At 34.6% G+C, this 72,089-nt stretch overlaps 2 protein-coding genes across 2 annotated transcripts; both read left to right on the top strand.

Moving 5' to 3' along the window:
- Positions 1-10,599: 10,599 nt before the first annotated feature.
- LOC145572383 (uncharacterized) lies at positions 10,600-24,987 on the top strand. The gene is made up of 8 exons (XM_081631360.1): positions 10,600-10,808; positions 13,475-13,655; positions 13,936-13,988; positions 14,692-14,779; positions 14,859-15,547; positions 16,079-16,291; positions 16,404-16,457; positions 24,052-24,987. The coding sequence occupies exons 1-8, from the start codon at positions 10,800-10,802 to the stop codon at positions 24,208-24,210; spliced, it is 1,446 nt and encodes a 481-aa protein (XP_081487486.1). The 5' UTR covers positions 10,600-10,799; the 3' UTR covers positions 24,211-24,987.
- Positions 24,988-25,519: 532 nt separating this feature from the next.
- Positions 25,520-26,276, top strand: LOC145572384 (antimicrobial ginkbilobin-2-like protein). The gene has a single exon (XM_081631361.1). It carries the CDS (start codon positions 25,533-25,535, stop codon positions 26,274-26,276), a length of 744 nt encoding a protein of 247 aa, XP_081487487.1. The 5' UTR covers positions 25,520-25,532.
- The last annotated feature ends 45,813 nt before the right edge of the window (positions 26,277-72,089 follow it).

The following is a 72,089-nucleotide window of genomic DNA, read 5'->3' on the forward strand; positions in this document are numbered from 1 at the left end:
TACTCAATATATACTTGTGATTGTGAATTTGCCTATCTTATAAAAAGCATGCGGCAGGCACATATCCGGCTGTCCTTGCCCCTGGACGGCTGTGTGGTTGGTTTAATCCAAACAAAGAGAGGATTGATTGCCTTGGAAACTTCTCACACTTAAAAGAGTATGGGATGTTTGTAAGGCAATCAATCACAATGGTGATTGCCCCAAACCAAGTACACAGCCGGCCAAATAACGGGCACGCAACCTCTGCCCCAGTCGGTATCAAACCGTCTGAGTTTGCTTTATAGCCATTACGCAAAAAAGGGGTTTGTCCCAAAAGTACGTAACTTGAGGAAAATTTCTCTAAGTAAAAGACTTTCGATGTTATTCCGGCTGATACTTGTAGACAACCGGAAAATTCTTAACCAGAAATTACTTAAGAGAAGCAATATGAACAGATGGCTATGAGTTGACTGTTTTAGCCACTCAATTATTGCCACCCGCATGGGCTTATAGAACAAGCATGGTGGCTGTTCTCTGCGACGATTGCACCCGGTGGGGTGTCGCCGGACGCCTATAGCCATGTTGGAATAGACGAATTTTGAGAAAATGGACAACCATCTGGCCCTTGGCCTCAGGTCTAGCTGTTAGACCGGCTGATAGCTACTAAACGGTTTTGTGCTTAGTTTTAGGATCCGGCTGTTAGCCTCTTGTCACTATGGACTTTTGATTTCATATACTAAGTATCAAACTTAGTTTTTATCTGGCCATTGGCCTCAAGTTATTCACACGTTAAATTTACTACTGTACTTTTTCAACATTAGTATGGGTAAACCCAGACGGAAATAAAAAGACAATACATGAAACAAGAGCATTTCTCATTAATACTTCTTGTTACAAAAAACTTACAATACTCAGAAGTAGTACTTTTTTAAGTTGTCTACATTCCAAGTTCTAGGCAGGCGTCTACCGTCTGGGTTTTCCAGGCGGTATGTGCCATCCCTAACTTCTTCATAGATCCGGTAGGGGCCTTCCCAATTAGGAGTTAGCTTTCCAAGCTCATTGGCCCTACCGGTTGCCTCCATTTTCCGTAACACAAAATCGTCCACTTTCAAAGGGCGTTTGTGCACTCTTTTGTTGTAGGCTCGCGTCATTCTCAGACGGTATATCTCATGTCGCAGGGCAGCATTGCCCCTGCGTTCCGAGAGGGAGTCCAATGCCAGCCGCATGGCTTCCCAATTTGCCTCTTCATCATAGAGCATCACTCTGAGCGTAGGCTCATAGTGTTCAATGGGTAAAACGGCTTCAGCCCCGTATACCATGAGAAACGGGGTTTCTCCGGTTGACCCCTTAGCAGTTGTCCGGATGGCCCATAACACATGAATTAACTCTTCAGCCCATAGGCCACCGGCTCTTTCAATTTTCTTTTTGATAACGTCTGAGATGAGTTTGTTGAATGCCTCAACCTGACCATTTTCTTGAGGACGGCCGACTGAGGCAAAATAACTTGAGATGCCCTGATCTCCTAACCAAGTCTTGAGCTGAGGCGTTTCAAACTGAGGACCATTATCAAACACCATAGACATAGGTACCCCAAACCGGGTGATAATATTCTTCCATATGAAAGAGATGACATCCTTTGTCTTGATATTCTTAACTGCCTCCGCCTCCACCCATTTGGTGAAATAATCCACAGCCACCAAAATATAGCGCTTTCCGCCTGGAGCAGGCGTATATGGACCCAATATGTCCATGCCCCATTTAGCAAACGGGACTGGGCTGTGGATTGCCGTCAGATCAGTAGCCGGGCGATGTATTAGCTTGCCAAACCTCTGGCATTTATCACATTTCTTCACAAATTCCTTGGCATCTGCCTCGAGGGTAGGCCAAAAATAATGCCGCCTGGCTCTGACGGCTAGGGACCTGCCGCCTATATGGGAGGCGCAAAATCCCGCATGCAGCTCTTCGAGTACCTCCTTCCCCTTTTCTAGGGTAACACATTTCAACAAGGGCTTGAGAAAACCAGCCTTGAAGAGTTCTCCGTTTCTCAACTCGAAGTTTGCTGCTCTCTTTTTCATGACGGCTGCTTCCTGAGGTGAATCAGGGAGCGTGCCGTCTGCAAGATACGCCCGGATGCCATCCATCCAAGTAGAACTTCGATCCAGAATTCCAATGGGCTCTTCATAAATACTTCGTTTTTCAAGAACTTCCCAAAAGACTGACCGGGGCGTATCTAGGCAGGCGGATGATGCCAATTTTGATAGTGCATCCGCCGGGTGGTTATCTGACCGGGGCACTTGATTTAATCTGAACTCCTCAAGTGTCCCAGCCTCATCTTTGACAGCCTGAAGATATTTGATCATTGCCGGATGGGTCGCTTCATAAGTGCCCTCATACTGGCTAACAACCAACTGAGAATCAGAGTGGGCGTCAATCTTTGTTGCCCCTGCTGCCTTACACATGCGGATTCCGGCTAGCAAGGCTTCATACTCCGCCTCATTATTCGAGGCCTGAAACTTGAACCGTAGTGCATACTCATATCTATCTCCTTCTGGAGATTCACAAACTATGCCTGCACCACAGCCGTTCTTTGTAGAGCTCCCGTCTACATACACCTTCCAAACCTGATCAACATTATCCGGGAGAACCGGACGAGTCATTTCAACAATGAAGTCGGCAAACGCCTGACCTTTCACTGCTTTCCTGGGTTCGTAGGAGATTTCAAGGCTTTGCATTTCAATAGCCCATTTCAGCATTCTGCCGGATGACTCCAGAGCGGACATTGGCCGCTTGAGGGGCTGGTCGGTGTAGATTACCACCGGATGTGCCAGGAAGTATGGTTTCAACTTTTTGAAGGCCATATATAGAGCAAGACCAAATTTTTCCACCATGGGGTACCTGAGTTCAGCATTTTTTAACACATGGCTAATGAAATATACCGGGAGCTGTGTACCGTCTCGTTCAGCAAGGAGAACGGCACTGAGAGCATGGTCTGAGACGGCTAGGTACATGTATAACTTTTCTCTTGGCAAAGGACTAACAAGCCTTGGCAAAGAGTGCAAGTGTTCTTTCAACTTCTGGAATGCCGCCTCAGCATCATCCCCCCATTCAAATCTAGTCTTCTTCCTGATTGCTTGGAAGAAGTAAAGGCATTTGTCACCTGATCGGCTGAGGAACCTCCCCAAGGCGGCCAGGCAACCGGTGAGTCTCTGAACTTCCTTGACAGTGCGGGGTGACTTCATGTCAATTACCGCCTGTATCTTCTCAGGGTTAGCCTCTATCCCCCTTTGATCAATCAGGAATCCGAGAAACTTCCCAGACTCAACACCAAAGACGCATTTCTTAGGATTTAACATAACCTTATGCCGCCTGAGTGTGGTGAAGGTTTCTCGGAGATCAGCAAGGTGATCCGCCTGCTGCTTGGATTTGACTATCATGTCATCAATATACGCCTCTACATTCCTCCCAATTTGATTAATGAAGACTGTATTAATCATCCGTTGGAACGTAGCCGGCGCATTCTTCAAGCCAAACGGCATCACATTATAGCAGAATAGCCCCTGATCAGTGACGAAGGCCGTCTTTTCTTGATCTTTTTTCCACAGAGGTATCTGATGGAAGCCGGAGTAGGCATCCATAAAACTCATCAAGGCATGACCGGCTGTTGAATCGACCAAACTGTCAATTTTTGGAAGCGGATAACTATCCTTTGGGCATGCCTTGTTGAGATCTGTGTAATCTACACACATCCGCCAGGTACCATTCGGCTTCTTTACAAGCACAACGTTTGCCACCCAGTCGGGGAAATTACAAGGCCGAATGAACCTGGCATCCAACAGCTTTTTTACTTCGGCAGCTGTCGCCTGACTTCTTTCCTCACCGTGGTTTCTCTTCTTTTGCCGGATGGGCTTCATTTTTGGATCCACGGCGAGTTTGTGGACAGCAAGATCCGGGCTGATGCCTGGCATCTCTTCCACTTCAAAGGCAAACACATCTTTGAACTCTTTCAGCAGGAGGTGCAAGTCTGCACCCAGAACAGCATTAGCAACCGTCCCAACCTTAACAGTTCGCTCTGGACGGCTGTCGTCCAGAACAAGATCAATACTTTCACCAGCCGGTTGGGGACGGAGTTCCTCTGACCGTTCACCGGTCAGTGACTGCTATTTCTTTTCTTTCTTCACCACCACCAGCTCTGCAGCTTTTCTCCTTTTTCCGGCTGCTGGTGGAGGTGAGGGAGCATCCTTGACATTGTCAAGGTCTATTGGTTCCTTCCCTTGGCCGTCTGCGGCCACAGTATCCTTGACGGCTGAGAGGTAACACTCCCTGGCCGTCTTCTGATCCCCGTTCAGGGAACCAACAGAACCATCATCCCTCTCATACTTGATGAGCATGAGAGAAGGGATGATTACAGCCTTGGCTTCGTTGAGGGTTGGCCTGCCAAGAATGATGTTGTAGGCGGTCAACTCCTCAACGACCAAGAATCTGACGACTAAATGTCGTCCTTGGCCCTTCTCACCCAGCCGGATGGGTAGGTCAATTCTTCCGGCTGGATAGACCATCCCACCCCCAAAACCAACTAACGGGTGGTAACCGGATGCATGCTGCTGGAGTTGTATTTCAGCTTCTGCAAGCACCGGAGACTGATGATGTCTGACGAGCTGCCGGTGTCAATAAGGATGCGCCCAACTAACTGGTTGGCGATCTTGCATTCAATGACAACCGGATCGTCATGCGGGCGGCGGACACTGCCCCTGTCCTTCTCAGTAATGAGGACATCCGGAAAAGTGGAGCTGGCAGACGGCTGCTCCTCATCATCCTTATCCATCTTTCGAAGATGGCTTTTGGTGCCCCGGATGGTAGGGCCACCACAGGAAAATCCGCCTGCTATGGTGTAGACCGGATCCCTGTCGGTTTCCGAACTACTTGCAGGCTGGGAGGCAGCCTTAGAGGACTGGCTCTTGTTCTTCTTTTTAGCCCCGGCTGGGGACTTAGAAATATAGGACTTCAAATGTCCTTTGTCAGCCAGACGGTCCAACGTCCGCTGTAAACTGAAGCAGTCATTGGTGTCATGGCCAACCTCCTCATGGAATTGACAATATTTGTTCTTGTTCCGGGATTGAACGGAACTCTTCATTGGATTCGGCTTCTCAATGGACAATCGGTCCTTTACCTCCATGAGGATGGAGTTATAATCCTTGTTAAACTCGTACTAGGGAACGTACGGTTTAAACTCTTTTTTCTTTTTCTGGGACGGCTGCTCAGAATCACTGACCGCCCAGACTTCTTTTCTTTTCTTGCTCTCTTCTTTTTTCTTCGCCGGCTGAGCAGACCGGCTCTCTTTTTGTTTGTCAGACTTCTTGGAGTCTGACTGGTTACCAGGCGTACAGAGGTCGGTTGCTTGTATATAGCTTTCCGCCTCCCTCAGGGCCGCCTGTAACGTGAAAGCCCCTTTTCTGACGAGGTCAAACTTAAAAGTCGACCCGTCTCTCAGACCCTTGAAGAAGTCTGTAAATGCTACCTCGTCAGACAGCCCCTGGATCTGAATTCTGACCAGGTTGAACCGCCTGACATATGAGCGTAGCCCTTCTCTCTCTCCCTGCTTAATGGTGCTCAAGTCTAAACTTGTCTTCTTAGCAGGGATGTTCATTGAGAAGTTGGTGGCAAACAAGAAGGCTAGCTTCTTGAAGCAATCAATAGATCCGGCTGGCAAGTTGCCAAACCATTGTTGGGCAATGCCCTTCAATGTAGCCGGAAAGCAGCGGCACCAGGTGGCGTCATCCCAACCTTGTAAACACATTAGGTTGGTGTATGCCATCAGGTGATCTTCAGGGTTGGTGGTGCCATCATAAGCACCAACCAAAATGTTTTTAACCTTGGCTGGCTGAGCCGCCTTGGTTATATTGGCTGCAAAGGCAGACGGCTGTTCGCCTAGCCTCATCAGCCGGAGCTGCCAGTCCAGTGGCTGGGCATTAGTATATGCCGCCTGACCTCCGAATGGGGGTGGCTGCATGAACTGGAGGCCATATTGCCCATACTGCGCCTGGGGTGCGTATGGCATAGACCCTATCATCAGCTGAGGTTCGGTGTTGACGGATTTACCGCCTGTCCGACTCTCATGCAAGGATATAGAGTTCCTTGCGGAAGCTTGCTTGAAGCTGTCTGGAAAGCTTGAGGTAGAAGCTGACTCAGACTGCTGCTGCCTCCTCCGATTGATGACTTCTCTAGCATCAAAGGTGGACGTTTTTCTAGCCTCCGGCTGGGGTCGCCGGGGCATCAGAATCTTAGACCAATCAAGTGTTGCGGCTGCCTTCTCCTTTGGATGGGGAGTTGGCTGCCTGTCCTTGACCGGCTTCTTCTTCTTCCCATCATTGGGAGTCTTTTTAGCTGGCTGACTCTTGGAAGATCCTGCCTTGTTGTTGATCATCTTCTTGATTTCACCCTTGAAGGAGTTCATGAATTTCATGAGCTCGTTCCGGGTGACTGGAGCTTCTCCTCTGGTCTTCCGGGTTTCCCCATCTGACCTCCCAGTGGGCCGGCTGCTAGGGCCTGCCTGATCCTGGTTTCGTTCCAGCTGATCTTTGGAACGGATGGATTTAGAGATGAGAGAGCCATCCCTAGAGATGTAAGTCTCAACATCATTGTCTTCTTCTTCACCCTCCTCCTCAGTGAATACCTCTGGCTGAGGCTGAGGTGGAGGCTGGGGGATTTCAAATCCTACCGGTTGAATAACCGGTTGCAAGTCTTCCGGATTACCCGACTGAGTACCCGGACGCAGAGAAGTAGAATTGCGAATCGATACAGAATTTTGAACCATCTTGAGGTACTCTCCCCACAGACGGCGCCAAATGTTTTGGGTGTTTTTGTCCCTTGGGAGAGTTGCAACTCGAAGACTGGTCCGGAGGGCTTCTGTACCTGCAAAATCAACGAAGACACCGTTTGGGTGGTGCTCCGCCTCCAACGCTCAAGTTAGTAACTTGAAGGAGAGTAAAAAATGCGGAATTTAAGGGGGGGATCTGCTTGGATTCCAAGCTCAGGAGCTCTCTGATGAGAGAAAATAGGATGTAATAAATTCTTGGTGAATTTCTGAAAATTGTTCCCCATTTTGGGGGAATATCTCCCTATTTATAGGGTCCTTGGGAAAGGTGCCCTCCCCTAGGTCATCTGACCTAGGACAGATGGGCTGCGCCACAATCAATGCGTTTGGGAAATTGGGCCTCTGAAAGCCGCCATTCTGAGAATGTATCTGGGAAGGCCACGTGTCAACTGGGGATTGGTCAGAGGTGACCTGCCAGCCCTTGACACGTGGCAGCCCCTCATTGGTCCACGCAGCTAGGGTAAAAAATCCCCTAATCAGGGAGGAATTCCCTTACCGTTCTCACTCCAAACTTTCAAAGTATTTCACCTATAACTATGAGGACGCCTAGGTTTCTATCAGAGAGAAACAAGGACATTGCTCTCAGTGGGAATGTTGTAAATATTTATTGAATATGCTTTTTGTAGACACCTGATTGTGTCTCTCCAAAAAACCAAACCCAATGATGAATATCTTTCACGTCATTGATTATCGAATGAGGTGAAATGTGAAAGAGTCTTGTGAATTCCTCTGTTTTAATAAAAATATTTCTTTCTGTTTTTGAAAAATCTGTCTTTTTGCACTTTATTTATGGAAAATGTCCGAGCCAATTTAGTTTGGTCCATGATATGGGTCCAATAATTGTATAGTTGGATAGGGCTTGAAAAGAGCTTTCCAACGATATATTATAAGCCCAATCGTGATGAATAATGAGGTAATTATGGCCAAAATATAAAATTGGGCTGAAAATGACTCTTAATGGCCCAATGATCAAGTGGAGGGCCCATTATTATTTCTAAATTTATTAGGATTTGCTTTAATTTTCTAGAATGATCTAGGAGGCTATTTTAAATTCTAATGGAATTACGATTAATAATTATATTCTTATATTATTTAGAAATAAAGAATTCAATTTGAAAAAATAAGTGTTTTGAAAAGATAAAGCTTATTTTAATTAAGATAATTACGGAGTCTAATTACCTAATTATATTAGGGAAAGGACTCCGAAAAGGATTTTTATCCTGATCGCGCCATCGCGCTGCGAGGAGCCTATCGCGCGCATCGCGATGGGTTCTGTCGTGTCGCGATAGCTCTGTCGCATCGCGATAGGGGCTGTTTTACTTCGAGTCAAATTCTGACTCTTTTCTAATCGTTTCCGGATGTTTTTCTCTATAAATAGGGTTGTATTTCCCCGTTTTAATCACCAACAGTCATCAACAATCATCTAATTCTTTCTCTCTTAAAGCTAAAGCTTATTCTTTCCTTCTCTCTCTTGATTTCTAAGCCTAGCCTTTTCAAAATATAATACAGCATTCACGAGACTTAGAAACACATAGCCAAGCTCAAAGTTGCCTTCGCCCTAGACGTGAAAGGTTGATAATTTCTGAGGGTTTGGTCCCAAGTCTTTATTTCAATTATTTAAATTAATTGTTTGATTTAATATTTTCCTTGAAGTTATTAACGTGTGTATTGTTTTGATAGAAAGAGATACGAGGCAACAAAGTAAGTAATTTTATTGTTTTATTTTGTAGAAAGCATGTTTAGATTATTTTTAATTCCCAGTGTCATGTTAGGACGTTATTTATTGCTTTCTAGTATCATATGCTTAGGTTGCTTTCTATTTCTTCTATCATGTTAGTATCATGTTTGGGTTAAAGTTTTGATCTTTATTGTTTAGTGACATGCTAGGGTTGTTATATTAATCTTGTTGATATCATGCCTAGGATCTTGCTAATAATATTATTATGCTTTGATGAGATTGAGATTATTTTGATGATGATGTGTGGTATCATAATTATTATGTTGCTTGATATTATTGTTATTGCTTGTTCATGCCCTCTCTTGCAGGATTAAAGGGAATTTGTACTTGAAATCACGCTTAATAAGATAATTAATAATTTTATTTAGGCTAATGTGATTTTAATTCAAGTGATCGCCAATAATAGTTTTATTTATGCATTAATATTCAACCAACATAGATTAAACATGCTTAGGCTTAATATATTGATTGTATGTTAGTCATAAAGCGCACATGAATATGAGAAGAATAAAGTACGGGCCTATTTAGGGCAGGTTCAATCTCTTTTAGGTTGGATTTGTACCTTTATCCCTGAATATCCAGTCATGGTTCAGGACCACTATGGAGTTAGCGATCTTATGGATCGTGAAGGGGTGTAACCTTCACCCTGTGAACGGTTTACAAGTTCCTAAAACTTGTTGGCGACTCTTTTGCTCTAGCTTCCTTCCCTTTGGACGCCACCATGCTTAAGTCTATGATCACAGTGGGGCTTAAGTGTGGGATGCTTGAAATATTCCCTACACTTTGCCTTGTCAATATTTAAGAATTAAAAATAGGAAGATAAAGGAAAACTAGTTTTTTCTATTGTTATAACTTTAGAGTTCTTTATTTCCTCTATCTTTAAAGATCCATGTACTCCATTTCCTCTATCTTCAAAGATCTCTGAGTTTGACTCCACGGAAATGATGATTTTTACAATGCTTACATCTCTGAATTTTTTACACCAAGAAAATATAAAATTGTAAATTTCAGAAGCCCTTCTCCTTTTCAGGTTGTAGATATGTGGTTGTAGCAACTATCTTAATAGATCGTGTAGTACCTTCTTCCTCCTTTGTCTCCTTCTCATTCTTCAAGTCGTTTCAATGGAAATTTCACCACCGTCATCACTATTACCGACAGCTTTTCCACCGAATTAAACGAAAACCCTAAGAATATATGGAGTAATAAAGGGTATGGTTAACCTTAAAGGGTAAGTGAGATTTCTTCCCTCCATTGATTTCTCTATTAAAGCTTAAAAGAACTTGTTGATTCTCTATTTTACAATAATGTTTTGATGATTCTTCTAGCGATTGAGAGAGGCTGGGGTGTTGTTGTTGAGGAGGTCAATAATTGAGTTGCTGTTGTTGTAGATGGGTCAATAATTAGGTTCATGTTTTTAAGGTTTGTGAAGAAGATGAAGATGACTAACTGCCGTTTTCTCCATGTCCAACTTCTCTATTTACAATTTTAACAGAGTACATTATAAAGTTACTAAAACACCCATGATTTATGAGCCGAAATGACGTTAATGACTTGTGATAAATTAAGTACGTTTCTCACAGAGAGAAACTTGGAATTTCTCTATAAAAACAAGAACAAAACAAAATCAATAAGGTTTTTTCTTTTTTTTTGAGGGGAAAATCAATAAGGGTTAAGGTCAGTCAATAGTCCACTAATAGTTACTATCAAATTCTAGTTTGTTACTTTCCCGTTCCTATTTTTTTTTGCTCGATTGTCAAAATGTTGATCAAATTTTGAAACTTTGACCATAATAAATTTCCATTGTTGTACAGAACAATATATAGTCACGTGGATATATAAACGTTTAAACACGAGTCTTGAAGACCGTGTAAAATTAAATGAGATAAAAATAAAGAAACAAAAGTAGTAAATGTGAGAGTGTGTGGGACTAGGTTTAGTTGAATACACCCGTTACATATAATACCGATCCTATGAAAACATAAAGACAAAAAAAGAGGTAGTGAATCCGGGGGCAGTTTTTCCCTCCCTCCTTGCAATATCTCCTTTCTCTCCAGTGTCCACTTTCTCACTCCTCCGTGTCACTTTTCGGCGGTCTGAAGCGTTTTTCAGTTTCGAACATTCGCTCACCATTTATCCGTCATTTCCTAAGACAATCCTTCTCTCTCCTCTTTCTCTCTCTACCAGATTCTCCATTTTTTCTCTCTGCCGACCATGAATGAGGTCAGCTTTCTGCTACTTTTGCTCTATTTTACTTTTGTTTTTGCTGTTTTAATTAATTTTATTTAATTATTTTTTTCAAGTTCTGCTAATTTTTGTTGTTGTTCTTCAGCATTTTGATTTTGTTTAAGGTGAAGTAACTTATCGATTGTTTTGCTTTTGTGTGTTTAATTTTTTCATTTTTGTTGTTGTTTACGGAGTATTCATTGTATTTTTTAATTGATTTCGTTGTTATTAGTTCAAATTTTGTTGTTAGTGTGTTGCGAATTTGCGATTAAATGCTTGAGACTGTAGTTTATCTACTGTTTGGACTGAATTATTCAATTTTGAGCGCTTGATTCATCATGCATGAGATTTTTGTTCACAATTGTGTAGTTTAAATTGTCTTTTTTAAGTCAATTTTAATTGAGAGGTATGATAAACTTGTGATTAAATTGCTTAACTTTCCAGTCTTATCGAAGTAAATGCTGTCGGATTTAAGATGAATATTTTCATATACTTGTATAGTTCAACGTAGTCCAAAGAGTCGCTATATTAGGGAAATTTAGTTGAGTGCTTGAGTCACTATAATAGGGAAATTTGGTTGAGTGACTATTTGACTTTTAAACATAACTTTTGTTACATGGATTTGATTACAGTTGCTCATTTTGCATGCTTGTCCAAGTGCTCAACTCGATTCATTTTGTAAAAAGTTTTGTGTGTTTTTCACCTTTTTGCTAAAATCGAAGTGTTTAAGTGTCTTATTAGACTGTCAAGCATCTAACTCAAGTGCTTAGGGTGAAATAGGAGTGTTTGTAGCTATTGACATTTTTTTTTGTTGTGAACTAGTGTGTTTAGTATCTATATGTTGCCTTTTAGTTAGACCACCTATGCCTTTATAACAAATGTTTTTGATAATAATGATGTCTCAGCAGTTGTATTTTAGACTCATGTTGAGAGGCACTTTATCAAAGGGATGATATTGTGCAAGGTTGTGTTGGAAAACATATAAATGGTAATTATCAATTCTAGAAATTGAAACTTCTTAAATTACTAATCTAATATTTGTGAAATACCGGATTACATAGTATTCAAGTAATTTGTTCAGGAAATAGAGTTTTGTGAGTTTAGGACTACTACCTACGGCCTACTTAAACAAGATCTACCACAAAAAAATAAAAATTACATAAAATTATCTACAAGGTTGACAATTAAACACCAATTATTCTTCTCTCTCTTTCCTGTCCTCCCATTGATTTACTTATTTACTTGACACATTAGTGATTAACTCTAGCTGTATTCAATTATCTACTACTCAGATCAAACTTCAAAATCTTTATCAAGAATAAGAATGCCACCAAAGGCTTGGAGGTTCAAGGAGGACATTTTAACAGTGTAACTGAATTGTTTGAGAGAAGTTGTAGATAGAGAAATGTTGAAGAAAAAGAAAGTGTTAGGGAGACAGGGGTTTGAAAACAGATCTGAATTAGGATTTGAATTATTAGGTATGGATGGCAGTGTTATTTGGGATTATATAATTTGTCAGGCTTTTTTTAAATGATGTTGATTCAGTCTAAATTAATCTTTTCAATCTCTTATGTGCTAATAATTGTTAATATGTTTGGGTTTACTCAATAAGTCAATATCCTATGCTGGGAACCAAAACCAGGTTGTTAGACAAATTATACTCCTTAAAATGGTACTGCATGTTTCCCTATACACTGTGGGTTTCCTGCAGTTCTACTTTATCGACTTTATGAAATGCCATACTTTTTGCTTAGCAATATTTGAATTAATGTTCACTTTGAGGTCTCTTGTGCGGTGTGCCTGAAGGTAATGTGTAACTCATTGGTTAGAAAAAAGGTAATGGATTGTATCTGACTGTACAGGTATAACATTGCACCAGAATGCAATCAGTGTTAGGATATATGCATGTCTTTGGATTAAATTTTGTTGTTTAAATGTTGCATAGCAAACATTGAGTTGGTATGGTTAATCTATATTCTATATATTATATATGGATATGGTAACCCTTGATTATCTTGATATTTGCGGAGTGCTGATTTGAAAGCTAGTTTCCTCTTGATGTGAATTGCAGGAGCTCCCTTCATGCCATGGTGTCTTATAAGAAGTATATGAACTTTATAGTGTTCTGGTCAATTATGAAAAGTGATCTTTGATTAATTGATATCTTCGACTGTATTGGTTGGTGGTTTAACTATATAACAGGAATATAACCATAAGAGACCATGATTCAGAGTTGAGAATTCCACCTCCAATTATTTTGTTCTACTTCCCATGGATATGTTGATAATTTTTTTTTGGGAAAAGTTGAGTAGGTGTAATGAGTAAAAAGGTGGTTGGGTGTGAGATTGTGGGTTAAGAGGAGTAGTAAAGAGGATTTTCCAATAATGGAATAGAGAACAGACAATCTTTTGATTGTAAATTTGGCATTAATGTAGTATATTGACACCATTTCAATGAATATTTATGTCTATTTGTTATTTACTAGAGCACCAAGCTGTCAAAAGGGAGTCCCAATAATTGTGGAAATATCAGGCAACAACGCGTGAATGAGTGTATATTTATCTGGATTATTTGTCTTGAATGAGTGTATATTTATCTGGATTATTTGTCTTACTTGAGTGTTCAATTTGTCACCGCTTGCCACCAACTTTTTTTTAATCCAGGTTAAGAAAGATGAACATTATATTGCCGACTTAGCATATGGAAGCTCTGATGCTAGACATATGTGGGCTGAACCTAAAGAAGATCAAGCCTCTGCACTGTATTTTGATGCAAACTTTGAGGATGCATTCAAAATTGATGATATATCTTCAGTATTTCATTATGAGCTACTTGCCGAAAATGGTAAGGAGACTCAGCTTATTCTTAATTGTCTTATCATCTCCAATTTCTGAAATATTCAAGAGTTTGTTGCTTGTATTGTGTAACATATCTTATCATGTCTAATTTTTTAAGAGTTGTATGAATAAAAGCACCTGAGAGCTGTGCAAATCTAGGATCAGTCCATAATGGTTACCTCTGTTGTGTGTTCACAACTCTACTTTTAATAACCATGATAGTCATGATGTGGTTATATACTTGTATTACACCATTCTAAATTGTACAATTTCATGTTTTTCTGAAGGTGGGCTGAATTCCTATATGACTGAAGAAGGGAAAGGCGAAATATTATGCAGTGTATGTAGCTCTTTTTTTTTTCTTTTCTTTTTTTCTTTGTGCATGTGAAAAACAATTATCATCAACTTCCATGCTAGGGTTGCATGCTTGAATTTATCTTGAAATAATTCCTAGCAATAAATACGATTATATAACAACACTGCATTGTGATCTTTTGTTAACTCTGTGGTTCATTGTTCATGTTCTTGGCATTGCTTTTTGAGCTAGTTTGACTAGCATTTTCCTTCTTTTGATTTCTTCTTTTTTATTTGGTTTTTTTTTGGCTCTCTCTCTCTCTTCCATTCTTTTTTTTTAAAATGTGAATGTGATTTTTTTTTTTTTTTTTTTTTTTTTTTTTTTTTTGTGTTTATTTTTTGAATTTTGAATTTTTTATTTGTTTGTTTGCTTTCATTTTTTTTTTCTTTTCATATCATTGTACTCTTTTCTTTCTGTTATCCTTTTTGACCACGTGATTTGTCGTTTACATACTTTGCACGTTGCATATTTGTTTTGTGTGTTGTACAAGCTGCTTTCACACTGCAAGGTCAAAGTTTGTTCTTGTCTGTTGCTATTTGTTGCATAAAATTTCTTTTCTATAGAGCTAGAAACCACTTTTTTTAATTGTATTTCTCTTGATAAAGTGGCATTTCTGGCTTTGTTTTCGTTGTCAAACTATTATTTTCTTTCTATCTTGAATTGTTTGCTAATGGAAGTGCACTTGTAGGATTTTGATGGAATTCTGCATGAGGATAAATTAACCAACCTACCTCTTGCTGTTAGTATCTCACATGCATCTGAAGATCACTATTTGGGTATGTTTTTGACAGATTTCATAATTGGGTTGAAAAGATAGACTTAGATCACTAAAGATTTCCACTTTTGTGTTTATAGATGTTGATTTTGATAAAAAGGTCCCTGATCTGGACTGTAAATTCTATGATGAGTTAAGTGTCGGTAACTTGAGATCTGAGATCCACTCTCCAGAAACTAGCAATGAAGAAGTTGGGGTATCTGAATCATCCGTGCTAGTGCCTCGATGTTTCAATGATCAGTTTGGAAAAACTGCTAAAGAAATGCATGGTGACTTGGGGAGCAAATGTAGGTATCAGATACCAGTGGAGGATAATATGGGTTTAAAATGTTCTCTCGTTAGTGATGTTAAATATGTTCAGGACACTAATGATGATCGAAATACTTTGGAGATCGGAAGTTCCTTCAATGACGATAGAGATAACACACATGTTTCTTTCCCTTATGTTAAGCCACCATACATTTCCATATATACACGTGACGAAGTTGGCTCAGCAAGTCAATGCACAGATGTGGATGATTTTTGTGTGGAAGACCCATCAACTGACAGTTGTGCTGAAACTAAAATAACCCGAGCTAGACAAAGAAGATTGTGCAGACCCCCACAGAGGTATCTAGATGGAACTTCATCGTTGATGTTAAGGCTTCATAATGCTAAGAAACATCCTAGCAGTTTATTAGAGGATAAAGATCTTGGAGTTAGGTCTCTGAAGAAGCACAGCAGAAAAGCATTGGAAGTAAAAGCGTCAAAGACCTGGGCAAGTGATATGGTATAGACATATATTCTGTACATTTCTGTCTTTGTACGTGTACCCACTTTGCCTTCCATTACTTGAATTTACTCAACTTTTAAATTTAAGTTATCTTGAATGGAGCTCATTTGGTCCAATGTTTGCACCTGAAGTTGGTAAAATTGTTTTGGAAAATGTGTATTTTTAAATCATATCAGTATGTAACCGAGTGATCAAATCATCAATGACTTTTTTTATTGCTGAACAGTGGACTAATGGAGTCCTAAAGTATCAAAAATGGCTAGCCAAACTGGGGATTATTTTTGGTGGCTGTTATTGCTGTAAAATTTACTGTGATTTCTTTTACTCATTGGTAAGAATATACTTCGTATATGTGTATCACAGCAGTTCAATTGTAGCCTGTCCCTTAATTTGAATCTTGATTTCTATATATGGCAGTTGGAAGCTTATTGCAGTCACTTGTTTTTGTTTTTTGTTTTTTTTTTTTGGTGATCCATGTTGTTTGCAGGCTTATTGCTGTTAGCAATTAACATGACACGCTTTTTGCAGGAATTAGATTCAGATGAGGAATATGAGCCTGTTGAGTCTAGCTTCAACGGCAGAAAATTAAAAAGGAATGACAGAAGGAAGAGTTGCCAGCCCTGGACTTTGGATGAGGTAGTAGCATTGGTTGATGGAATGTCTAAGTTTGGTCCAGGACAATGGACTGCTGTAAAGAAAACCTTCTTCTTATCTTCTCGTCGTACAGCTACTGATATCAGGGTAATTTATAATGCTTGATCTTGCTGTTTCCATTCTGCATCTTTTTTATGACTGCTTTTTTCTGTGCAAACAACCAACCTTGGAAATTATCTGCCTGTGGTGGTCTTTGCAGGATAAGTGGCGGAACCTTGTAAAGACTAATTGTAGAAGTTCAAAGGGGAAAAAGGTTTGGTTTTACATGCTTCTTGCTTTCATATTCATTTTGACCTGCACCTCAAATGACTTATTTGGACTGATGTAAATCACATTTCATGAGTTATCTTTATCCGATTCTGATCTTTAATAACTAATACTGTTGAAATCCTTTCCTTTCATCATCTTTTGATCTATGGCTTGCATTCAATAATCTTGATGAGTAAAACACTTTTACATAATGCTAACTATGTGGGTTGTTCATCATCCACCTTCTGACTAACATAAACCATCATCCACCTTATCATAGCATGCCTATTTGATTGCATACACTATCTTTGTTTGAAATTGGAAAATTAAATAATTGTTTATGAGCTTGTCAGAACAAGACCTACTATCCATATAGTTTATGTTGCTTAAAAAAGCTTATTGACTTTAATCTAGAGTGGGTTTAGATTAACTTAGTGCCCTTTGTTTTTCTGAGGAAGAGATCTTTGTATTTTTTGTGGTAAAGATAGGATACTAGGAGTATTTGTGAATGATTATTCTGAAGTGTATTTTGTGTGTATGTTTATGTGTATGTCTTCATTGTTGTCTGGATAGGATTTAATACAAGTAGTTTAGGACTCTAAAGCTTCCCAAAGAGTTTCATTTACTTCATAATAAACAGCCATAATGATATTAACCATAAGCATAATTACATATGTCAAGTAAGGGACCTGAACTTAAAGAGACCAGAACCGAATTAACGCAGCACCAAGTTATCTTTTATTTCTAGATTAATTGTCATATCTAACACATGTCTTTGACAGCTAAGTCTTAAATCCAAGATGCTTTATGAGCTCTTTAAACTCCTCAGTCCAGAACAATTTACAAAAACGGTCCCTCCATGGCTAGAGATTTTTTGTAAAAACACTAGCCCTGGTCTCCATTCCCAAATTGATTTCGAGAGAACACAATTAGTTAGTGCTCTGTGATGATGTCTGATTATTGTAATTCTGATATGTAGTACATTAGGTTAATACTCCCGTTTCTTTTCAAGTCTCATAAACTGAAACTTGATCTTGAAATGATGTTCTTGTGATATCAGCTTTTTGTAATACCTCTGACGTCCTGACTTTTACATAAGATCAACCAAGATGGTTTTCCCAAATTTTAAAGGAATAAATGACTATAATAATCCAACCTTTTTACCGGTTTGCTGATATAAAGCCAACCTTTTGATTATTTTTCAATAATCTAAGCATTTTACAGCTATTATCTTCTAATGATCCCAAGTGAACGGCCCCTGAAGAATAGGTAAATTTTTTTAGTTTACAGAGTTGAGATCAACGGTGATGAATTTCCACTCCACATCATCTTATTTTCTTTCTCTAAAATAATAATAATAAAATATATAACCCACCCACAATTCCATCAACAAAACCACAACCTTCAGCTAACCACCTTGCCGCCTCTCCCAACACCCAACACCACCAACGTTGCCGCTCTTCCCATCACCAAAACCAACGTTGCCGCTTTTCCCATCACCAAAACCAAAGCCCTAACCCTCGCTGCCTATCCGATCACTAAAAACACCACCCTAGCTTCCCTTGTCGCCCTTCCAACAGCAAAACCAACCTTGCTGTCTCTCCCAACACCAAAACCACTACCCTCAACGCTGCTTCCATCATCAAAACGAAAGCTTCCGCCCCTTCACAGTGTGCCACACCAACAATATCACCGCACACTCGTCTTATGATGGTTGATGTTGTCGGTCACAAGAAGAGGAAGGCGGTAGTGATTAGGTAGGATGCGATGGAGGAGAGGAGAGAGGTTGCCCTAGGGGAGTGAAAGAAGCAGAAGAGAGTTTTGCATGCTTTGTTGCAGTCTTGTTCCCGGCAATTCATAGGACCTAGACGAAATAAGTATATATATATTTTTAAGTTCCTATAATTTAAGGGGGGGGGGGGAAACTATACAATAACCAATAACATATATGTATAGTTTTGACACATATTAAAAAGTATGCATCTAAATTTCATTCTCTTTTTAATATCTTCAATTTCATATTCTCACTACAGAAAATTAGTACTCCAAGTTACATTATTTAAAGGTTGGATTTATTACTGCAAAATGATCAAATTACATTATTTAAAGGTTGGATTTATTATTGCAAAATGATCAGAAGTTATCCCAACATAAAAATAATTCCCTTAAAATCACCTCTATTTCAAAGATTGCAATATTACCCTTTAAAAATCTTACAATTTAAAAATCACTTAGCTCCCTATTGTACAAATAAAACTAAATACTTGTAGTTTCTAAGTCATCTAAGCTTGGTCCGAAGTTACCCTTATAGGAAGTATACAATTTACGTGTTGGTTAAAAGTTATTCTGACATAAAATGTTTCACAATAATCATTTCTTCATTAGAATCATCATGAACATGAGACTTAATGACTTATAGTTAGACTAAAATTGAGCATTGAAGGTATTGATGGGTATAATTGCGGAAGTTGGTCGACATTAAAAGATATAAAAGGGAAGAGTGAAGGGGTGGGGGTTGGTGGTACCGGGCAAAGTGGTTGTTGGTGGTCGTGCTTGTGCAAGTTGGTGAAGGAGGTCGTGGTCAGGTGGTGGCGAGGGGGAAGAGAGAGGATGAGCTGGTGGCGAAAGTGGTTTTTCTTATTAACTTTAAATATCAAAGCTAAAATATAAAATTTCTAATGTCAAAAGTTAAAACAATTAGAAAGTGCTTTGCATAGGTGACCGACTATAAAGTTTTGTATACCGGATGGGAAAGTTAAAAGTGGATTGGTGTCAACGGTTGGATTACAAATTGCTTAATGGTTATATTATTAGAATCAACTTTTCCATTTCTTAAGGAATTTTCTAATTAGATTGCGAGATGAGTGCTGAGTAATGTATTTTGCTTGTGTAATGTATTTTGCTTGTGTTGATTGAACAATAATTTCTTAATTTTGTCAATAAATAAAAAGGAAAAAAAGAGAGACTTTTGAAAATAAGGAAATTTACAATAGTCCTTTTAAAAAAGTTTTTTTTTTCCTTTTTTGTGAAAACGTCAAATTGCGTTCTTTGACTCAACTTATATTTGATACTATTAGCATTTGTAGTGCACACTCCATTTTATTTACTCAATCACCCCATTCTCTTTCTCTCTTTTTTTTATCCTCATCTGAATAAAAAAACACTTTGGATTCTGTTATGATATATTTCTCCCTTTTTTAATCGCACCATTTGCACTTTTTCACTGTTCACGCGACTGTTTTACTACAAAGTCTGTATGAGGCGAGTTTACGTTTATTTTATTTTATTACTGTCAATTTGAGGGTAATTTTAACACTTTTACAGTAACTTTAATCCCTTAAGGATAACTTTTAGTTTGTAATGACTTAAGGATAACACTTAATTGTATTTTAGTATGTAATTTGCTATTTTTTAATGGATACATGCGAAGAAGGCTAATATGACTAATTTAATGCATTTTAAATATTTTTTAAAGAATAAAAATGTTAGGAAAATGGTAACTTTAAATACTTTTAGGGTAACTTTAACCGTCTTACAATAACGTAATGAAAGTCCGCCTGAATCAAGAATTTGTGCTGTGAGTCTGTAAAACTATATTTTGTGCTTTTTATGTTAGAAAAAAATAGTCATGTGAGATCTTATTAGGGTTTTTTTTTGTTTTTTTTTTTTTTTTTATGTATTTTTTTCTAATATATCGTATTTTTAATTGCATTAACTAGAAGTGAATTAAGGATATTATTGCCAAAGGTTTTTAAGTGTCAAGTATGAAACTCTAAGTGGTATAATTAAAATAACGGAGGAAGTATATTATATTAGTAGAATAGGCTGGGCATATGTGATTATGCTTGTGGTCTTAGGCTTTAATGTAATTCTGAATCAATACATGGCAAGCAAACTAATGCCCTGGTGCTCTCAAACGCTAATTTATTTTTGGAAAAATTGGTAAAAGTAGTCTCAACTATTCAAACTATGGATTATCTTTAAATGATCCGAACTTTAGGGTCATTCAAACCTCTTAAAGAGGTTTTTGTTTTTATTTTTGTTTTGTTTAAGTGACACATGTCACCACGTGATCAGTTGAAATAAATTAATTAAAAAGAAAAAGAAAACCTAAATATAAAGCCCCACCCAGCAGCCCCCTTCCCAAAAGGCCAGCCTGGTCCAGTCTCCAACCTCTTCGGCGACCAGAACCTCATCCCCGGCGCTGCATTTCCTTGAACCATCAAAACCCTTCCCCCACCATATGAACCCTCCAACCAACCCTCCCCACCCTTGGAACCTTGTCGACTAGGGGTTCCGAGGGTGGGGGAGGGCCGGTTGGGGGGTTCATCCAAGGGACTGGGAGGGGTTTCGGGTTTGGTATTAGGGTGGGGGTTTGGTTGCTCGGGGGTAGGGGAAAGGCGGTGCCAACATGGGTGGAGGGGGGCCCTGGCGTGGGCGGGGATGAGGGGATTTGGAAGGGGGCCGTGGCTGGTGGTGGGGAGGGTGCTCGTGGGTGGGCTAGTTTTTTTTTAACCTTTTTTTTTTTTTTTTTTTTTGGATACGTGTCCTCTTAACTTGTTATAATAGGTTGGGTGAATAGTTGTGAGCAAATGACTTTGAAGTTCGAATTGTTTTATAAATAATCCATAGTTGGGATAATTTTGAGCAAACGGGCAAAAGTTGGGATTAATTTTACCAAATTTTCCTTTAGTTTTTAACCATCATCAGCGTTCATGTTCTTTAGTAGCACCGTGATAGTGGGCGGTGAAGCCATGAAGGTAAGCTTGATCCTACTTCTCCCTTTTATGTTAATTCTAGAGACCAACCTGGATATTTGGTTTCTCATATCAATCTTAAGGGTGAAAAATTATGTAGTGTATATCCTCAAAACCTCACAAATTCTATGACTTCTTGATGGTACACTTGAGCAAGTTCACTTCAGTAATCAACACCTTCTCAAGCTATAAATTTGTCACCTCTTTTTGCCATTTTCATCCAATCACTCCCATAGTTTAAACCCTTCTGTGCAGGATCTTCAGGCTAATATAATTCGCATTTGATAAATTGCCATCTAGGATATATTTAAGTCCATAACCTCAACAATGTCATAGGTACACCGCACTTGGATTCCATAGGCTGCCTTGCCCCAGCAGTGGCCCTCAAACCCACCCGAAGCACTTGAATTTGACATTCTCATGCTATCACAAAGAAAATTAAAAAAAAAAAAAAAACAAAGAAAATAAAAAAAGCTTTCAAGTTCAGTTTGTCCAAAAGATTCTGTAAACACTTAACCAAATCTTAGGATTTGTGAATAACAAAAAAAAAAAAAAAAAAAAAGTTAAGTAGAACATAAAGACCTCAGGTCTTTTTGGACAAATAATTTCCAATATTTGTATTAATTTGTTTCTCTGCACGTGTGTCCAATTTCAGGACATAAAGCACGATGTCCTAGAATTTTGAGTTTTTGACATGTGGGATACTTGTTCCGAAAGGTTTCTTTTCTCTTTCTTGCTGTTTGTTAACACATATTAATCATTTCCTTTCTCTTCTTTATATCCCTAAAGTCGTCTACTCTCATTCCCCTCTTCCCCCCCCCCCCCCCCCCAAAAGTCCTCTACCCATTCCTGGAAACCCAACACTTCTACCTGAGTTCAGGTAACGTAGATTGTCGTCTTTAAAAACAGACAATTAGGATGTGTTTGGTGGATGGTATTCAGGAGACGTTAAGGGAATCAAAAGGGTCTTTTCCCTTTCTTGCTGTTTGTAAACACAGTTAAATCATCTCCTTTCTCTTCTTTATTCCCGCAAAGTCCTCTACTCTCAACCCCCCGCTGCCAAAAGATTCTCCATTCCCTTTCCTCTAGATTCCTACACTACCACCACCCATGACCCAACTACCACCACCACTCATGACCCAACTACCACCACCACCCATAACCTTTAACTCCATCCACCACCACAACCACCCATAACTTTTAACTCCATCCACTATCATCCTAACGCCGATCTGATCAGTCACCATGAAACCCACCCACCCACTTACCACCATGAAACCTACCCACCAACCCCAATATCCAATACCATGAAAATCAACCCAAACACTACAAAAACCACCTTGCCTAACACCAAGAAAAATCCAACCACCAAATATACCAAAAACAATGAACGGGAAAAAAAAAAAAAATCAGCACGAACTCGAATGAACACCCCAAATACCTTGATTGAATATTCCAAATATATCTTCATATCATAAACGATGGTTTTAGATGGTCCAAGTGGACCATAAAAAATCCATATCTGCAGTTGTAGGGTCGAATTTTACCACTAAAACCTAGGTGAATGGTTGAATGAAGTGGTGGTGGTGAGGTATGCTAATACATTAGCAAGGAAGAGATAAAGAAAAAGGTGAGAGGAGTCTAGGAGATACTCTATGTTTGACTTTTGTGTTTTGTTTAAACCATTTAACCCAAACAACCTACTATATATCAAAGGGGTTACATACATTTGTTTCCCTATCCTTTACCCTCTTAACCAAATGGCCCCTTATTGTTTACAGTACTTATCGTTTGGTTTTAAATAGACCATCTGCTTGTTGTCTTCATGATTTTCGTGTCACTACATCAACTTATGTTGTAAGCTCTTTCCTGTAATTGTGTGGTCTACAGTATCATCATAACTTTGTGAATGATGAAGTGTTCGGAGAATGTTCTACTTTGTTGTGTTAGAAGGTGCATAAACAATGTGTGATGGAACTGCTTCCAATTGCTCAGAAATTCTCAGTTATGTGTATTGATGCTTTTCATTTTAAACATGCCTTTTTAGGATATTTTATTAGGCCTGAGACGAGAGTCTTTTTCTTGTAGTGATCCCAAAGGAATATGTTACATGATCTATAATAATGTTATTGTTTTGATATGGAGGATTATCAGATGATTTGGATGGGTCTGAAACTTCATTTTAAGTTCATTGTAGTGGACAGCCACTTGAAGTTTCTTTTGTCCATGTTCGTAACATTTAACCTTCTGATTATGTTAAAAGTGTATGTATTACTCTTTAAATGCTGCTTCTGAATAATTCAGTAGAAAATGACAAGATGGTTTGCCAATGAATGAAACTTTGCCTAAAAAGAAACTCTTAGGCGTGCAAGGAGGATTTTGCTTTCTTTTCTTGCTGCGGTTCTTAATGGACAAGTGTTTTCCGGACATGGTTATGCATCAAGTGGAGAGACAAATGTTTTACTTTCTGATTTAGCCATTTTGTGAAAATTATTTATCATTTCATAGTTAACATTGTAGATTGTACACTTCAACTCTCATCAAGTATACTTGTGATAACCCTCACCACTCAGTAGAGAGTTGTTTAATTTGGGAGAATAATGTTGATAATGCTGGATAAAGTGTTTTCTCATACAATTTCATATCGTTTCTCATTCTTGATTTTTCAATAATGTTGATAATGTTTAATTTGGGAGAATAATGTCGAATTATTGTCTTAAGCACGCCAAGTGGTAGGCAAATGCAACAAACTAGGGTTTCACAGAAATAGGTTGTCTGTTTGTCACTTGTGAAATTACACTTGTGAAATTATACTCACTTCATCTGTAAATTATTTTTCAGGATGATCAGAGGAATAATTCGCATGTGTTGCCAAATCCTGTAATAGAACGAGTAAGAGAACTTGCTAGTGCTCCTCCTGTTCTGAGGGGTAGAGGTAGAGGTGGCCGAAAACTTTCAGCTTTAAAATGCCCTGATATTCCTCCTTATTTAGCTGAGTGAGGCAGTTCTGCTGATCATTACAGAAGCTGCATTTGATGAGTAGTTAGAGGCAAAGATTTGTAATTGTTGAGATGATAAAAATCTTTTTTACCTGATACAATTGAATTCAGTGGTCTAAATTTCGACCCTTACTAGGCTGATTTATCAAGAGTTCTCAATAGCTTTTTTGTATCAGAAAAAGGAACGGAAACCATACAGCACAGTTAATGCTTTTGTCATCTTCCATCTACAGAGTAAGGATAAAACCTTGATAGTGTGATAGCTGCATTACTTGAGTTGCCAATGTTGCCATCATCTGCCAATTGTATGTCTCTAAACATGTAAAGTCTTCTGTTAGAATGGAGATGTATGGGCGTTGTTATCTTTTCACTTAAATGTCCAATCTATGGTTAATTTCGGATGATGGTAACCAATTATGGTCACCTTATTGCACAAGTAAGCGTCTGTTTATTCTTTTTCTTCATTGGTATGCATAACTTGAGCATCAAAAGCACTTGTTTTACATGTCTGTTCTTTGTGCTCTTGAGGCAGTCCCAGACTCCAAGCCATTGCTGCACTTTTAGGCACTGATGACTTTGATGCACTATGCTATATGAATTGGAAAATTGGCACTAGTTTGATAATGTACTACTGTACTGTTATACATATCCATAAGTATTGTGTTCTTTTTTCTATGATTTTTTTTTTTTTTGAAACATTTTTTTTTATATGATTTTTGATTAATTAGTAAGGAGTATTATTTTTTCTTATTTTTTTAAGTATCGATCTTCATATGTTTACGCACACATGTGACACATCCAGTATAGTATATAGGGTGAGTAGATAGTTTAGGGAATGAGTAGTATAATCCCCAAATAAGGTGGAGACCTATATGATAAGTTAAAAACTAAATTTCTCGAGTTTCATCAGATTTGGAACTAGTAAAATCACATATTAGTTTCTAAAAAAAGATTATGACCACTTTTGAGGAGCTATTTGTAAGGATTAGTTGAAATATCCAATAATGAGCTAATACTAAGTCAAAAATGTCATTAGAAGCTTCAGACTACGTAAAACCACCTATAATAGTCTAGTCAAATGCCAAGAAATACGGCGTTTTGTTGTAATTTTTTTAAAATCTTTACCATTTTTAAACGCAACACATATTTCTTCTGACCTTTTCTAAATAATATAAAATTAAAATAAAAAAATTAACAAACAAAATTAAATGTACATGTTCAAAGGTCAAAAGGGAATGCACCTATATATTGATAAGTTCGATTACATACAACCTCAACAATCTATAACCCAAATTTCTCAATATTTCATTACATTACTCAACTATGTCTTACATTCATATTATTTCCTTCCTCTTTTTATTACCATTTACTTTCCTAATCTATAATACTAATACAGTTGTAGCGGTTGATCCACTCTACCATATATGTTCATCTACCGCCGGAAACTTCACTCCTAATTCCGTTGAAGAGAAAAACGTTAATACATTAATGGGGCTTCTACCGAGAAATCTTTCTCCTTGGGGCTTTTCGCGTGCCCTGACTCGTACATACCCGTCTATGTTCTTTGGAATCGCTCAGTGCAGGGGGGACGTAAACTCCCTAGAGTGTAACAAATGTGTTGTTAATGCTAGTATTGAAATTCGTAAGAGTTGCCCTTATAACAAAGGTGCGGTTATATGGTATGACAATTGTATGTTGAAGTATTTGGACCGAAGTTTCTTTGGCCAAATCGATAACAAAAATAAATTTTATTTGTTGAATGTTGCTAATGTAAGTAATGATCCTATTTTGTTTAACAAAAAAGTTAAGGGATTATTGAGTAAGCTAGCGATCCAGGGTGCTAGCACTAGGAAACTTTACGCGATTGGTGAAACAAAGCTTGATACGTTTACAAATTTGTATGGGTTAGCTCAGTGCAACCAGGATCTGTCGAACAAAGTTTGCAAGATGTGCTTGGATCAAGCCATAAGTGAGCTACCAAATTGTTGCGATGGAAAACGCGGTGGGAGGGTCGTTAGTGGGAGTTGTAACGTGAGATATGAGATATACCCCTTTATTAATTCTTAGGATGATTGTATGAGAAACTCTATTATGCACCTGTGTATACTTAAGAGTTGAGATTGGTCGCGCCAAAACGTTTATTTGTACTCATTTGTTCATTTTTGCTCATTGGTAGAGTTTTAAATGACCAAATAAGGATTGGGTTATTCTTGGGGAATATAGATGTGAATGTGAAGAGGATCAAAATAATTAATCGGGTTAATCTTTTGAATTGTTTGGCTTTGTTTTATTTTGCAAGTTAAAATGACATTTATTATTTTTTACAGGAATGCATTATTATATTATAATTTTTATGGGCTTAAGGGCATATTAGGAGTGGTATAAGGGGAATATTGAACTACTTTCTTTTTTTTTTTTTTTTTTTTTTTTTTTTTTTTTTTTTTTCTTGGGTACTACTTTATTATTCACTAGATTAGCTCCCGTGCGATGCACGAATATAATGAAAAAAAAAAGAGATCTATATAAAACAATAATGTGTAAAAAGCATAAAATAATGTTTTAAAACAATACAATATTATGTATTAAAGTATTTTGTAGTCAATGTTTAATTTTTTTTATTAAAAATATGTGAAAGAGAAAAAAAAAAAGTTTAGGCGGCAAAATTTTGAAAGAGAAGTCGACACTAATATTTAATTTTTTTTTTTAATAAAAAAAATGTGAAAGATAAAAAAAAAAAGTTTAGGCGGGAAAATTTTGAAGGAAAAGTCAACACGTGTACAATTTGAATAAATGAATGATGTTAGCGGTTGTTCTTTTAGTATTAGTTATATAGATAGAAGATTGAGAATCGAGTTTGTTTTTTTATTTTAGAAATTTTATGAAAATTTTATATTGTGGTTTATTGAAATATGGGTACCGTAATGTTTTAATAATTATTCAACTCATAATTGACTTATTTATCCTCAAGTAATAATATGTTTCTTTATTTATTTGTATACTTTACGTATCTATATTTTAATGAGTAACTTTTGTATACATCCGGTGTACAGTAATTTACTGTACATCGGGGTCACTTTTATCAAATTTAGGGTCACTTTTATAATTTTTTGGGTAACTTTTATCAATAAAGCATAAATACTTCGTAACTTTTATTTATGTTTGGGTAATTTTTATACATATTAGGGTAACTTTTGCTCATTTTAGAGTAACTTTATAATAGATGTACAATATTTTATTTTACACTTGATTTATTTAAAAGTTTGTCAATTTTATTACTCTATACAATTTTGTAGAAATGCTGATAAAGAGAAAAATAGTCACTTAATTATTTTCGATCAAGGATTATTAGTAAGGGTAGAAAGTAAACCTAGTGAGATGAAATAAAAAATATACAATCGCAAATTTGGATATATATACTTTTGTATATTATACTAGGTTAGGTCCCATGCCACGCACGATAATTTTTAGTATTACTATCTATTCTACAATATTTTAATTAGTGTAAAAAAAATTGTGTAAGAAAATTGTCTAATAATATTGTGAATTAAACTACCAAAATATTTATTGAAAAAATCATGGAAGATCTAATTAGCTAATTATGTATTTAAAAGTTATTCATTTGATCATATAATTATATATTATGTGTATTAGTGTGGTACCATCATTTTTTTGTTAATTAAATTAATTTTTAGAGCTATATATCTACCTCACGAAATAATTCAATCCCCTTTATACTCGCTATTAAAATCACACTTTATTTTATCTCAAATCAAGCCATTTACAATATTAATCCATATCTTCCAAATAACGTACTATTTTTTCTTTATTGAACCTTTATCTTGTTATTGGATATTGGTATGTTTTAAACTAGATTAGGTCCCGTGCCACGCACGGTTATTTAATTACTCTATATGTTTTTTTAAATAAATTAATTACTCTGTATTCAATGTTATTTTTAATTAAGAGAGTCACAATTATAATTTCCTACGGTTTAATAAAATGAAAAAAGAGCGTATTATGTTGGACTATTTAATGCGTCAAAATTTTTTGGACTATTTAATAAAAGAAATAAATAAGTAGAATGCAGTCCATTTATGTATTAAATTAATTTATAATTTTGATATTTCTCAATTTTTATAGTATAGTGATTTCTATATAGAAAAATATAAATAAATTTTTTTGCAAATGGGTTTATGCATATTTAATCGAAATTATATTCTTAAAAATATTCCATCATAATTACATTGTCTTACAAATGATTATTTATTTTCTTATTACTACGTAGTTATTAATTGTATATCAACATAAGAAAGATAAATATTATTGCTCGTATATATTGTTGACAAAAAAAAAACTTTTTTCAAAATAACTTTCTTAAATAAAAAATTTATTTTTTAAAAAAAAAACTAAAGACACACCATAAATTGACACATGTCGTTGCTGGTGTATCTTTTAGTATATAGTTATTGATTATTGATGATTATTGATTCATAAGAAAAATAAATAATAGAAATTGAATAATAAATCATCTTGTTTGTTGAACAGAAATGGAAGCAATCTTCTTAAAAGCTATGGCAGGCCTGCAACATCGATCTATTATGAAACGAAGATTTCCTCGTGAGTATTGAAAAAAACAACAGAATTGCAGACCTATATTCAGCACCAAATAATCAAACCTATGTATTTTTTTTTTTTTTTGGAAAAAGAGACTAAGATGATATATGAATACGAAAATCGATAATATGGAAGATTGATGAACGTTCTTAAAGTTAGCAAAGACAATTATCAAAAATGGAAAAATAACTTAAGAATTGTAATTAAAACATACCTCAACAACTTTAGAAATTGGAGAACGGTAAGTTAATGAACCCCTGGCCTGCAAAATATTTAAAAAAATTAAAATCAATCATACATAATTCGTATTAAAAACTAATTAGAATGAAGTGCAAAATAAAATATAAATTTAGTTGTTACTTTTCTTAATTATATAAAATGATAATTCATATTAAAAATAAATGGATTGAAATTAATGCCATATATACGACGTAGTAGATAATTTTTTTTAACTTGATAATGGAGTGAGAGAGGGGGAAGGTGTTGGAAACAGGAAAGAACACTGTTTGGGAGAAGGTGGCTTGGAGACTTCTCCGATATTGCTTAATACGTAGTACAATTAATTATGTAGATTTAAAATTAGCCATATGTCCATTTAATTGGCCAAACTCAAAGACGAAAGTTCCCATAAAAAAAAAAAAAAAAAAAAAAATTTAATGACATCAATTATTGATTTAGGCGGGAAAGTTTTGCATGATAAAGTGACATATGTACAGTTTGGAAAGAAGATGACGTCAGCGGTTGCTACTTTAATATTAGTTACAGATTATGTTATTGATTTTTTTTTTCTTTCTAAAAGTAAAGATTTAGACTATAATTTATTGTTAATAATTAAGGCAATTTACATAATAGTTAACTTTTTTTTTTTTTTACCTCATTAAAACTTTACTTAATTAGTGTTTTCAAAAAAAAAAAAACAAAAAAAAACAAAAAAAGAAAAAAAAAACACAAACAGTTAAACAATTCATTAATCATCTTTATCAAAATTATAATCTATCCTAGCTGAATACTAACTAGACAGGATTGTATGTCAAGTTATATTAAAACTAAACTAGAATATCAATCCAAATTAGAGTACGTTTCCAATCAGGCAATCACCCATTAGTTTTGTTAAGGTGAAGCCTAACCCTACAATTCATTACCTTTGACAATGGATTTGCCGAAGCCTAATAATATCATCAACCACCTTCCATTAGAGCTAATTAGTGATATTCTTTCAAGATTGCCCGTAAAATCTGTTATACGTTTCAAGTGTGTTTCAAAATCATGGTATGACCTAATCAATGATTCAAATTTCATCAAGCTCCATCTTGGAAGATCACTCCAATCAAACTCGAAACACCCTGGTCTCATTGTCCACACTATGTTAGGTCGTCGTCCTTTGCTTTACTCTATCAATTACAACCCTCTCAACCCTCCTCTCTTCGTCGAGGTAAGCAAACCAAGCAATTGCCATTGCTTTACTACCACTATCCCTTTCGACCACTGTTTCACACAACTTCATATGATCAAGCAATTGCAAGATGTTTTTTCATATTCATTAGAAGACCGATGTTATTTATTAGTAGGCTCATGCAATGGCTTACTATGCTTCTCACATTACGACGTTGATGAGTCATCTATGGGTTACTTGACTCCATTCATATCTTCGTACAATCCGGCCACTCGAGCTTATAAAAGAATAACACCATTACCAGGTACTAATCACCCAAGCTCCGGTATTGGATTTGGTTATGATAACAATTCAGATGACTATAAGGTTTTAAGATATATAAAAACTAGGGGTGTTATCGAAGAGTGGATTTTCACTCTATAGTGTAAAGAATAATGTTTGGGAAACAATTCAAAACCCCCCATTGGGATATGAGGTTGTTTGATTGTAAAAAATCGGCGGTTTGTGCTAACAACACTTTGTATTGGTTTTTTCTTAAGCAGAACGAGTTAAAGTGTTTCGATCTGCTTACTCGAAAGTTTTATGAGTGCCTCTTCCTAGCAAAATTACTAGTTTTTCACCTAGGTTAACGATTTTACGAGGACAACTATGTATGGTCACAAACTTCTTGGATGTTTTTATTTTGGAAGACAATAACCACGGCAAACAAGTGTTGGATAAAATTGTTTCGCATAAATCAAGGGAACGCTCATGTTTCAACATATGCGATACTAGTTTTGTGCCCGTGCGATGTTCGAGTTGTTTATTGAATTTTAAAATAAATTTTTAATTTATATGTCAAATTTTAAAATATATCATTGATACAAACTTAGTTAGGAATTGATGTGATTTTGTGACGATTTGCTATTTAGTATCTAGTAGGCATGTAATGACTAATAACAATGTTGGTGGAAATGTTCGATTTAATTTAATACATTAAAAAAAATAGCAAAAATAAATTAAATAAAATAAATGTTCAAAGCCCGTTGGGTTGACCCGAAGTCCTGAACCCAAAACTTAGGGCAAGGGTTGAACATTTCTTGACTCATAACCTAAAGTGACCAAATTCGAGATGACTCATGACCCGATCCTAATTGGCAGGTCTACAGATTAATAAAATTCTATTGGATTGTGAAGTATATTATTTTAACCGATTAACATATATTATAAATGGATGATTTACGCTTTAAACTACTTCGTTCGCTCAAAAAAAATATTATGATATAAAAAATAAATTTTTATGATAATTTTTTATAATTATAATTTAATAATTTTTTTGAACAAAATTATAATTCAATTTGTACATCTTAAATATTGGTATTTTATCGAAAATAAAACTCTAAACTAACAATTTTATTCTAAAATTATATCCTAAACCTCTTTTTTTTTTTTTTTTTTTTTTTTTTTTTTTTTAATTTTATAAAATCTATTTAAATCTATCCAACGTGGCGCGACACTTGGCGAAAAATTGTAATGCCAAGTGTCGTTGCCTCGTTACCTGACTAAAAGTTTAGCTTTATATATATTAGTTATATATGATGTGGGGATACCATTTCGATAACGCTTGCTTTCAAGATGGGCAAAATATCATCTTAGTGCTGCGTAACAAAACTGAATTACAAGAATTCCTTAAAAATAAAGAAGCTAGGAGGCTTGAAATTTCCAGTATACCTCGTGGTGTTTACTCTTGGTCGATTATGGAACCTTGGGTGGAATCGCTGGTTCAATTCCTTTAGGGAACTATACGGAGATGTGGTGATAGATTTTGATTAAAAGTACAAGTTTCTGTTACAACAAGTTCAGTTCATATATTTTCAGTTGCAATAAGTTTCTGTTCAGTTCATATTTTTATGTAATGAATTATTATATTTCTCTAGCAACAATTATAAATTGTTAGTTTATACTCTTACTATTTTCTTTAGAAAAATCATTTTTATATAATTCATATGCATTATATGCTAAAGTTGCCAAATTGCATTACAAAAGACTAGACCAATAAATAGAATAGCATAGGTTTGAATTAAGTTTTGTAACAAAGTTTTATAATTTTCAATTATCAAATCCTTCCCAACCAAAATTCTAAACATAATATTTTTTGCATCGCACAAATTACAATACAAATCATCAGATGACTGCAAAAGGGAATTGACAAATTCATCAACTGAAGAGAACAGCATTTCAGCACATTACAATTTTATCAAGATTTGAATATGACTTACAAAAAAACAGTAACACTTCTAGAAGTAGAACCTAAAAAAACAAAAAATAAAAAAAAAAAAACAAAAAAACAAAAAAAAAACCATATATATATATATATATATATATATATATATATATATATATATATATATATATATATATATATATATATATATATATAGAGGAAGGCTCATGTAAGAACCCTCCTCTATATAAGAACCCAATTTTATATAAGAACCAATCTCAACCCTTCATTTGTTTTGATCCAACCATCTAAAATGATCCCTTAGTAATGGCATTTCTGTAATTTTGAAGAGTTTGTATTTAGAACATAGAATAAAAATTTAGAACATAGGAAAATTTTTAGAACATAAGCAGAAAAAATTTAGAACATAAGCAAACAAAAATTTAGAACATAAGCAGAAAAAAGTTAGAACATAAAAAGCTTGATTTTCGATTTATGTTCGATTTTATATTTCCATGTTCTAAATTTTTTGTCTATGTTCAAAAAAATTTGTCTATGTTCTAAACTTTTGCATATGTTCTAAACTTATATTGTGAGCCTATGTTCTAATTTTTTCCCCTATGCTCTAAAATCATTTCCTATATTCTTAGTTTTTCGTGTATGTTCTAAATTTCTTTCTATGTTCTAAACCTATATTTTGAGCCTATGTTCTAAATTTATTCCCTATGTTCTAATTTTTTTTTTCTATGTTCTAAATTTAGATTTATGCTTGATTTTCGATTTATGTTCAATTTTACATTTTCATGTTCTAATTTTTTTTTTTTGTAATCTATGTTCTAAACTTTTTCCTATGTTCTAAACTTATATTGTGAGCCTATGTTCTAATTTTTTTCCCCTATGCTCTAAAATCATTTCCTATATTCTTAGTTTTTTCGTCCATGTTCTAAATTTCAATTCTTTATATGTTCTAAACCTATCTTTTGAGCCTATGTTCTAATTTTTTTCCCTATGTTCTAAAATTATTTCTTATGTTCTAAATTATAACATTATGAATTATGATCTAATTTTTTCTAAATTTATTCTAATGAAAGAACGATGATTAAGTTTTTTTTATATAGTTATTTATAAATATAGCCTATGTAGGATTCGAACCTACATCATCTATGCAGTTTGCATAGTGCTCTACCACTTGAGCTAATAGGTTTTTGATATAGATCAACACACTACCCTCCCATAGAAGTAGAGGAAAACGATCACATGTAGAAACTCAAATGCCTCCATTATTGCTAAAACAACCACCATAGCTCACACATTACCCAACACAACTACTACAGTACTACTAGGAAGTGTTATCAAGTAAATTACATCAGTCTGACAGAGGAAAATATACAGTTGGATGTTCATCCAGTGATTCCATTCCTATAAAATATTATGCAAATTTATCTACTGCAAGTGCTAACCTAATATCTTACTATAATACTCTTATTTTTACATGAACTAACCTAAATGACTAAATTTGTGCAACTACCAGCAAATGCTTCATATTATTTGCAATCTCATATGAACTCTAATAATGAACTATCAAAACCAAACATTCTAGTATAATTGATCAAAATTTTGACAGCATTCTAATTTTACGCCTTTTTTATGATTCCTCTTTGATTGTAATGTCACATCGTATTATGAACGAATTGACAGCGATGGGTCGGGATGATAACTGATTTTATGTTGTCTCTGTTCTAGATGCTCTATTATTGAATTTTCTTCGGTACATTTTCCCATTGAATAATTCAGCAGCATTTAGCAATGCTTTTAAAACGTGGAATTATATATCGTAAAAATCAAAGATCCACCTCCATTATGATTATGTTGTCGGGTATCCATTAATTTAAACGTAGACATAATAGAATGAGTTTAGAACATAATTTTTTTTAAAAAAGAGTTTAGAACATTATCCATTAATTTAAACATAGAACATAATAGAATGAGTTTAGAACATAATTTTTTTAAAAAAAAAGTCTAGAACATTATACAAGCCTGTTCGAAATTGACAGAAAACAAACAACAAAAATCGAACAAAATAATTCGAACATAAATTGAACTAATTAAATCGAACAAAATCGAACAAAAATCAAAATATTAGCAAAATCGAACTAAAATCAAGCAAAAATCGAACTAAAATCGAGCAAAAATCGAACAAAATAATCGAACTAAAATTGAACCCTAAATTCGAACACTAAAGCCGCAAAAATCGAACCCTAAATTCGAGCCCTAAATTTTCAAAAATCGAACTCAAAAAAATCGAAAAGAAAAACAAAATCCACTTGAACATCATGCTAATTTCATAGAAATTTAAACAAAATCGAAAAGAAAAACATACAAAATCGGCTTTAACTCATGCAAAATTCATGAAAATCAAATCGCAAAAATCAAAATCGCCAATTTGCAAACATCATGCGATTGAAAGCACAAAATCGACTTGAATATCATGTGAAATTCATAAAATTAGAACAAAATCAAAGAAAAACGTACCTTATTTGAGCAATTTAGGTTGTTTTGTAGCAATTTGGGCTAGATTTTGAGATTTGAGGAGAGAGAAAGTAAAGAGGATTGAAAGTTTGAGGAGAGAGAAAAGTATGAACGTTTGGGGAGGGTTTTGGGGGAGTTTTTTTTTTTGTTTTAATCTTGACCGCTCATCCTAATCTAATCCTACGGATGAGATGGGTTCTTATATAACTAGGGTTCTTACATAAGGAGGGGTTCTTACCGGATCCCTCCCCTATATATATATATATATATATATATATATATATATATATATATATATATAGGGGAGGGATCCGGTAAGAACCCCTCCTTATGTAAGAACCCTAGTTATATAAGAACCCATCTCATCCGTAGGATTAAGTTATTTTGGACGGTTAAGATTAAAACACGTATACAACTTTTTCAATTCCCTTACCCACCTCCCAACTTTTTCTCTCTCCTCTAACTTTCTCTATCTTCCTCACGGATCTCTCATTTTCTCTCTCCTCAAACCCCCCAAAATCTCCATAGAAGTTGCAATTTGAAGGATATTCGTTTCAGGTATGTTTTTCTTTCCGATTTTGTTCAAATTTTCAAGAAATTAGCATGATGTTCAAGAGGATTTTGCGGTTTTTCGATATGATTTTTGCGATTTTTAGGGTTCGAATTTAGGGTTCATTTTTTGAGTTTGATTTTCGTATGGAGTTTGATTTTTTTGAGTTCGAGTTTTGCAAATTTAGAGTTCGAATTGTTCGATTTTTGCGAATTATTTTGTTTGATTTTTGTTCATTATTTTTGTTCGATTTTTGTTCATTATTTTGTTCGATTTTTGTGAATTATTTTGTTCGATTTTGTGAATTATTTTTGTTCGATTTTTGTGAATTATTTTTGTTCGAACAATAAATCTGTCGATTATTTTTTTTTTGTTCGAATTAGTTCGATTTTTGCAAATTATTCTCAATTTTTGAATTTTTTTTGTGTATTTGTATTCGAACAATAGATCTGTCGCTGCTACGGCTATTACTACAGCCTCTTCGACTCTGCCTACTTCCCAGCTTCACGCTACTGCCCCTCCTTTGTGCGCTGCTGCTAATCAGCCTCCTTTAAACTCCATGCTCTGCTCCCACAACTCACTGCCCTGCTCCCGCAACTCCTCTACTTAGCCTGCTGCTGTCCTTGCTCACGCGACGGCCACGGCCTGAAGGTTTAGTTGTAGAAAAACACTTGTATAGCCAATTTGTGGTTATAACACTCAATTTTTTTTTTTGGTTTTTTTGGCGTCATTTTAGTAGGTTTTTTTTGATAATTTTGCTACTTCATACAAATTTGTGTTCAATGTGGTGGAAATTCAATTACAGAAATAAAAATGGTTAGAGTTTTTAGAACAAAGAAGAATACTTATCATTATTGATTCTGTTTACGCTAATAAGAGGAAGAGAAGCAGAAAAGGAGTTCCAAAAAGAGCACCGTTGTTCTGATGAATCACATTAAGAATTCTGATTCTTGAGTTAATTTGGTTGAGCAATTCTGATTCTTGGGTTAACTTGGTTGAATATATTAGGATTAATATAACTTCTTTTCTAAATGAATTAATTTTCATATGTGAATTGTAGATTAGCTTAGCATGTTCTAAACTCTTTTTTTTTTTTTTTTTTTTTTTTTTTTTTTTTTTTATCATTTTCTAAACTCTTTCTCAGCATGTTCTAAACTTTTTTTTTTTTTTTTTTTTTTTTAAAATCATGTTCTAAACTCTTTCTCAGCATGTTATAAGCTAGTGATACCTCTTGCTGTATTCTTAATTGTTAGTGATATAATTATGGTAGCATGTTCTAAACTATTTTTCAGCATGTTCTAAACTATTCCTATGTTTAAAATATATTACTAATGTTGGAATGTTACTAATGTTTTTGATTTCTTAAAATTACAGCAAAATGCAAGGTCAAAATGAAGAAAAATCAGAAGAAGAAATTACTATTATACTAGATGAAAAAACTACTTATGGAAGAAAAAGGTAATTAAAGTTTATGTATTATTTTTTCCTTATGTTCTAAAGTTTTCCCTTATGTTCTAAAGTATTTCTATTATATTCTAAAGTATTTCTATTATGTTCTAAGGTTTTCTATTATGTTCTAAAGTATTTCTATTATGATCTAAAGTTTTCTATTATGTTCTAAAGATTATCATATATGTTTGAAATTATTTATATTACATGTCAATGTTTTAAAGTACTTTTGATTATATTCTAAAGATTATTATATATGTTCTAAATCATTTATATTTGATTTTAGAGGAAAGTTGTTGAAAATGAAGCGGAAGTAATTGACAAAGCTGAATTTGAGAAACATGTGAAAAGTCTAAAACGAAAAAAAAGTAGCAAGCTTCCATCAAGGATTCAACCACCTAGAAAAATGAAAAAAAAGGAAGAAGAAGATGATGATGATGATGAGGATGATGATGAAGATGATAAAGATGATATTGATGATGAGATGGATGGACCAAAGTTAGAGGAGAAAGATGATGAAAGAGAGGATGTGAAAGATGATAGTAAAAAGGTTCTAAATTATTTGTTGATGTTCTAAATTATATGCTTATGTCATAAATTGCATGTTTATATTCTACATTCATGCTTATGTTCTAAAGTAAATGATTTAATTAATATGTTTATGTTCTAAAATCAGGTTATTATGTTCTAATGTAAATGTTTATATTTTAAATTGTTTGCTTATGTGTGTAACTTTATTTTTGTAAGCTACATGCTTATATTCCCAAGTTTATGTTTTAAATTATAAACATATGTTCTAAACTTTATTTTTATAACAATAACCTATATGATTATGTTCTAAGTTACATGTTCTAAACAATAAACTTATGTTCTAAATTTCATGTTTTAATTCAAATCTTTTTTTCTCCTAAATTGTATTCTTATAATCTGATATGATTGCGCATGTTATAAAACTATGTGCTCATGTTGTAACCTATGTGCTTATGTTCTAAAGTACATGTAATTAACAAGTACATGTATTCTAAACTATATGCTTATGTTCTACACTTTATGTTGATGTTCTAAAGTTCACGTTTTTATTATGTTAAAATTCTTTCTAATGTTCTACTTTTTTCAGGTGGTTCTGAAAAAAAAATATGAAAAGTAAGAAAAGAAATATTGAAAAAGAAAAGGATGATGAGGATGTCAAAGTAATCAAAGAGGAAAAAAAATAAGAGATCAGCTTATCAAAGAGTTACTGCTAAGGAATTGATGAAACAAGTGTTGGTAGATCTTTCTGATAAGCATAAACAAGCAATTAAGGAAATTGGACTTGGAAGCTTTTTTGGAATTGGATGCACCACATTATGCTGATTCTTGGTAAGCACTAGCATTAAGTTTTATTTTTATTTTTATGTTTTAAAGATCAACTATTATGTTCTAATTCTTACAAGTTTCTAATTAATGTTCTAAAGTTTAATTATTATGTTAATTTTTATTTTTATTTCTATTTTAATCTATATGTATTTTGTATTCTAAACCTTTAATTTAAATCTAGGTTGACATAACAACTTCTTACGAATTTTGATCCCAAAAGATGTTGCTTGATGCTACCGGGAAGAGAAGAAGAAATATTCTTTGATGAAATTGATGTTCACATGACATATGGATTGCCAATGGGAGATGTCGAAATTCATGATACAAAAGAAGAATCGAACGTGGAATATGCAAAGTTTATTCAAAAATGGAGAAAAAACTTTAACCTTGAAAAGGTATGAATATTTTTATTGTGTGCTTGTATTCTAAACTTGTTATTTGGCTTATGTTCTAAATTATATTTTTTGCTTATTTACTAGTGTTGTTTTAAATTATACTCTATGTTCTAAATCAGTTGATATTATAACCTGTTATGTTCTAAAATAATTTATGCTTATGTTCTAAAATAATTTATCCTTATGTTCTAAAATATTTTCTGCATATTAATTATTACTTCCACCTGTGTTCTAACTTCTATGTTTTATTTTGTCTCTTACAGGGTGCTCCAACAAATGGACAATTGATTAGTAGGATTGAAATGGTGAAAGAGGTAGATAAAGCACAAGAACGAATTTCCGATGAATTTATTTGGAATTTCTTGGTTTGTGTGGTTAATAGTTGCATCCGTTCAACTAATAGCACACAACTATACATTAAGTTTTTGTATAGTTGTAAGGATACGAAGAATATAGTTAATTTCGATTGGTGCAAGTTTGTTAAGGACCACTTGATAAAAAGTTCTAAAAAATGGCTAGATGGAGAATCTTTCTTCACGGGTCCTTTAATCTATCTAACGGTAATTTTTAATTTTTTTTACCATTCTTTATATATGTTATTTATATTATGATCAAAATGCACTAAAATAGTCTAATTAATTCTTGTAGGTATCCTATTTTGATCGTGTACAAAGGAAAGGGTTGGAGCTACCACGTTCCATTAATAGCATTGTGGAACAAGGAAAGGTTTCATACGAGATTGAAGTTTGAGAAACCTTGGATTTGGAAAAGGAAAAGTACTAGAAAGAATGAAATTGAATGTGGTATGATTTTTGTATATGCTTATGTTCTAAATTTTAGGCTATATGTTCTAAAGTTTATACTATATGTTCTAAACTTTATAATATATGTGTTTTAAAATTTATTATGCATGTTTATTTTATGTTCTAAAGTTTATTATGTATGTTCTAAAGTTTGTAATTTATTCATATTATGATTTGTAGGGTCGAATTAAGAAGAAAGAATCGGAGGATAAGAAAAAGAAAAGTGAAGGTCCATCAATGGTAATTATCGTTTTATATTTATCCATACATTATGTTTATGCATGTATTCTAAGATTTGTAATTTATATTTAAAAAGGAATTGGAAAAAAAGCAAGGGAAAGACAAAGGCAAGAAGAAAGAGCAACCATTGACAATTAGAGAAAGGCAAGGGAAAGACAAAGGCAAGGAGAAAGAGCAACCTTTGACAATTAGAGAAAAACAAGGGGAGAAGAAATTAATGAAAAAACAACCCATGACATTGTCAAAAAAGCAAGGGAAAGACAAAGGAAAGGAGAAAGTTATGGAAAAACAATCCATGGCTTGTAATTCTATCACTTCTCCAAATGACATGATGGTATAATGTTTTAATATTTTTTTTTATTGATTTATTTACTTATTTCTATTATGTTTTAAATATTCATTACTCTATGTTCTAAATTATTAGGGCTTTTAAGAAAATTTGGAGATTTGGCAAAAACTCTTGCATCGAATGTGAAAGAGATGTATAGCATGTTGGACCAAGCAAAAAATATCTTTGTTGAGGAAGAAACAACTGGAAAAATGCATCGTCTTATAGACAACATTTGGTGCAAGTATACTACAAAGGTATTATAATCATGTTCTAAAGTACTTATGTTCTAAATTAGCTTTTGGTTTTGCTCTAAACTATTTTTAGCCTATGTTCTAAAGTATATTCAACCTATGTTCTAAAGTGTAATTTTTATATTTAAAATAGTTCAACATATATAAATGCCTTATTGGACTCTAACTTATGTATTCTTATATATAGCCATTGGAAAATCAAGAAGAAGAAAAGCAACCGAAGAAAGTCCTTCTATACTTAGTCAAGATCAACATTTCTTCGATGAGCCAGCATTCATAGAAGAATTGGATATGTTGATGAACAGGAAAAGAATGATGATGAGATTGATGAACATTTCTTCAATGATAGTATCTCCTCACCTATAGTTGGTAATTTCACATTATTTTCAAACTCATTTCTTATTAATGTTCTTTGAATAAATTGATTTGGAAAAGGAAAAGTACTAAAAATAATGAAATAGAATATTTGTATATGCTTATGTTCTAAAGTTTACAATATGTGTTCTAAAGTTTATACTTTATGTTCTAAAGTTTATACTTTATGTTCCAAATCAAATCCTTATGATATAATTATGTTCTAATATTGTGTTTTATAATTATTTTGAAGATTTGATATCAAATGAAGGAGACAAAGAAGAGAACAACGAAAAAAAGAAAAGCAATGAGAAGAAAAATGATAATATCCCATCACCAATAGTTGGTAATTTCACATTATTTTCAAACTCATTTTCTTATTTACTTTTCTAGGTTGTGTACTAATCGTTTCTACTTAATATTTTTAATGTGAACAAAGAGGGTAATGAAAAGAGAAACATGGAGAAGAATGATGATGAGATTGATGAACAAAAGAAAGAAGACAAAAAAAACAAGGAGAATGAAGAGAAAAGCTTGTTGACCTCACCACAAATTGGTAACTTTACATTTATTCAAATTACATGTCTTTGTTATAAAATATTTTGTACTTATATTTCAAAGTTTTATGTTCTAACTATTTTCTTATATCCTTTTTCATTCACAGTTGCTCTAGATGATCAAATTGTTGAACGTGTTCTTAGTTGTGATTTTCTAAACCCAGAAAGTGATCACAAAGAGAAACAACTAAAAGAGAAAGAGGAAAATCAAGATGAAGAAAAAGAGGAAAAACTAGAGAAAGAGGAAAAGCAAGAAGAACAAGATGAAGAAAAAGATGAAAAACAAGAACAAGGACAGGAGGAGAAGCAAGAATAAGGACAAGAGGAGAAGCAAAAAGAAGAACAAGAGGAGAAGCAAGAAGAAACAAGGAAGGAGAAAAGGAGGAAAAAGAGATGAACAAGAAAGTTGAAGAAAAGGAAGGGTAATCAATGTAACTTAGTAATAGGAATATTTAAAACATTGATTTTGGTTTAGAACTTATGTTGGATGATTTAGTAAAACTTTAATATAGAATTAATGGTTTGTGTGTTCTAGTTATATATTGGTTTTGATTTGAGTTTGTTATTAGTTGAATTTTTTTATTATGTTATATTGTTACAAGTTTGTTTGGTGTGGTTTGGTTGTGATTTTTATAATGTTCTAAATTTTAAGTTTATGTTCTAAAGTATTTCTGATTATGTTCTAAATTACTTGTCCATGTTCTAAAGTAATTTTGATTATGTTTAGACAAAAGAATAAGCTTAAGTTTTTCTTGCGTGCAACGAAGAAGAAAGAGGAAAGGAATGAGGACACACCAAAGACACCAATTCCTCCAAAAAAGACACATAAAGATATTTCTCCTCCAATCTTCAATTTGTCGTCGCCCTCACCAATAGTTGATAATTTCAACTTATTTAAACTTTATTTCTTATATGTTTATTGGATATTTATAATATTTAATTTTTATGATATAAATTTCTGATTATGTCAAAAGTTGTTTTAATGTTCTAAATTTTTTGGTTATGTTCTAAATTAATTATATGAATTTGTTAATTGTGATTTTTTTGAATCAATATCATCCACCTACATTGAATGAAGAAAAAGAGGACAAAAAAACCAAAAAAGAAAAGAAGAAGTATGATGAAGAAAAGAACAACAAAGAGAATAAGCAACGGTAATTATTTTGAAAACATTAGAAATTAGGTTTAGGCTATGACTGTTTGATTATTATTTGATTTTAGTTGTTGATTGTTCTTTTTTTTTTTTTTTAATTCAATTGAATGGGAAGCAAGAAGAAAAACAACAAGAAGAAGAAGAAACAAGGAAAAAAAGAGGAAAGGATAAGCTTCCAATGTACTTGCATTCGCCTTTTATGGTTAATCATGAAAAACTCTTCAACAATGTAGATCATAAAATGATAGCTGAGTATGTTTTTGCTCAAGGAGATAACGCGTAAGATTTCATCACTTTATATTTATATGCTTATAATCTAAGTATGTGCTTATGTCATAAAATCTATACTTATGTTCTAAATATTGTACTTATGTTCTAAGGTAGATGCTTATGTTCTAAAGTACATGTTTGAAAATATATGCACACGCCCTAAATTTGATATATACATCCTAAAGTATTTGTTCAAAGCTATAAATTATGTTATTATTTATAAGTTTAATTCTAAACTATATATTTTTTCTAAGTAAGTGTTCTAAATGTTACAAGCTTATGTTCTAAAGTGCTATGCTTATGTTCTAAAGTTCTATGTTTATGTTCAAAATTACGTGCTTATGTTCTAAAGTATTATGCTTATGTTCAAAATTATGTTTTTATTTAATATAGTTTTTTATTCTCATTTTAGGGAACTTTTGTATGCTGACAAAACGGTAATGGTGATTAGGAGAGATGAGATGGATAGACTTTCAGGAAATAGTCACATGTTCAACAACATTGCAGATGCTTTTGTTTTCATATTAAATTATGAAAACAAAAGGCGTGGTGTAGACAAGAAGAGTAGATTTTTTTTTTCTCTACTGAATGCTATGTATGTTCTAAATATCTTACCATATAGATTATACAAGAAATATATGATTAGTTTTTTTTGGTATTATTTGGTTAAGAAGGTTTTGGTGTTGAGAATTGACTTAGTTAATTATTTTTTTTATCATGCTAATATATGACTGTAGACACCCATTTGTGTCTCCCCAAAACCAAACCTTGTGATGAATACTTTTGACGTCGAATCATAATCGAATGAAGTGAAAGTGTAGAAAGTCTAGTGTCGCGGTTAGTTTTTATTTCTCTTCTTTCTCTCTGTTTTCGAAAACCTATTTTATGAAAATAGCCAATCCAGTTTAGTTTGGTCCATGGCAAGGGTCCAATAATAGTGTAGTTGGATTGGGCTCGAAAAGAGCTTTCCAATAATATGTTATAAGCCCAATTCTGATGAATAATGAGGAAGTTATGGCCAAATTACTAAACTGGGCCCGGTTTGACCTTTATATGCGGCCCAATGATCTAGAGGAGGGCCTATTATGATTTATCATTCCTAATGCAATTAGGATTGATTATAGTCTTCCAGAATCTTCTAAAAGGTTCTTTTGAATCCTAATGTGATTAGCATTGATAATTGAGTTTTATTTAGAATAAGAGAAGTCTTTTAAATGTAATTACAGTTTTACCCCTCGTACGCTTAATTTTATCAAAATAAGAAAACGTGTGAAAAAACTGCCTGCAGCGCCGCGCCACAGGCTGTCGCCTGGCGACAGGCCTATCGCGCGACGACACGCCTGTCGCTAGGCGATAGGATCTGCCGCGTGGCGACAGAGGCTTGTGTGGCGACAGCGTCGTGTTTTATTCTTCTTGAAACTTTAATTCTTTTATATCATATTCCGGCTGATTTTCGTTATAAATAGCCTCCTTAAACCTCCGTTTTTAATTACCAACTCTCATCAAGAATTTCTTGATACTCTCTCTCTCTCTCTTTCTAAACCAACTTTTCACAAGCAAAATTCCGCATTCACAAGATCTAGACACACCTAGCCCAATTCGAGGTTGCCTTCGCCCTAGACGTGAAAGGTTTGATATTTATGAGGGTTTGGTCCCTAATCTCTATTTCCATTATTTAATTTGATTGTTTGATTTATTATTTTCCTTGAAGTTACTAACGCGTGTATTTTGTTATTAGAAAGAGGTACGAGGAATCTAAGTAAGTGCTTTAATTGTTTAATTGATCTTATGATATAGAAATCATGTTAAGATTGTTATTTTGGTTCCTAGTATCATGTTAGGATGCTTTCCTTAGTAGGATATTTAGGGTGATTTGCTTATATCAATTATGATTTCTAGGATGCTTCCTATTTCTTTCCTAATATTATGTTAGTATCATGTTAGGGCTAAAGCTTTGATCTTTAATGCTTAGTGACATGCTAGGGTTTGTTATTAATCTTGTTAGTATCATGCCTAGGATCTTGCTATTATGCTTTAACATGATTATGATTATAATTATGATGATTGTTTTTATTATGTTGCTTGATATATTATTATTGTTATTGCTTGATAACGCTTTTTATGCATGTTTAAAGGGAATTTGTACTTGTAATCACGCTTAATAAGATAATTAATAATCTTGTTTAGGGCTAATATGATTATAATTCAAGTGATCGCCAATAATAGATTTATTTGTGTATTAATATCCAACCAACATAGATAAACAGATTTAGGATTAACCTATTGATTGCATGTTAGTCAGAAAGCGTACATGAATACGAGAAGAATAAAGTAGAGGCCTATTTTATAGGGCAGGTTCAATCTCTTGTAGGTTAGATTTGTACCTTCATCCCCGAACACCAGTCATGGTTCCGGACCTATTGGAGTTAACGATCTCATGGATCGTTACGGGGTGTAACCTTCACCCTGTGAACGGTTTATAAGTTCCTAAAACTTGTTGGCGACTCTTTTGCTCTAGCTTCCTTCCCTTTGGACGCCACCATGCTTAAGTGTATGATCACAGTGGGGCTCTAGTTTGGGATGGCTTGAAATATTCCCTACAATGACTATGTTCTAAAGTAATTCTGATTATATACTAAATTAAATATCAATATTCTAAAATATTTCTGATTATTTTCTAAATTACATGTCTATGTTCTAAAATAATTTTTGTTATGTTCTAAAGTTTTTGTTTTTAAGGTTTTGGTGTAGAGTTTTGACTTGGCTAATTATTATTTTCTTATCATGCTATAAAGAAATTTTATGTTCTATTTATTTCTAATTATATTCTATCTTATATGTCTATGTTCTAAAGTGATTCTGATTTTGTTCTAATTTACATATCAATGTTCTAAAGTATTTCTAATGATGTTCTAAATATATATCTATGTTCTAAAGTAATTTTGATTGAGTTCTAAATTACATGTCAATGTTCTAAAGTATTTCTAATTATGTTCTAAATTACATGCTATGTTCTAATCCTGATTATGTTCTAATTATATTATTAATTTTTAGTTGAAGGCATTTGGTGAATTCTATCAAGAAGTTGATAACAAGAGTGACATTATCTCCACTTATGAAACAAGAAACTTGGAGATGAAATGGAAGAGCAATACAAACAAACATGATTGTGGAGTATTTCTATTGAAGCACATGGAAACATATGAAAGACAATGGGAAAAACAATGGAATTCGGGGCTAGAGAAGGAAAATGTAAGTGTAAAACAAGACATATATGATTAGGTTCTAATTACATGTCAATGTTTTAAGTAATTCTGATTATGTTTTAAATTATATGTCTATGTTCTAAATTACATGTATATTTTCTAAAGTATTTTTGATTATGTTGTAAATTACATGTCAATGTTCAATCTGACACTCTTCATTCTCTTGTCACTATTTGGAACATGGGTATCATTTGGAACATTGATATCATTTGGAACATTAACCTAATTTTAAGTTATTCTGATTATGTTCTAAAGTACATATCTATGTTCTAAATTACATGTCTATGTTCTAAAGTAATTCTGATTATGTTCTAAGTTACATGTCTATGCTCTAAAGTCAATCTGATTATGTTCTAAATTACATGGGAATGTTCTAAAATATTTTTGATTATATTCTAAATTACATGTCTATGTTTCTAATGTTTATTTTAATTTTAAATATTTTTTTTTTTGAGGAAATGAAAAGGTTACGAGTAGAGTATTGTGGGAAGATTATAACATCAGAAGTAAATGAAGAACGAAAAAGAGTGATGAAGATGGCTAGAAAGTGGTCAAAGATCAACAAAATTTGATATATGATTGTGTAAATCTCAAGTATATATCTTTAGAAAGATATATAAAACAATATAATAGTACCTTTTTTTTTAAATTTTTTTTTATGTATATATAGATATATTATACAAGACATGTGTTTTTAGTACTCTTGTTTATGGGATTGATGATAAGGTTATGGTTTTGATATTTTGGTTTAAAAATGCAGTCAAAAAGTTAATACTACCTTCGGTTATTGTTACTTGCAAAATTTGCCAAAAATAGATGATTCACATTACTCGCAAAAAATTATTTTCTCTCCTCCTTATCCAACCCCATTCTCATGGTAAATTCCGTTGCTGTGGTTGGTGGGTTCAAATCGGTGGGTTTGTCAGTGGTTTGTGGATCAATCTATGGGTTTATGGTTGATTTATGTGTTAATTGAGGTTGATAGGTTGCTAGGGTAAGTGAGGGTAAGTTGCAATAGTGGTGGTGGTGGTGGCGGATGGTTTCTATGCTGCTATTGGTGGTTTCAATATAGTTATTAGTGGTGGGTTGGCTTAATAGTTAACTATTTACCTTTATTTTTCAATAATCATGCTTAAGATCTTAGTTTCAGCAATAGTCATCTTTGTTTCGAGTGGAGTTTGGTGGTGGTAGAAGTCATGGTTTTTACAAAAAGGAAAAAAAAAAAAAATAAAAGAATAAGAGTTATAACATAATCATGTTCTAATATAATTGTAAACATAAGAATATAGAGAATAATTGGACAAAAAAAATAATATGATATTATGTTTTCAATATAATAAAAAGAATACAAAAAAAATATAAAAAAAATTTACACAAAATTTTTTCCATGTGCAAGTGAATGAGATTATTTTCTAAAAATAAAATGTCCCATGCGGTTGTACTAATAGTATATCCATCAACCTAAAAAAAAAATAATTAGAACATAAACACGTTATAATATATGATAAATTTTAGAACATATTTGATGCATTTTAAAACATATACAAAATGATATGAAGAGGCATTTATTAAATTAAAAACTCAAAGTATTTATATAATAATAATTTTAATTTATTATTAATAAGAACATAAGAAAATTAAAAAATGTTTACTTACAATATCACTTATCTTTCCCTGGACAATTACGACTATCATGATGGCCAAGCTTTCCACATGCTCTACATAATCTTTATTTCTTTTGACTTTGTTCAACGGCTTTTTCTCTGACACTCTTCATTCTCTTGTCACTATTTGGAACATGGGTATCATTTGGAACATTGGTACCATTTGGAAACATGGGTATCATTTGGAACATTGCTATCATTTGGAACATTAACCTGATTTGGAACATGAACCCCCGTACCTTTGTTTTTTGAAATTTTAGGAGGTTTTATCAAAAACTTCAGAAGGTAAACTAGCTCCAATAAGCATTTCAATGTCTTTTAGCTTTGCTAGAAATATTGTTGCTTCCATTTGTTGTTTTCTTCTGTTCCAAATCTATCCTCATGGCTTGAAGTTTTTTGAAAAGATCACTAAGATCATCTTCATTGTTTTGCACTAAACTCACACAAGCATGAATTTCAGACCACAAATCATTTAATAGCATCTTCTTATCTACTGCATTAAGGCATTCCTCCAACACATTACCCTCTAAATAAAAAATGGGCTTCTTATAATTCATTGTACACCATCTATTTAGAACGTAGGTCTTGAGAGTTTTTTCTAACATCCTTGCCTTCCACACCCAAACCATATGCCTACAAGGCACACCATCACGTTCAAATTTTTTACAAAAACACTTGGTATCTAAGGTAGTTGGATCAAAAGTCCTCCTCCTAGATCCTTCCCTTAATTTGAAAATGTAAATCTCATTGTCCTTCTTCATCTCCTCAACACCACAATAAAAACATCCAATTTCAAGCTCATATTGAAAATCATAGAAAATTGTTGTTGTAAACAACTCGGAAGCATCTTTTTCTAAAGGAATTGGGTCTTACACTCTGGACGCTTATTCTTCGAATCATTATCCATTTTATTTTGAGTGTGCCTTTGAGAATCCAATGCACAGTCAAACCTACAGAAAATAAAAATTAACTTTAGAACATAGAAGATAACTTTAGAACATAAAGTGAATTACATTAGAACATATTAAAATAATACACATGACATGCTTATTACGATCTAAATACTATTAAAACATTAAACAAAAACTTTTCAACATGTAAGACAAAATTTAGAACATAAAAAAGAACATAAAAGAGGATTATAAAATAAATAGTAAAACTATAAAACATAAAAAGAAAACTTTAGAGCATAGAAGAAAAACTTTTGAACATAGAGAGTAACTTTAGAACATATTTAGACAACTACATATTACCTCATGTAGAACTCAATCAAAGTGAGATGGGGATTTGTGAACATAGTGAAAAAATTATTTTCACTTTCTGATCTAGATGTGGTCCTCATGATGCTACCCAAAAATAAATCTCTGAAATACACTGGAATCCACATATCACGTATGTTGTACATGTGTGCCAACCATTCATAATCGTTCAAATTGAATTCTGAAATAATTTTGTTCCACTTTTCTTCAAATTCTGCCGGCTCAATCTCTAAATGCCAAACACATGCACAAATTTTTTTTCAAAAAATCAGTGTTTTGGGAAATTGCCCGACCTACTTTTTCAGGCACCTTTTTCATAATATGCCACATAAAAAACCTATGTTCTGTAGTTTGAAAAACATTACGAACAACAATTTTCATTGCAGGGTCTTGATCGGTAATCAAACACACAGGCTCGTTATTTCCTATTGCTTTAAGAAAAGTTTTGAAAACCCATTCAAAAGATGATATATCTTCATGAGCTGCAAAAGAAGCCGCAAAAGTAACACATTTTTTTATGATGATCAACTCCAGTAAATGGACCAAAGATCATATTATATCTGTAACATACACAAATTATATATGCAGAAAATATTAGAACATAAGGGTAAACTTTAGAACATAGAGGTAAATTGTAGAACATAAAGGTATACATCAGAACATTAAGGATAAACTTTAAAGCACAGTAATTTATTTTAATTGTTAAACTTGCCAATAATATAGTTGTTTTAAAACATAATGAATTACCTAAAACATAAACAATGAACTTAGAATATAGAGTGAAGCTTTAAAACCTAATAAGTAAACTTTAGAACGTATAGACATAATGTTTAGAACACAAGATATAATGTTTAGAACATCAGAACATGATGAATATTAGTTTAGAAGACAAAGCATAAAGTATAAAACACAAAAGCATAATGTTTAATACATGAAAGCATGATGGATATATTTTAGAACATAAGGCATCTATGTTTAGAACATCAGCATCTATGTTTAAAACATCAGCAATCTATGTTTAGAACATCAGACATACATAGTTTAGAATATAAGAAATATATGTTTAGAACATCAAAACATGGTAGATATTTGTTTAGGAACATAAAGAAATCTACATTTAGAACATCACTTGTTTGTTTTGAATGTGGTATTAAAAGAAACCATATCACCAAAAAGTGCATAATTTTTTAGACAAATAGGATCAGCCCATAAAGCTCTACAAAGTCTACCCTCTTCATCAACATCATAGTAAAAAAAAATTGCACTCCAGAGCAATTTCTTATTTTGAAAATTATCCACAAACATTTGGGCATCTGATCTTGCAATATAAGCCTTTAAATCTCTATAAAATTTTTTGAAATCTTATTTAGATGCACCAACATTATCATGTGATCCAGCTAATTCTTTCATCATAGTATAAGACCTCATAGGACCAACATTTACCTGTTTACAAAAAAAAAAAAAAAAGTAAAAAAAAAAAATAAAATAAAAATTACTATGATTAAGAATCAACTTTAGAACATAGTAAATCATAACAAAGAAAAAAAATATTTAGCACATAAAAATAAATCACCTTTGAATTATCAACAATCAACTTTTTATGCATAATATGCATTTTTCTATTATTTTTCTGAAATTTTGCACAACTTGGAGTATATAAAGAATGATTATGTTCTTCTTTGAAATGACTAACAACATACTTTCCAGCATGATATCTCATACATATGTATCTCATACATATGTGAGCAATAGGTTTTTTTGTTGCCCTGAAACCTTCCTTATTGCAAACTCCATATTGAAAAGCAATTATAGCTTTGTTATTCTTCTTCCTTGAAGTAGTAGATTTCCTAGAAGTAAACCCAGCGGGATTTGCATATGCTTTGTAAAAACTAAGACCCTCTTCGGGATTTTTGAATATCATCCCTAGACGGGGTTTTAACTCCTTGGGAACACTTGGAATCCATTCCTTAGTGGTACCACCAGGGCTAAATGATCCAACAACCTCAGGAGTACGATAAATAACACCAACTGCATTAGAACATAAAAAGTAAAATTTAAAACTAGAAGGTAAACTTTAGAACATACAATAAAAGTCATAGAATATGAAGAAAATATTAGAAATAAAAATAAACTTTAAAACATAAAGAGAAAGATACATAGAAACTTTAGAATATACAAAAAGAAGTTTAGAACATTAAGGATAAACTTTAGAACATAGTGAATTACTTTATAACATACATACATAAAATTTAGAATAAAGTGAAAAAATTTAGAACACAATGAATTACTTTAGAACATAAGCAGAAAAAATTTTGAACATTAAAAAAACTTTTGAACATAATCAAAAAATTCACAAAATTACTTTAAAACATGTAAGTAAGTAAAGTTTAACATGTAAGTAAAGTTTTAAACATGTAAGTAAATTAAAATTAAAGCATTAAAATAATTAAACATAGTAAATCACGGACATACTTATAACATATTGCTTTAGAATATAGTGAATTACTTTATAACATAAATAATAAATTTAAAATAAAGTGGAAAAATTTAGAACATAACCAGAAATAATTTAGAACATCAAAACAACTTTTGAACATAATCAACAAATTCACAAAATTACGTTAAAACATGCAAGTAAGTAAAGTTTAGAACATGTAAGTAAATTGAAATTAAAGTATTAAAACAATGAAAATTACCTGAATGAGTAACAGAGGAAGAAGGAGAATTATCTTCAACATCATCTAAATCCATGAATATGCAAAAACCTAATTATCAAAAACACAAATTGTAGCAAAAAAAAAAAAAACAATCTGAAATTAAAATCCCATAAAATTCAAGCAAACAGAAAAACTCAAGCAAATAAAAAAGTCGAAAAAAAATCTGGAAAAAAAAATTGAAAATGAAAACGAAGAACTGGGAAAAAAATTGAAAAAAAATTCGGATAAAAAATCGAAAAATATAGATCTGGAAAAAAACTTGAAAATAAAAACAAACAAATTTGAGAAAAAAAGCTTGAAAATAAAAAATCGAAAAATAAAAAACTTGAAAATAAAATTTGGAAATCGAAAAAAAACTGGAAAAAAATAGAAAAAAATCGTAAAAAAATCTCAAAAACAAGGAAAATCGCAAAAAAAAAAACAATAAAATTGCAAAAAAAAAAAAAAAAAAATCAGCATAATCGAACAAAAAAAATCAAAAAAATCGAACAGAAAAATCACAAAAGGCAAAAAAATCTAATGAAAAATCGAACAAAAAATCCGAAAATACATCGAAGCAATGAAGTAATAAAATTAAATCAGAATTTTTTAACAATTGATAAACTTACCAAATTATTTTCATTGATGTAGATGCTGAGGAGAGAGAAATAATAACCTTAAGATTTAGGGTATTTTGTTAAAAGTGTAAAAAAAAACATAAACAATTACAGAAATGCCATTACTAAAGGAGTATTTTAGATGGTTAGATCAAAACCAATAAACGGCTGAGATGGGTTCTTATATAAGATTGAGTTCTTATATAGAGGAGGGTTCTTACATGAGCCAACCTATATATATATATTTATATATATATATTATTAGCTAATCGTTGCCCTAAATCACCATCGTAGATAGGATGATCCATCATTGAATTGCGTTGTAGAGGATACTTATCAGTATATCTGGATAATAAATTGTGCAAAATAAAGGTTTTATATATAACAAGCATAAAGTTATAGAATGTCATCTTTTGTGTTTTTTTTTTTGGGTGCAAGAATTACATCTTTTGTTTAGATATGAAAGTAGTTAACAATAAAAAATGTGCATTGTATATGTGCTTTAATCTTAACTATACTACATACAATGTAAGTGATAATTCTATCAAGCCAATTTAAAAATTCTTGTGCATTCAAAATACAAGTCATATTTTTGTTGAAATTAAATTGCAAGTCATATTTTAAATTAATAGAAATTAACATTCCACACACACACCAAAAAAAAAAAAAAAAACAAAAAAAAATTGAGGATTCTGTGGACCCGTCAAAAAATTACTAGTATACTTCATCAAAATTAATATACTGCTATATCTCAATAAGAAGTTAAACAATTTAACTAGTCATCTTTATCTTGCACCAAAAAAAACTAGTCATCTTTATCAAAAGTAATATATTAATTAATCTTGCACGAAAAAAAACTAGTCATCTTTATCAAAATTAATATATTAATTAATCCTAATCTATCTAAAACTAAACGAAAATATTAATCCAAGTCAAATCAGGTTTCCTAACTCCCATTAGTTTTGTTATTATAAATAAGGTGAAGTCTAACCCTACAAGTCGTTACCTTTGACAATGGATTTGCCAAAGCCTAAAACATTTACTAACCACCTTCCATTAGAGCTAATTAGTAATATCCTTACAAGATTGCCCGTAAAATCTCTGCTTTGTTTCAAGTGTGTTTCAAAATCATGGTATGAATTAATCAAGGACTCAAATTTCATCAAGCTCCACCTTGCTAGATCACTCGAATCAAACTCGAAACACCTTGGTCTCATTGTCCAAGCTATTTTCGATCGAAATTCTTCGCTTTACTCTATCACATACAACCCTCGGTCTCTCTTAGTCGAGGTAAGAAAAAAGAAAGTTACTACCACCATCCCTTTCGACCATTGTTTTACTCAACTTCATATGACCAAGCAATTGCAAGATGTTTATTCATTATATCCGTCAGACTGTTATTCAGTAGTAGGCTCATGTAATGGCTTACTATGCTTCTCACATTACGAAGTTGATGAGTACGATACAGATTACTTGGCTACATACATATCTTTGTACAATCCGGCCACTCGAGCTTATAAAAGATTAACACAACTACCAGGCTCTAGTCACCCACACCCCGGTATTGGATTTGGTTATGATAGCAATTCCGATGATTATAAGGTTATAAGATTTATTAAATCCGATAATATTTTTATAGATAGATATAAAGAAATAGAAGAAGGTAGATTTTCACTCTATAGTGTAAAAAATAATGCTTGGGAGACCATTCAAAACCCTCCTTGGGATATGATGAAGTTTGTTAGTTGAAACAAACACTACAAGAGGGGGGGGGGTGAATTGTAGGTGAGTTCCTAATGACTACTTTTGCAAAATATAAAACAGAATACAAAGGAACTTAGCAATGCACACAAGATTTTACGAGGAAACCTTCCAGGGCCCAACTGGAAGTAAAATCTCGACCCTTCTAAGCGATTTCCAAACCAAAACCAATTCACTATAATAGGGCAAACACCAAGTTACAAACCTATTATAAAACAGACCTTTTACTCACAAGTTCCAGATTGAACTTTCTACACAGTAGGATCCTATCCTACCCAACTCAAGTTCCACACTTGAGTTCACTCGTACTATCACAATACTACCTCACAGCTTTTCACTCAAAGCTCACACACCTGTATGCAATATAATTTTCACACACACCCAATAACGCAACCAATACAGAATGTAAACACCTAGAATATGTTAGGCAAGAAATGCACGAAACCCAAAACTAATATGACAAGATTAAAAGCTTGGCAAACTTACACAAATTAAGCTCAGAGTCAAATCAGGTTTCCTAACTCCCATTAGTTTCTCTTTAGAAAAATGTCTTAATTCATTTTGAGAAAACCATACCTCAGCCTCGAGTTCCTCTAGTTTGGCCTTTTCATCAGTTTTGGCCATTAGACATAGATGCGCAGTTTCTTCATGAGGTTGGTCTTCCTCCTCTTCTGAATCTGTGTCTCCCCAGGCAGCTAGCATTGCCTTCTTCACATTGTCCTTAGTGAAGTATGACTTATAGACTCTGGGTTCTTTTGATTGCTCCTTTCCTTTAGTCTTTCCTTCCTTAAGTGGACAGTCCTTAATGAAATGATCTTTTGCCCCACACTTGAAATAGGTAGTGTCTCTGGAACTTGTGAACTTCTTGTTCTTATTGAACTTCCTGTTATTCATCTTCTTTTAAAATCTTTTAACTAGCATTGCCATCTCTTCTTCATCAACTTCCGAGTCCTCTGAATCTTGAGCCTTTAGAGCAAGGCTTTTGTTCTTGGAACTTTCAGTGTTGGAACTCAGGTGTAGTTCATGAGTCATCAACGATCCTGCTAGCTGTTCCATATTGAACCTGGTGAAATCCTTTGCTTCCTGCATTACAGTAACTTTGGATCTCCAATGTTCATCTTGTGGTAGGCTTCTCAAGATCTTTCTAGCCTGTTCATCAATAGGAATGTGCCTGCCAAGGGAACTCAGTTCATTAATTATATCATTAAACCTAGTGAACATTTCTTCTATGGTTTCCTTTGACTGCATTTCAAACCTTTCATATCTAGACATCAATAGATCGATTTTAGAGCGTTTTACCTCATTTGTACCTTCATGAGTTACCTCCAGTAGATCCCAAATCTGTTTAGCAGACTTGCACCCCATGATACGATTATGTTCATGAGGTCCAAGTCCACAATGTAAATACTTTATTGCTAAAGCATTCAATTCAAGTTTTTGATAATCCTCTTTGTCATAATCAGAAATTAGTTTAGGAACTACCTCGTTTTTATCATTGGTTAAAGTTACCTCAAAATCACCAGCTTCAATAACACGCCAAACTTGGTAATTTTCAGCCTTGATAAATATCTCTATTCTGTTTTTCCAGTAGGTGTGAAACTTACCATTGAACATAGGTGGACGTTGAGTAGAATACCCTTCTTCAAGTTTCTCCTTGTAGTTCATTTCTCCTCAGGAACTTATTCAGCAAAATTATCTGCTTAACTGTGAGAACCTTGCTTTAATACCAACTGTTAGTTGAAATGAACACTACAAGAGGGGGTGAATTATAGGTGAGTTCCTAATGACTACTTTTGCAAAATATAAAATAGAATATAAAGGAACTTAGCAATGCACACAAGATTTTACGAGGTAACCTTCCAGGGCCCAACTGGAAGTAAAACCTTGACCCTTCTAAGGGATTTCCAAACCAAAACCAATTCACTATAATAGGGCAAACACCAAGTTATAAACCTATTATAAAACAGACCTTTTACTCACAAGTTCCAGATTGAACTTGTTACACAGTAGGACCCTATCCTACCCAACTCAAGTTCCACACTTGAGTTCACTCGTACTATCACAATACTACCTCACAGCTTTTCACTCAAAGCTCACACACCTGTATGCAATATAATTTTCACACACACCCAATAACGTAACCAATATAGAATGTAAAAACCTAGAATATGTTAGGCAAGCAATGCACGAAACCCAAAACTAATATGACAAGATTAAAAGCTTAGCAAACGATTTCTTCACGCAAAACTCACCAAAACTTATGAAAATGTGATCTCTACAATTTATACAAGATTAACTTGCATAGCAAATAGGGTTTTTCAAAAGATAAATAAGTTAATTTAACTAAATCACAAAATATTGTTTTATGTAAATCTTTTCAAAGAAAATCTTTTCAGAAAATAGGATAAATAAGTTATAGCAAAAAGAATAATATCTTTTTGTTAAAACCGATTTTAAGAAATAAAACAACTTGAAAGTCTTTTCTTAAAATCTATCTTTTATCTTTTCCGTTAATTAAATTTGCCAAATAACTTGTCATGCTTCTAATAAGTTTCGTGCATATCTACTCAACATATTTAACAATAAATCTAGAAGATAAAATCTTAACTAAATAAATATTGCTGTGCCGCATTTGTGTACTTGTGGATTACTTGGGCTTCACGCAGACCAGGACCAAGTTCCTGCTGTCACTTTTGCTCCAGTCTTCAACTGGAACTTCGCAGACTAAGTTCTTTTCAGAACTTGCTGTCTTCAACTTGCTGTCTCCAAGTTCCTGTTAAGGAACTCAGTTCTTGTTAGAGAACTCTTCTTCTACTTTGTTTGACTTTTCTTCAAAGGTCTCATCATGTCTTCTTAGATTGAGTTACTCTTCCACCACCATGGTCTACTTCACCTCTGCTAATCAAATACTCGAAAACCTTTATGAGTTGAGTTTGCTTTAGTTTAAGTTCATCATCATCAAAACCTTTAAACTTCAACAAAGTTGTTTGTTTGTACGAAATCAGGCCAATTGGCAGTTTGGGTTAATAACACTTTGTACTGGCTTTTTCGTAACCAAAACGAGTTAAAGTGTTTCGATCTAGTTACTCGAAAGTTTTATGAGATGCCTCTTCCTAGCAAGATTACTAGTTTTTCACCTAGGTTAACGATTTTACGTGGACAACTTTGTATGGTGATGAACTTCTTGGATGTTTTTGTTTTGGAAGACAATAGTAACGACGGCAACAAGACTTGGATAAAATTATTTGGTCATAAATCAAAGGGACGCTCATGTTTCAACATAAACAATATGTGGGAAGACCATTTCGATCTCGCTTGCTTAAAAGACGAGCACAATAGTATCATCTTAGTGTTGCACAACCGAAGTAGCTTACAAGAATTCTTGATTTATTGTGATAAAAATAATGAAGAAGCTAGGAGGCTTGAAATTTCCGATATACCTTGTCGTAATTACTTTTGGCCGACTTGGTCGTTTATGGAACCTTGGGTGGAATCACTGGTTCAATTTCCTTAGGAAACTATTCGAGAGGTGGAAATAGATTTTGATTAAACGTACAAGTTTTGCGATGTATACATATGTATATAAATATATGTTGCTAGGTAATGCGTTTTGGCTAGTTGTTCGTGTGGGTTTAATTTTACTGTGAATTATTTGCAGATAGAAATTCCATGTTCTTATTATTATTTTTTCGGTTATTTAACCAAATGTCATTGAGTACTTAAAAAATTTACCAAATGCCATCAAGGTTTTTCGTCTATTTCATCAGCCACTGTACAATGACACCTCGTGCCAATGGACGTTAGTTTTCCATTAATGCAATTCTTATTTCACCAAATGCCATTAGGAGTCATTTTGACGCTTTATGGATACAAAATAAGCTCGGAATTGAAAAAAAAATGTATATGTCATGTTTTGCAATTTTTCCGGTAAATTACGATCTCGACATACAAAACGGAGCATATACGTTATTTTTTTTGGGAAATTCTCAGTGGTAATATCCAACTTTTTTTTTTTTCTCTTTGGTAAAGGGTGAAATAAGATTTTATTAATGGTAATCAATAGTTTATTAAATTAAGCTAATGGTGACATGAGTTAAGTCATAGATTAATGTATTAACCATGGTTTAGCTATTTTAATCAAATTGACCAAGAATTGACAAAAATACCCCTATTTATTTCCCTCCTAACCAATTGTGTCCAATCAGACTTTAAGATTAAGGGTTTGTTTAAATTCCATCCACCATTTTCACGAACTCAGTTCATGATCTGAGAGCAAAATTGTGAAGAAAATCAAGAGTAGAAAATTGAGAGATTTGATTTTGAGTGAGTACTGGAGTGTATTATTCTACGATTTGGGTAAATTTACGGGGTTTATTTGTTGAGTTTTGGGGGTTTTTTCATGAATAATTGTTGCGGAATTTCATTGATTTCACTCGTAAATTGTTACATTGGGCATCAAATGTAATACCTCTAATTTTTTTTTGAAATATTTTCTTAATTATTTTAGTAATTTCTTTAATTGAAATATAAATATTTTCGTATTTCTAAATTATGATCTTAGTCGGTCCATACTTTATTAATTAACGTTGTACGCCGTTTTTAAATTAATTATATTGTTTTTCGGATTTTATCTTAATAATACTTAACAACCTTAGCTTAATTTATATATATATATATATATATATATATATATATATATATATATATATATATATATATATATATATATATATATATACAGATAATATCAAAACTAATCTTAGTTTTGATATTATATATATATAAATTGGTTTAATTATTATATTCAATTATTTTATTTATGTAATGATGATTTTCGATTTTTTTTTTCAAAAAAAGAACTGTGACGTGAAGCTAGCAACCATGGCTTTAATGATTTAACTTCTAGCCTTCTTCATTATCCATTTTTCCTTTCTATCTTCATTCCTTCAACCATATGTAAATCTATCCAAATTTCTTCTTATCTTTTAACCCAACTACTAACCTAGACTCAATTTGACCTTAGTACTTTAACAAACCCCAAAACTTATCATATTTTCCAGTAAACATATCATACCTTCAACTTTATCTTTTCTCTCCTCTAAACACTATAAATAGACCCTCAATCCTTCACAAATTCCTCACACAAAAATCAGAAAACTTTCTTCCCTATTTCTTAAACTCACGACCCTCTCTTTCTTCCTATTTTCCTTGCCTAAAACAAACACCGCAATCACCACTAAGTTTCTGTATCCATAGATACCATTGCCACCTTATTGCTGCACTAACGACACCTTGACGCTGCCGCCTTCTTGCTCTCTTTTTTTGCATCTTGCTGCTGCCGCAAGGTGCTATGCACCATCCTCCCTTCACTTCCTATTTTGCATGAGCTTCTGTTAAAAGTATAACAACTAATGCATGATCTGTGCACCCGGGTGCACCATGAGCATGGTGCACCCAGTTAAATAAATGAAAGGCGGAAAGAACATTTAGATCTTTGGAAAAGAACATGCAGGTTTTTGAAAAAGAACATGTTTATTTTAACAATGAACATGCATTATTAAAGAACATAAAGACATTACAAAAAGAACGTGATATAAACTTTTATAAAATTTTATGAAAAATTACACATTAATGGAAAAAATCTTTACCAAAGATATCATTTCCCCAAAAATAATTTTCTCTCTCTCCAAAAATTCTACTTTCCATAATAACTTTTGTTTTCTCTCTCTAAAATATTTTCAACTAAAAAAATTCAAGATTTCATTTTCAAATTAAATTTCAAATTTCAAAATTCAAAATAACACAGGTTAAAAGAACATGAGTTATAATGTAAAGAACATATAATTCATACACGAAGAACACATTGATCAAACTCAAAGAAGTGACGAACATACAATAATAAAAAAAATGATATATGATAATTAAAAAAAAATAAAAAAATTTTGCATCACTCATTACCCCAAAGAACGTACGAGCCAAATTCAAAGAACATAATTTATATTATTGAAACCCAAAAAACATGTTTAATCAGCATATGTTAAATAATATAAGTATAAAAGAACATATTATCAAACATATATGGGTATGTTCTTTATCAAACACGATATGTTCTTTATTAAACAACCGTATGTTCTTTCTGCTTTCCGGGTGCACCATGTGCTTGCACCATGCATGCACAGGGTGCACCCAGGTGTACTATCCTATTTTCACTCGATCATGGTCAAGTTTAGTAGTCGTGCCTTATTGTTCTCGTGATCAAGGTACGTATAGGTGGCTTGGTCCTTGATACAATTTTGAATGCGTGTTTTGGTAAATATTTATTTTAATGACTGTTTCAATAAATGTTGTGTATGAAAGAATTAATTTAATGATTTTCATGATGAGTTAAAATATGATTTTATGATTTAAATGTTTGATTTTTAAAAGCGTTGATTAATTTAAGTTGTTTAATTTATAAATCACTTGATTGTATTACTTTAAAATTTATGAGCATGAGTATTTAATATTTTAATTGTCCTTCTACCCGGGACAGGTTAAGTAAGACCATGAGCTTTGTATGATCTGGTATTTCCTCGAATATAGTTTAACTTGCTTGGGGGGTGTGCACACTTAGGTGAGGAAAATTGGTTTGGAAATATATCTTAAAAAAAATTTAAAAGTTTATAAATTGGAAATCTATTGGTTTGGAAAACTTCTATTGATAGACATTACTACCCTTAGAAGGTTTAATTTTTGGAAATTCTAATTTTGGAAAGTGACTTTTGGCAAGTTTAAATTTAAATGTTTATTTCGAAAGCATATTTGCCTAATAAAAGTATTTACATGCCTTGCACTTATATGTACTTAGAGTTTTGCTAATCTGTTTTCCTCTTTGTTTTCGTTCACCCTGTTTACCATTTTTGGTAAGCAGTCGTGATTTTTAGGTGTGAAGTTGTTCGTGTGCATGCTAGATTCGGGATTGGGATCACCTAGCCATTAGAAGTTAATTTTGACTTACAAATAGACAAGTTTCTTTAGAGTTGTAGACACCTAACAATGTCTCCCCAAAACCAAACCCGATGATGAACAATCTTTCACCCCCATTATTGGTCGGGTTCAGTATTTAATCCCGAGAGTGCTTAAAAAATCGTATTTAATTGAAAATCAGTTTTAATAATCCATGGATCAGTCTTGATGTTTAGTCAAAGCATAATTTGTTTTTAATTTTGGCCCAAACCTTAGAAATGGCCCGAAATTATCAATCGGCACTTAAAAAGGCTGAATGAAATTAGGGCAAAAATGAATTTAAACGGAAAAATGGACGCACAGTTTCCTGCGTCACGGCAAAAAGCACCGCGTCACGGGGCTCAATGCCGCGCCACGGTGTGCGTTCCCGTGACACGTTGCCAATGCTGTGACACGGGGCATCTCCGTGTAAACCCTTCAATCGTTTTATCTCCCGTAACCTAATTATTTCCTGCGTCACTCTGTTTTCCACCGTGTCACGGGAGTTTGCCCCGTCTTACGGTGGCTGGCACCGTGTCATGGTGTTCTCTGCCGTGTCGCGGTATTATTTTTTAGGGTTTTTATCTTTTTAGGGTTCCGTGTGTTCCCTCTACTCATTTTCCCTATAAATACCCCCTCAATTCTGATGTACGGGGCATCAAGGAATTCTCTTTTTCTCTCTTCTATGCTCTAGCCTAAACACTAGCCTACCTTTCTTCTTTTAAAATTCCCTCCTCAAGCACTCCAAGGAGTCCATACTTTACTTGAGGTTCTGTCCTTAAACCAAGGCGTGAAAGGTAGAACTGTTTGAGGGTTTGGCCCCAAATCAACTCTATTTAATTTAATTTAATTTAATTATTGTTTGATTAATTTTTCTTGAAGTTACTAACTCGTTTATTATTTTATAGTTGCAAGAAAACAGAATCAAAGTAAGAATTATGTTCCTTTTATTTCTATTATTTTTCTAACGATTTTATATTGTTAGATTTATTGTAAATTGCTTCCAATATTAATGCTTATTATTTATTTATTGATCACCATACTTTATGTTAAAGGGAATATGTAATTGAAAATCACGCCTAATAAGATAATTTGGACAACCGGTTTAGGTTCCTTTTTAATCTTGTTATTAAATCAAGTGATCACTAATATTTTAGAATTATATGTTGCATTAATATTCAACCAATTTAGTTTAATAATAGTTTGGAGCGAATTGAATCTTTGTTTGTATGCTTTTAAGATCGCAGGAATCACTTTTCACTACGAGAATCGAGTAGAGGCCGATACGGGCGAACGTGACTCCATGACTCACTTCGTACCATCATCCCCGATCCTCCTTTCGTGGTTCCGAACCATATGGAGTTAGTAATCTCATGGATTATGAATGGGGTGTAACCTTCACGGGTCAATCGTTGTTGCCTATCGTTGTCCCTTATTCGTGGTTGCCTTTTATGATCCGTGAACGGTTTACAAGTTCCTTAAAAACTTGTTGGCGGCTCCCTACTTTATTTGTCCCTAATCGTATTATGTCAATTCCAACCCACTTCCTATGAGTGCCAAGCATATTCACAACATGCTTTAACGTAGGCGCATTTCGAGCGACGCCTACAATTTGGCGACTCCACTGGGGAGGATTCTTGGTTATTTATCGATTTGAGTAATCGGTATTTAATTAAGATGAGTGGATGAGACTTGAAAGATTCTTGAAAAATATTCCTGTGATTAAGTTGGCATTTTTGCATAAGCATAGACGTTTTAACGTTGCATTTAGGTCTGTCCCGTAGGAAAAATTGAATAACTTGATTGCAAATGAAGGAAAACAGGGCACCAGTCATATTTTCTGACTGCCGCGCCACGGCAGTTACTGCCGTGTCACGGTGCCGTACACCGTCACATGTTGTACAGCACCGTGACACGGTGCACTCTGTCGTGTCACGGCAGTTCTTAAATCAGTCCGGTGGCTTATTTTCTCTTCTCACAATCAACTTCCTTCGGTTTTTCTAAAAAAAACGTGTGTGTTCTACATACGTCTTAGCCTCGGGGGATTTAAGCTCTATTAACCCAAAAACGCTCATGGCAATAAGGGTTCATCCGAGTTATTAAATCCACCCAAACTATGGAGTCGAGTTCGATTTCATCACGAACTCGCGAAGCCGCCTGTTGGCATACACCCTCAAGGGAGTCTGCCTTGCTAACGCGTCCTAACTCTTTACCATGGTACCCTTTTGACACCCAAAGCTTGACCAATAGTTGAACATAGATCTTGACTTTAGGCTGCGAATTCTTTTTACATCCATCATGACTAAATGCTACGTGGTTTGTTCAGTGCTAACCCACATGTGTTTGCTCATTTTGTTTAACCTATGACTGAGGGTTTTTATTTCCACATAGTAATTAGTTCGGACTTGAAATTGATCAAAACCTAGAAATTACGCAAAGTTTAGGCCTGGAATTGTGCACCGTGTCATGGCAGATCTGCCGCGCCACGGTGTGCAATGCCGTGACACGGTGCAGTTTGCCGTCTGACGGTGCTCTGTACCATGTCACGACAGTCAGCACCGTGACACGGTGCCCAGGATTTTGTCCATTCAGTCTTTTTTTGGTCTTTGTGCGTGCTTATATTTGGTTTGATGTCATGTCTAGCCGTACGGTTATAACACGTGTCCATAGCATCACTTAATCACTCACATGTCGTGTCAAGTTCACACACTTTTCCTTTAGTCGTACACCATTTTATGACCGTACTTTAGGATGGTCTTGTGTCGTTTTTTTTGTTTCGTTTTTTCTTTTCGGAGTAAGTCGGATGGTATCCTCCCATACATTTTTTTTAGAAAATAAAGAAAATTTCGATAAAATAATAATTTTTTTTTTCTTTTCCGGATGGGTCAAGGTTAAAGGTGTGTTTGTTTCGATGTCACAGCACTTGGTCAAGAAGCAGGGGTAGATTATTACGGTTCGAGTCAATACCTCAACAACCTCTTATACCAAAGAGGCGTATAAGGAAACCACCACAATCATCTCCACAAAGTCCGTCTCCAGTCTACTTTCAACCAATGGCTACTAAGGAGGATATTGAGAACATCAACAGGACCATTGAGATGTTGTCTAACATGATGCAAACACTCACCACCAGAGTCAACACGGTAGAACAAGACAATCAAAACAATGTCACTGCCGCTGCAATGGACAAGATCAAAGAACAAATAAGTAAGATCTCTGAAGAGTTCACCTATGTGGAGCAACCTGTCACCTCTTCGTCCATAAGGGACAAACTTCCTGAAAAATTTTCCACTGCTGACATTCCCAAGTTCAAGCCTACCGATAATCCGCTCTTCCACTTGAAGACTTTTTCTGCGACCATGGCTCTTAAGGGATTAGATGTGACACTCTTCCCTACTGTATTCCCTCTTTCCCTGGAGCATGCTTGTCAACAGTGGTTCTATTCTCTAGAATCCAAACATGTTGCAACTTGGGAGGATGTTACTGAAAGCTTTATGAACTGTTACAAATGTAACATCCAAGCCAAGACTTCTGCACGTGAACTCTCCATTCTCAAATAGAAGGATAATGAAGGCTTCACTACTTATCTAAGCAGGTGGAGAGAAACAGCTGAACTCTTGGTGGATCCTCCCAAGGAGAAAGAGATGGTTCGCCTATTTATTGCAAATCTGACTCATAAGTACAAGCAGCACTTGAAGTTTCTACCCTTGAATACCTTCGAAGTTGTGTACGATATTGGGAACAAGATCGAAGATGAACTGATGAAGACTGCTGGTAGCAACAATAATAACAACAACACTTGGAAAAACAAGAAGAACGACACTCCTTCTTCTTCGTCTTCCAAGCCCAATAATGCTACCAACAATGTCAATGTCAATGATGTGCTGGCTCTTAGTGCTCCCCCTCAAAGATTCCAAAGGCAAAGGAGGGTTTACACGCCTTTGGGGATGACCTACGATGCTGCTTTTGATCTCTTGCATAGTCAAGGACTGATTATGCCAATCGGACCTTTACTAAAGAACAGAACTGCTAGCTATGACCCCAATGCTCATTGCAAGTTTTATCAAGGCAAAGTTCATACTACTAAGAAGTGTTGGAGGTTGAAGGATGCGATCCAAGACCTGATTGATGCTAATCAACTTCCTGTCCCTCTTGGGGGCAAGAAGCCCAATATTCAAACAGGTCCCCTTTCTGATGCTTTGGCTATCATGGGAGATGAAGTCTCCTTTAATCCGTCAATACTAATTCAACCTGTTAATAAACCTTTACCGGAAATTGTATTCGTTTCAAACTATGACGAAGTGAACGGAATTTGGGATAGTGATGATGAAGACGTCTATCTCAAAGATATAGCCTGTTTGTCTCTTGGCACTAGTGAAGATGTTTGGGGAGACCATGAGTTCAAGGTTCTCACCAGGAAAGGACGGTTGCAACAGCCTAGTCCACCTCCACCGCAATCACAACCAATAGTTGATCCCATCGACCTTGTGAACAATGATGTGATCAAACAATTACAAAAGACTAAGGTGGAAATGAACGTATAGAAGCTTTTGGCCACCTCTCACGAGCATCAAAAGGCTGTAATGAATGCTTTGGTGAAAATAGGAGTTGATAATGAGATGACTCCTCAAGGACTGGTCAACTTTCTCACTACTGAATTGCCGAGTACTAGTAATCTGATTTCCCTTTCCGACAAGGATCTGCCCCCGGAAGGGGACCAGCATAACAAGGCCTTACACCTCATTGTGGTGTGTAGGCAGATGAATGTTCCTATGAGCCTGGTTGATAATGGCTCTGCAATCAATGTATGCCCACTCCGCACTGCAAAGAAGTTGGGCATAAAAGATGAGGAATTGATCCCCTCTACTCAAGGGATTCGTGCTTACGATAATACTCGCCGTCAAGCCGTGGGTACTATTATGCTAAATATAACTACTGGAGCCATTGAACGTCGCACCAAGTTTCAGGTGGTGGACATTAAGGCTTCTTTCAATCTGCTGTTAGGTCGTCCTTGGCTTCATGAGCTAAGGGCGATACCATCGTCGTTGCACCAAAAGGTGAACACTATAGTTGGAGGGGTGCCAATTACCATTGGTGCCTCCCCTATGCGCATTCAAGTTATTGATACGCCCATCGTCCATGTCGAACATGACGATGAAGATCTCTGGGGGTTTTCGTTGGATGATGTTCTCATGATCGAAGAAGAGGAGAAGTGTCACCTCGACTTTGATCCTTATTCAAACACCAATGTTAATGCCATTATGAAGAAGCAAGGGCATTTCCCTGGAATGACCCTCAGACTCAAAAAGAAAATGGCTGAACTTTGGGGCCATCCTGGTGCACCTAAGAAGGATACCTTTGGCTTGGGATTCAAGCCAACAAAAGAAGATATGAAACAAGCTCTCCTGAAAATGAAGGCTCGCAATAATGCTCGAACCATGAAGACAAAAATGGCTATGGACCCATACCCCTTCACTCTCAACGACCAGTACATCAAAGAAGGGGAAAACTTCCCATGCTATGAATTCCCTGAGCCTTTCATCCAAAATGGGAAGCTCGAGCCAGGTTTCGAGATGTTCCTTGATTGTGAATTCGTCGACGAAGGCGATGAGTTCTTCACAACTGAGCAACCAGCCAGTCCAAGCTCTGATGATATGAACATTAATCTTCTTTTTGGACTAGAAAAGAATGAAACCAAGCCTGTCTAGAATAACGATTCTGAGCTCAATCAAGCCGTCATATCAAGCAAAGATTTTGACCCCTCTGAGTTAATCGTTCCGACTGATGATGTGTCAAAGGGATGGCGCAAGACGGTGAAGATCACTACGCCAAGATGGAAGTGACAACTGGCGAAGGTCCTATGTTTGATGAATCTGAATCGTCTAGGTCCGAGTCCGAGTCTGAGTCTGTAGACAGGTCTTTAGGATCTGAGGCCGATCCCCTTTCTGTCATAGAATCTAATGTAGTTCCCCTTAATGTTGAGTCTCTTATTAAGTCTCCTCTTTCTATCCCAAATAATTCCGACGAGGTCGCAGCTGACCTTGCCCTCCTTGATGTAATGACCAAAGAATTTAATGAAATGTGTACCTTTGCTTACGATGCGTGTCATTCCCCTAACCCTGATAAATATTGCTTTGCTAATGATAAAAATAACAAAGAAATAATAAAAGCAATGGAAGAACATAAAAATAAAACAGCAATCATTGAAGATACAGAAACAGTTAATATTTCCAATGATACGACTATCAAAGAAGTAAAAATTGGATTAACACTAAGTCAAGACGAACACAAAGAGCTAATTCACTTGCTTAGTGAATTTGTTGATGTATTTGCTTGGTCATACCAAGATATGCCAGGAATTGACAAGGATATAGCTCAGCATACAATACCACTCATTCCAGGTATGAAGCCTGTCAAATAAAAGTTGCGCCATATGAAACCAGATGTGGCTCTCAAAATCAAGGAAGAAATCAGAAAGCAATTGGCTGCAGGTTTCATCAAAATATCCAAGTATCTAGAATGGATAGCTAATGTGGTTCCAGTTCCGAAGAAGGATAGAAGGGTCAGAATGTGTGTTAATTACAGGAATCTCAATAAGGCAAGCCCGAAAGATGGGTTCCCTCTACCTCAGATTGACATTCTGGTCGATAACACAGCAAATCATGCACTCCTATCATTCATGGACGGCTACACCGGATATAATCAAGTATTAATGGCCGAGGAAGACATGGAGAAAACCACATTCATCACACAATGGGGTACATATTGCTATACGGTAATGCCCTTCGGGTTGAAAAACGCGGGTGCCACCTACCAAAGAGCAGCCACAACATTGTTACATGATATGATTCACAAAGAGGTAGAGGTCTATATTGATGATATGATTATCAAGTCAAAGGATCGCCCAGGCCACATCATTGCACTTCGCAAGTTCTTTGAAAGACTCCGCAAGTACAACATGAGATTAAATCCAGCAAAGTGTGCATTCAGAGTTACGTCAGGCAAACTACTTGGATATGTGATCAGTTCTCGAGGGATTGAAATAGATCCCACAAAAGTCAAAGCAATCATGGCCATGCCACCACCCAAGACTGAGAAGGAAATTCGAGGCTTCATCGGAAGACTGCAATATATAAGTAGGTTCATATCAAAACTCACGGCGATATGTGAACCTATATTCAAGAAGCTTAAGAAAAATGTTCCAATCACATGGGATGATGATTGCCAAAAAGCTTTTGACAAAATCAAAGAGTACCTGGCAAACCCACCCGTGCTAGCACGAGCAATGCCTGACTTTCCTCTTCGACTCTACCTTACTGTCACAAGAGAAACAATGGGGGCAATGCTAGCACAAGAGATCGAAAGCAAGGAGAATGCAATTTACTATTTGAGCAAGAAGCTTCAAGGATATGAAACGCGATACACACCACTTGAAAAGTTGTGTCTTGCACTCGTGTAGGCCGCGCAGAAATTAAAACATTACATGCTCACTCATACAGTGCATGTCGTGTCCAAGATGGATCCTCTCAAGTACTTGTTCGAAAAAGAAACACTCACTGGCAGATTATCAAGGTGGAAAATCAACCTTGCTCAGTTTGACTTGAAATTTGTACCACAAAAAGCCATCAAAGGTTATGCGGTTTCTGACTTCTTAGCAGATTTTCCACTAGAAGAAGTTGAAAAAGAAGAAGATGAGTATGATTTCCCTGACGAAAATCTACTCATGACCGAAGATGATAGCTGGACACTCTATTTTGACGGAGCTTCGAACCAAAAGGGTTGTGGTGTAGGAGTCTTGCTCGTATCACCCAATGAAGAGCATATCCCAATTTCCATGAAGCACGACTTTGATGTCACCAACAATGTCGCAGAGTACGAGGCATGCATCTTGGGATTGGAAATAGCTGTGACCTTGGGAATTAAGAAACTCAGAATCTACGGTGATTCTTCACTAATCATTAACCAAATCTCCAAGAGATGGAAGGTGAGAAGTGAAAGTCTCGCTACGTATCAAGCTCATCTGGAAACTCTCACGGAGCAACTAGATGAAGTGGAATATACAATCAGTTTGCCGATGCGCTGGCTAAGTTAGCATCAATGGTGCGAATTCCAACAGACACAATCAGAATGCCATTGACCATAGAAAGAAGATATGAGCCGGCTTATGTTCATGCACTTGATGACGAACAAGAATCATAAGAAGAAGATAAAGAGCCATGGTATACGGATATCCTTAACTACGTGACCAAGGGAGAATACCCTCCTAACACTGATAAAAGGGCACGCCGTGCTTTGAGGCTCCTGGCCTCACAGTATGTGCTCATCAGGGGAGAACTCCACAAGAGGACTACACTAGGGAGAAATCTCTTATGCATAGCTAAGAAAGAAGCACACAAAACCATGGAAAATCTTCATGCCGGAATATGTGGAATGCATATGAATGCTAAGATGTTAGTCCAAAAGATTCAACGACAAGATTATTATTGGACTACTATGGAGAGAGACTGTCATGAATACGTCAAGAAATGTATGAAGTGTCAAGTCTACGCAAATTTGCAGCACGTTCCACCTTCGCTTCTCTACACATTTACTTCTCCATGGCCTTTCTCTACTTGGGGTATCGATATCATTGGAAAGATAACGCCACCAGGACAAGGGGGACATGAGTTCATCCTTGTAGCGATCGACTACTTCACTAAATGGGTCGAAGCTGCCTCATATGCTAAGCTAACAACAAAACATGTAGCTTAATTCATTGAGAAAAATATCATATGCTGCTATGGGGTACCTCATGAAATGATCAGTGATAATGGAACGCATTTCCAAGCCGAGTGTGCAGAACTATTAAAGAAATATCATATCAAGCATCACAGATCATCCCCTTACAGGCCAAAACAAATGGTGCGGTTGAGTCAGCCAACAAAAATGTGAAAACTATCATTGAAAAGATGACGGAAAATTACAAAGATTGGCTAAGTAAGCTACACTTCGCCCTTTGGGGTTATCGAACCTCCGTTCGTACATCAACGGGGGCCACCCCTTTGTCTTTAGTCTATGGAGTTGAAGCTGTATAACCAATAGAGCTCGAAATCCCTTCTCTCCAAATCGCGTTGGAAAGCCAACTAGATGAAGTCGACTAGATTAGAGCAAGATATGATGAACTCGTCTTACTTGACGAAAAAGGCTTGGCAGCTTTGCATCATTTCCAAACCTACCAACAGCGTATGGCGCGACATTTTAATAAAAAAGTCAAGACTAGAAATATCAAGGAAGGCGACTTGGTGCTCAAGGCACTTCGCAAAAATGTGTTAGATCCAAGGGGAAAATTTAGACCAAACTAGTCAGGTCCATACATTGTTAAATCCATTTTGTCTGGCGGAGCGGCACAATTGGTAGACATGGATGGCAACGGTTTCCACAATTTAACCAACTTGGATCAACTCAAGAAATTTTATGCCTAGTCGCATGGGTTCATGACCCGATAGAGCTACGTTTGGCCTGATTCCTTTTAAGGATACGTAGGCAACCCCTCAAGGGGGCCCGACCACTTAAAAAAATAAAATCCTTCCTCCGTCGACCAAGTAAACACACAAGACAGCAAAACGAAGCTAAAATCAAGAAAATCATACATTGCGCCAGCTCAGCATCCACCGCGCCATAGCATCCACCACCGTCGCACGGCAGGATACCCCGTGGCACGGCAAAAAAAAAAAGAAATCCCGTGACACGTCACATCCACCGCGCCGCGGGAATGTTTACCGTGTCACGGCAGTTTCCACCATGGCATGGTGGATTTCCCAAAAAAAAAAGGGTGCCGTGCCTTGTCAGCATCCACTACGACGCGGGAGTTGTTATCGTGTCACGGCAATTTTCACCGTGGCACGATGAAATTTCCAGCAACAATAAATACAACAAACATTCCCCATGTCACGGTATTTCCCAGCGTGATGTGGCAGATTTTTCCGTGGCGCGACAAACGCCGGACTTTGCAAATTCTGTTATTGTTTTACGAATATTTGTTCGACGATCGTTATTATTCTTCCATTGTGTCCGACTTCTTGACTCGGATAATCATAAAATAATTATAAAAAAAGTCATTGTAATTTTTATTTAAGGCGAAAATAAATGTGCTATTATTGAAATAAATGTGACTACAATTATTGGCATCATGCGCCTTATTTAAAAAAATTAAATTTAAAGCAATATTGATCTAATCCTTCTTCACTTTAGGAACCTCCTTCTCTTTTTCAACTAGGTCGGCCTTCACCATTAATGTGTCTTTTGTAGCCCGAACTGTCACACCTCTAGTTGAACTCTCACCCCTTTCACCTTTCTTAGTATTCTTCGATTGCTTCTCTCTATAAACCATCTTTTCCTTACCATTTTATTTCACATAATTTTTCTATTTAGGCATTATAGGAGTCTTAAACTCAATTCCTTGTGTTCTCGGACCTAGATGATCTTTAGAAGGCGACTTCTTACTTCCAAGACGCCCCTTCACATCAAAGTTGTGTAGACACCTAAAAATGTCTCCCCAAAACCAAACTCGATGATGAACACCTTTCACCGCCATTATTAGTAGGGTTGAGTATTTAATCTTTGGAGTGCTTAAATCCATGTTCTATCCAATACATTTCATAAACCAATCCATTTCCTAGTTCATTTCCCTAAACCATAACTTGTTATCCACTTTTCGTGTCCACATCGCAAAACCGAGAGAAACTGATTTTTTGATCTTATAATTTTGATCCAATTATTATTTTTTTGTATAGGCCTTGAAATAATCTTTCCAACCATATATCATAATCCCAATTCCGAGCTATAACGAAAAAGATATGAGCAAAACACTAAACTCGGCCCAAAATCGACACCCTTTCACTAAAATGGCTATATCCTAAAATCTACAAATTATTTTGACCTGAATCCAATTGGGTTGGAAGTTATACTTGATAAGCTTTCCAATGATAAATTATATGCCTTATTCCGAGTTACGGATCCAAAGTTATGATGATTTTAAAAACGGGTAAAAAACTGAAATTACCGCGCACGGTGTAAAAGCACCGTGTCACGGCGCCTGATGACGTGGCACGGTGCCTGGTGCCGTGACACGGTAATTTACAACGTGTCACGGTGCATTTTTCCATGTTTTTAATCCACCGTGTCACGGGAATATTGCCGCGCCACG

The sequence above is a fragment of the Chenopodium album genome, chromosome 12 (genome assembly GCF_948465745.1).
Source record: "Chenopodium album chromosome 12, dcCheAlbu1.1, whole genome shotgun sequence".
NCBI lineage: Eukaryota > Viridiplantae > Streptophyta > Magnoliopsida > Caryophyllales > Amaranthaceae > Chenopodium > Chenopodium album.

Coding starts and splice junctions, on each gene's coding strand:
- LOC145572384 (XM_081631361.1), top strand. CDS start 25,533: ATGTCTTACATTCATATTATTTCCTTCCTCTTTTTATTACCATTTACT.
- LOC145572383 (XM_081631360.1), top strand. Junction 13,656..13,935: donor TGAGCTACTTGCCGAAAATG/GTAAGGAGACTC, acceptor GTTTTTCTGAAG/GTGGGCTGAATTCCTATATG. Junction 16,458..24,051: donor GAAGTTCAAAGGGGAAAAAG/GTTTGGTTTTAC, acceptor ATTATTTTTCAG/GATGATCAGAGGAATAATTC.